This window comes from Equus quagga, chromosome 10, assembly GCF_021613505.1.
Source record: "Equus quagga isolate Etosha38 chromosome 10, UCLA_HA_Equagga_1.0, whole genome shotgun sequence".
In the NCBI taxonomy this organism is placed as follows: Eukaryota; Metazoa; Chordata; class Mammalia; order Perissodactyla; family Equidae; genus Equus; species Equus quagga.
This window is the reverse complement of record NC_060276.1, coordinates 69,418,826-69,487,132: the sequence shown is the minus strand read 5'-3', so window position 1 is coordinate 69,487,132 and position 68,307 is coordinate 69,418,826. Positions and strand designations below refer to the sequence as shown.

At 47.2% G+C, this 68,307-nt stretch overlaps 1 protein-coding gene and 1 long non-coding RNA gene across 2 annotated transcripts in view; one reads left to right on the top strand and one right to left on the bottom strand.

Moving 5' to 3' along the window:
* LOC124245979 (uncharacterized) overlaps positions 1-1,034 on the bottom strand; it is a 7,080-nt gene extending 6,046 nt beyond the window's left edge. The window contains exon 1 of the long non-coding RNA XR_006890367.1: positions 416-1,034. This is a non-coding gene — a long non-coding RNA (uncharacterized LOC124245979). The remainder of the gene's footprint in view (positions 1-415) is intronic.
* An 8,358-nt stretch (positions 1,035-9,392) lies between these two features.
* On the top strand, positions 9,393-61,922 carry DLG3 (discs large MAGUK scaffold protein 3). The gene is made up of 21 exons (XM_046673846.1): positions 9,393-9,749; positions 12,676-12,729; positions 12,994-13,044; positions 13,470-13,594; positions 13,725-13,894; positions 14,173-14,309; positions 14,650-14,794; positions 15,370-15,529; positions 17,181-17,337; positions 17,757-17,859; positions 37,114-37,228; positions 49,726-49,902; positions 50,147-50,222; positions 53,019-53,064; positions 54,795-54,836; positions 56,167-56,217; positions 56,741-56,842; positions 57,442-57,614; positions 58,010-58,119; positions 58,462-58,553; positions 59,658-61,922. Exons 1-21 carry the CDS (start codon positions 9,393-9,395, stop codon positions 59,762-59,764), a joined length of 2,550 nt encoding a protein of 849 aa, XP_046529802.1. The 3' UTR covers positions 59,765-61,922.
* Positions 61,923-68,307: the final 6,385 nt, after the last annotated feature.

Below are 68,307 nucleotides of genomic sequence, written 5' to 3'. Positions count from 1 at the left end.
GGGGAAGGTGGCTAAGGCCAAAACGGGGATTGGAGGGGGCTCTGTGGCTGACTCTTCAGTTCCCCACCACACCCATATTCGCCCCAGTTCGTGTCTCTACACGAAGGGAAATCGAATTAAGGCGCTGGCGAGCACAGGAGGTTCGGTTCGCAATTCCTCCTCTCTCGCCAGACTGGGACCTGGAGCACACTAGCACCTCGGGACAAGACCCTACTCGGTTGCAGGGCAGCTCCTGGAACTACAATTCCCAGGATGCTCCCGGCCACTTCCGGCCTCGGGATCGACGGAGGCGGTTTGAATTTGTGTTCCCGCCCCCTCCTTCTCCGGGACCCCGCCCCTTCCTTTCTCTCGCCGCCCCGCCCCCGCCATGCGCACACATGAGGAGACACACAGGCAGGCGTCCACGCCAACATACCTGGCCTGCAGCTGGCGCGGTGGGCGGGGGCGCTGGTGTGCAACTGGCCGGGAGGCAGGAGCGAACGCCGCGGCCGCTGCCTGGTCCCGGTCCTCACCGGGGTCCACGCAGCCTTGTACCGGGCAGCTCTCCTTCACTACACAGCCTTTTCAAGCTGCGTTTCCTTAGTTTTCGCCGTTCCCGATCCCGCCCCTCAGTCAGACCGACTGCCGGCCTCAGCTCCGAAGCGCCCAGCCTGTCAGGTACTGCCGGGTTCTCACCTCTCGGCATGTACCTCCTCCCCCCATCCCTCCTCTTCTGTCCCCTCCCAGTCGCCCAGCCTCGCAGGCCTGCAGCCTCTTCCTCCCCTCCCCTTCTGATTTAACCCTGACAACCTCCTGGGTCTCCAACCCCCGCAGCCTCAACCTCGCAGCTCCCAGGCTCTCAGCAGCAGTCCTCTAAGCTCAGCGTCCAGACTCCCGGCCAGAATGCCAGGACTCAGCCCTATCCCTAGCCTTGGCTACTCAACCCTGAGCCTGCCACCGCAAATCCTTACTCTTTCCCAAGAGGACTGGACAGCTATGGCGCCCTTAACCTCTATGAGGCCCTGGACTGGAGACTGAGACTGACAAAAACTTGAGCGCGGAGGGCCAGGGGGAGCTGTTCGTTGGAGTTCGGGTGCAGTTGCTCCGTTATTTTTAGCTGCTGACTCACAGCTCCTGGCATCCGGGTTTGGGGCTAGCAGGCTGGGCTAGGGGGCTATTAATAGAGTCAAAGCACAGCCCCGACCCAGTTCAGTATGGAAGTACAGGGAGCAAGGAACCTCCCCCTGCCATCAGGCCTTGTGGAGATGTTGTGGACGGGGGCAGTGGCTGGACCAGTATCTCTCTGGCTGCCATTACCTCAGCCTGGTATCTCTACCTTGGAACTCTTGAGGGAAAGCCCACCACGAGACTCCTGGGCACAACTCTCCCCTGAGCTTGCCATGCCTTGGGGCTCTGCCACAATGCAGCTCCTGTTGTACTAGCTGAGAGTAAAGAAACGAGTCCCAAGTGGAGGGGTTGTTGTAGCCACGGCCTCGGCCTGCCTGGCCCTACTCCTGGGCCAGAATGCTAGGTTACTAGCAGGAAAAACTGTGGATTTATGGTCCCCAAAGACCCTCATAAGGATGGGGTGCTTCAGCATGGTCCTAACAGAAGGAGCACGGAGCTGGCAATATGCTAGCCCCAAACCAGACACAGCACTAGGAAGCTGCCAAATTCTGTGTTTACCACCCTCCCATTCTTCTTTTTCTTTCTTGCCCTCTTCTTGGGCTCTGTCTGTCCCTACTCACAGGGGTCAACAGACCTCAGGATGTCTCCCTACTCCATAGAGAAACCTAATTCAGGAGAGCCACTGAGAAACTTGTCTCCACCAAAGTATGAATGATCCTTTATATATTGTCATTCTTATGGGGCTTTTTTATTTTAATGGACTAAAGTCGGCGTTTCCATACTTTGGGAATGGTAGGGAAATCTTGATACTTTACTGGACTAATCACCAAAATTATTCCCACCCATGTGCAATTTGCTAGAATTCCCATCGACTAAGGATGCGCACCCACAACAATAACCCCTACTTGCAAACCAGAAACTTCTGCCTTCAGCAGCCCCGATCTCAGGCTCCCGGTCCCAGGTGAAACCAGACGGCTTTGGGGCAAGGGTGATTGTTTCTCTACACACAGAGGCTAGGGTCACCCAATAAAGCTCTACTTTCAAGAATGAGCCCAGATTATTAGACAGCAGCAGGCCACACTGCCCCAACCCCGTCAATTTGCTGAGGGCACCAGAGAGACGGTGGATGGGATGAGAAATTGTCTCCTCCTCCTAAATCTCTTGGCATACTCCTCAGTCGCTTCAGTGTCTGTTCTGGCCGCCCCGTTGCCTAGCAACCACCTCCGCCTGCAGGGGCGTGGGGCTGCTTTTGACCTGTAGGGGGCGCCTGTCTCCCTGGGGCCTCGGAGGAGCTCTAGAATTTGGGGGTGGGGGTGGGGGGCGGGGAGTTCCAAGTGTCAAAGCATCTCAGGGTTGCAGACCTCCTCCAGCTGTCCTCATCTCAGTCGATGGCAATTGCACCTTTCCAGATGCTCTGGCCAAAAACCCTTGGAACCACATCTCATATCCAACCCAGTCTAGTCTGAGTCTGTGGAGTGGGGAGAAGCTCACTATGAATTTAAAGAGATTTTACTCATATTCATTAAAAATGGACAGACAAGGGGCTGGCCCCGTGGCCGAGTGGTTAAGTTCGCGTGCTCCGCTGCAGGCAGCCCAGTGTTTCGTCGGTTCGAATCCTGGGCGCGGACATGGCACTGCTCGTCAGACCACGCTGAGGCAGCGTCCCACATGCCACAACTAGAGGAACCCACAACGAAGAATGCACAACTATGTACCGGGGGGCTTTGGGGAGAAAAAGGAAAAAATAAAAAATCTTTAAAAATGACAATTGACAGAGAAACTTATTATAACAACAACAACAAAAAAATGGACAGACAAGAGAGAGAAAAGAAAGAGCAGCCAATGGAGATGGGGCATGGGGAGGGCAGTTCGACCATTTGAGGCTTAGCAATGCTTGTTCTTCAATCAGAGCGGTTCAGAGGGCCAGGCTATACGGGGCTTTTTTCCTGAGCCACTTTTAGGATGTAGGAAAAGAGTCTAGCACTCTATATTGACAAACTGCTGAGCATATAATAGACTTTAAACTCTCAAGTTACCAGCCTAGCCTAGACTTGGTCATGAAGGAAGATATTCATTCATTCGTTCATTCAACAGTAATAGTTAACCCCAACCCGCTGTATACCAGCTAATGTGCTAAGTGTTTTACATTTAATCCTCACAAAAACCTTGTGATTATTTCCTTTTCACAGATAAAGAAACTGAAGCTCAGAGAAGTAAAGTAACATCCAAGGTCACACAACTAGTGACTGGGTTGGGTCTGACTGAGCAACCACTGTGTGCCAGAGACTAAGAATATGGGAAACAAGACACTTCTCTCTTTTCTCTACCTCACGTAGAGTACCTTTTCTCTACTGAGTCACCCTTCAGGACCAAACTAAAAATGTCATCTTTGTGAAACTTTTCTTAAGTCCTCCCCACCATAAGTAGATATTAATTAATTAATTAATTAAGTAGATAATAATTGCTTTTCTGTACACCCGTCTGAAATAGCGCTTTTCATGGGTATTGTAATGATCTATTTCCATATTTCGATTTCTCTAACTCTGAGCACCTCAGTGACAGGGCCTGTTTACCATTCATCTCCACTTGGATGTCTGATAGACATCTCAAACTCAGCATGTCCAGATCTGGACACCTGATCTTTTCCCCCAAAATGACCCCTCCTAAAGTTGTCCTCATCTCAGTTGAAGGTAATTCCACCTTTCCAGTTGCTCTGGGACCACACCTCATATCCAATCTGTCAGCAAATCCTGTTGACTCTCCCTTCAAAATACATCCAGAATCCAACCACATCTCATCACCTCCAGTGCTACCGCCCTGGTCCAAACTACCATCACCTGTCACCTGGACCACCGCAGTAGCCTCCTGACTGGTCTCACTGCTTCCACCCTTGTCCCCTGTGGCCTGTTCTCCACACAGAAGCGAGAGTGATCCTGCTAAACCCAAGTCAGATCATGTCAGTTCTCTGCACAAAACCCTCCAATGGCTCCCCATCTCTCTCAGAGTAAAGCCAAAATCCTTATAATGGCCTGCAGGCCCTACACAATCTGGTCCCCTGCTAAATCTCTGAGCTCATCTCCTAGTACTCTCCCCCTGCCTCACTTTGCTCCGGTCACTTGGTCCTTCTTGCTGTTCCATGGACGAGCCAGGTGTACTCCTGACCCACGACCTTTGCACTGGCTCTTCCCTTGCTATGTACATTCTTCTGCTTGGCTCACTTCCTCACCTCCCTCAAGTCTTTGCTCAAATGTCACCTTCTCAGTGAGACCTACCCTGACCAACCTATTTAAGGTTGCCTCTATTCTAATTTCCAGTTTATAGTAAATACAGGGTATAGAGGAATGAGACAAATGACACCATGAGGAAAAAAAACCCAGACAAATCCAGAATATAGGAGATTCTACAAAACAACTGACTTGTACTCTTCAAAAAGTCAATGTCATTAATCAAAAAAAAAAAGGTGGGAGACTTCTAGTTCTGGACCCAGTAGTAATAGGCACACTTCTCCTTATTCCTCCCACTAAGTACAGCTAAAACCCTGGACATTGTATATAAAACAAACATAAGAAGACTCTGAAAGAAAGAGAAAAGGGCAGACTGACTAGGAATCCCGGTGACCTGAACTCATGGTGGTGAGTTCCCTGGGTTTTCTTGTTGACTCTCATATTCCAGACTGGCACTGGAGAAACCAGCAGCCTGGAAATGCCAATGGGTACAGACAGAAAAAGCCTCAATAAAAGCCTGCTCTCTCTAGTCAGAAGACCAGGAAATGGGCAGCTTAGCCAGACAGAAAACTCTTAGACAATAACCATGCTACTACAACCGAACAGCACAGAAAAGAACTGCAGCCCCACCCACGCCAGCAAAGGCCAAGTAGAAATCCAGACTTTTACTCTTTCCAGGCTCCCCCAAGCTCTCTGGCATGGTGTCAAAGAAGGCCAAGTAGGGAGCCTGGACTTCCATCCATGCAGGGTAACAAGGCCTCTCCTCTCCGCTGGGTGGTGTCAGAGTGCCAGAGGAGGCCAAAAAGAGGGTCAGGACTTTTACCACTGCCCCCCCTCCTTCCCTCCCTACTCCACTCCTCTACCACCCTCACTGCCCCCCTCCCATGGTCAGTAGAAGCCACCTGGGGAGCAGGAAGGAGGCACTTCAACCCCTCCCAGCCTGAGAAGTATCAGTGGAGGCCTAGTGGGGAGCTAGAACTCCCACCCCTGCCCAGCAGTAAGGAGAAGCCCTGACCTTGGGTATCAACCAACACTGAGGGAGGAAGTTGAACTTATACACCTACCTGGCAGTAACCAAGCAGTGGCCCCTTCCACTGATTGAAAAGTGTCAGAGGAAGCCTACTCAAAACGAAAGATTTATAAATAAGATCCAGAGTCTCATAATATCCAAAACTGTCTAGGATGCTATAAAAAATTACTCATCATACCAGGAACTAGGAGACCCTCAATTTGAATGGGAAATAATTAACAGGTGCCAACACCAAGATGACAGAGCTTTTGATGATCTGACAAGGATTCTAAAGTGGCCAACATTTTTTTAAAAAAATGCTTCAATGAGCAATTACAAACAAAGTTGAAACAAATGAAAAAAATAGAAAGTCTTAGCACAGAAGTAGGAGACATAATAAAGAATCAAATGGAAATTTTAGAACAGAAGAATATAATAACCAAACTAAAAAACTCAGTGGATGGGCTCATCAGGAGGATGGAGAGGATAGAGGAAGGAATCAGTGAACTTGGAAATAGAATATTAGAAATTACCCAATCTGAACAACAGTGGGAAAATAGATTTTAAAAAAGGATGAACAGAGCCTCAGAGACGTGGGATTATAACAAAAGACCTAACATCCATGTCATTGGAGTCCTGGAAGGAAAAGAGAAAGAGGGTGGGGCTGAAATAGTCCTCAAGAAATAATGGCTGAAAATTTCCCAAATTTAGCAAAAGACATAAACCTACAGATTCAAGAAGGTGAACAAACCCCAAAAAGGATAAACTCAAAGAAACCCATGCCAAGACACATCATAACCAAACTTTTGAAAACAAGACAAAGAGAAAATCTTGAAAGCAGCAAGAGAGAAACAACACCTTACCTATAGGGGAGAAACAGTTCAAATGTCAGTGGATTTCTCATCAGAAACCATGGAGGCCAGAAGGAAGTGGCAAAATAAATTTCAAGTGTTGAAAGAACTGCCAACCCTGAGTGCTATGTCTAGTAAAAATGTCCTTCAGAAATAAGGGGGAAATCAAGATATCCTCAAACGAAAAGCTAAGAGAGTATGTCGCCAGCAGACCCACGCTAAAAGAATAGTTAAAGGCAGTTCTGAAAACAGAAAGAAAATGATAAAAGAAGAAATCTTGGAAGATGAGGAAAGAAGAAAGATTAAGATGAGTAAAAATGTAAGTACATATAATAGACTTTCCTTCTCTTGAGTTGTCTAAATTATGTTTGATGGTTGAAGCAATAAGTGTAGTATTGTCTAATGTGGAGCTCAATCTAAGTAGAGGAAATATTTAAGACAACCATATTATACATGGGACAGAGTAAAGGGACTTAAAAGGAGGTAAGGTTTCTACACTTCCCTCAACCTGATAAAATGATGACAGCAGATCTTCGTGGTGATGAAATAATTCTGTATCTTGATTGCAGTGGTTGTTATAGGAATCTCCACATGTGGTAAAATGGCATAGATCTATACACACATTGTACCAATGTCAATTTCCTGGTTTTGATATGTATTCTAATGACGTAAGATGTAATCATTGAGGGAAACTGCGTGAAGCGTACACGGGCCCTCTCTGTACTATGTATGCAACTTCCTTGTAAATCTACAATTATTTCAAAATAAAGTTTTTTCAAAGATTAGGACTGTTTCTAGATTGAAAGTGGCTAAAGACACAAATACAATGTGAGAGCACTGATTAGATTCTGATGTTAAAAATATAAAAGGCAAGCGTGGGGGAAATTTGAATATAGACTGGACATTAGATGATATTAAGTGATATAAAATTATTGTTAATTTTATTAGATGTCATAGTAATATTGTGGTTATGTGGGAGAATGTGTTTATTCCTACAAGATGCATATTAAATTATTTATGGGAGAAGTGTAATGAAATCTGTAACTTAAATTTGAATGGTTCAGAAAAAAAGTGTAAATAGATCGATAGACCAAATATAGCAAGATGTTACCAGTTGTTGACTCTATGAGGAAGATATATAGATGCTCATTGTACTATTATTTCGACATTTCTGTATGCTTGCAAATTTTCATTTTTAAAAAAGTTGGAGAGGATATGTGGAGGATAGATATGTGATAAAGCAAGTATAGGTATAGTAAAATGTTAATGAGACTCTAGATGACAATTGGGTGTTTGTTCCCTGTAAAATTCCCTCAATTCTTCTGTGTGTTTGAAATTTTTCATATTAAAATGTGGGGGTAAAAAACATGAAGAAAAATTATCACAACCGGTGTCCCCCACAGCACTCCCAATCCCTCTTTCTCTGCTCTACTTTTTCTTTTTATCCACAGCACTTATCACCATATATACTATATAATTCACTTATGTATTGTGCTGATTTTTGTCAGTGTCCTCTCACTAGAATGGAAGCTCCCCAGTGGCAGGGGTTTGTTGAGTTTTGTTCTGTTTGCTGCCACATCCCCAAATCCTAGAACAGTGTCTGGCACATAGGAGGTGCTCAATGAATACTTGTTGAATTAAGAATGAATTTCTGTATCCCTAGGACCTGGTCAAGGTCTTGCACAGGGTAGGTGTGCAATGAATGTTTGTTGAATTGAACTGAGATCTAAGTTCTGCAGGAGAACTTAGAATAGATCTGTTGTACTAGAGTCGTTCAGAGCATGGATTCTGGAGTCAAATGGCCAGGATTTGCATCCTGATTCTGTCACTTCCAGCTGTGTTACCTAGCTGTATTACCATCTCTGAGCCTCAATTTCTCATTGGCAAAATTAAGGTAATAATAGTAGCACCTTGGTAGGGTTTTTGTTTGCATGTAAAGCATTTAGGACTTTGTGAAGACCCAATAACTGGTAGCTAACGACGAAACAAGAACAGCAAAAATATAAAGTCTTCCTGGCATGTCATCTTTCCTCCATCCCCCAACAGGCTGAGCCAGGAGAGGCCAAGGAGATGTCCTTGGAGAAGTATTCCCAAGTTCTTCTCCAGACCCCTAGAATATTTTCTCTCACTTCAGATCTCTTCTTACCTTTCCTCTTGACCTGGACTCTCTTTCCTCTTGGTATCCTGAAGCTCTTTCCCCCATCATGACCACAAGGGAGTGGAGTGGAGGAGAAAGGAGTCTGTGGACCAAGGACAAGAGCTTAGAGCCTTCTTTTCCTCCTGTTCTAGGCTTGAGTCCCTCGCTGGCGATAGAAGCAGGTCAAGTGTGAGGTTTGGTCATTTCGGGGCCTGGAGGTTGAGAGAACAATAGTCCTGAGAAGGAGGTGCTGACAGGAGAGTGGTCTCATAAGCTACCCTCTTCCTTGGTCCCCTGTTAGGAGAGAGCACCTCCCTTGCCCTGCTCCAACGTCCCTTCTGTCCGTTCTGCTGCCTAAAATCTTTACTTCTGGTGGCCCCAGATCAGAGCAAGCCCGGGGACCCATTGAACATCTCCCTGCAACTCCCTCTTGCAAGTGGGATGGGGTGGAGTGGGTGGAGGATGGACGGAAATTGGGGATATGGGGGCATGAGATTGGAGGCTGAGCTCACCCTTGGCCCAAGTCCCCTGCCCCTGCTCTAGGGTTGGCGGTACCCCAGATATATGGGGATCTGGGGCTGAGCCTGGGGGCGCCACTGCTTCTGTTCCTTTAAGGAGCCGCTGTTTAGCATTCCAGCCGCTGCCGCTGCCGCTGCCTGACTCTGCACGCTGATTGGCTGGAATCAACTGAGAAGGGAGCCAGGGAGAGATGCTCTTGACTCCACTCAGATCCATCCTGGGGACCAGTGCAGGAGCGGTCCTCGCGGCACCCAGCCTTTGCCCAGGCTCCCACTTCTTCTTTGCCACTGGGCCTCGGCCCAGGAGCCACAACGGGCGACACGGAGCCGCCAGTGCTGGAGGGGGAGCCGTGGGTGCGGGGCAGCGTCGGGGCAGAAGCCCCGGGACGCCCGCCCGGCCCCAGGCCCCGCTCCGCCCGGGCGCCCCCACGGGTGCCCCCCCCTTCCTGGTCCGAGCAGTGTGAGTGTGCCCGGGAGCCCGGCGGCGGCGGCGGCGGCGTGGAAACCGGCGTGGGCTGGGGGGTCCGGGCCGCAGGGGGCAGTGCCATGCACAAGCATCAGCACTGCTGTAAGTGCCCCGAGTGCTACGAGGTGACCCGCCTGGCCGCCCTGCGGCGCCTCGAGCCTCCCGGCTACGGGGACTGGCAGGTGCCCGACCCCTATGGGCCAGGTGGGGGTAATGGAGCCAGCGCGGGTTATGGGGGCTACAGCTCGCAGACCCTGCCCTCACAGGCGGGGGCCACCCCCACCCCCCGCACCAAGGCCAAGCTCATCCCCACTGGCCGGGATGTGGGGCCAGTGCCCCCTAAGCCAGTCCCAGGCAAGAGCACCCCCAAACTCAACGGCAGCGGCCCCAGCTGGTGGCCCGAGTGCACCTGTACCAACCGGGACTGGTATGAGCAGGTATGGACCAATGGAGGGGGGGCGGTGGGGCAACCCAGGGGGACTGGAGAGAGGGGGCCTAGAGGCCTGGAGTGCAGCAGGGTTTCCTAGGGCTCCAAGACAGTGGAACCTGAGCCCTAGCATTGCAGCTGAGCCAACAGAGGCGGTTGGAAATGTGGGCTTCCCTGTGTGTATGCTTGGGGGTCTCCATTTGGAGGGGATTAGGAGGAGCTGTGTGTGTCAGGAGGTGAAGGTATGGCGGAGGGGCACATTTTCCTGTGTGGGGGAATTGGGTTTGTCTCAGTGTGGGGGTTTAGCAGTGTCTGTGTGTCTGGCAGGGGGCGGGAGGTTCTGCGGGGGCTGTGTGTGGTGTGTGTCTCCACAGGAGGGGAGGAGGGGGCATGATGCTCTGCGTAGGGGGGACATGTGTGTGTGTGTGTGTGTGTGTATGTTGAGGTGTGTGGAGGGAGGCAATGGAGCTCCTGTGAATCTATGTAGAGGAGTCCATGTGCCCAGCTGCTGAGCTTCAGCCCTCAATGCCATGAGTCCCTCTCCGTCCCAGTCCCTTTGTGTGTGAATGTGCACATGGACATGTGGGGCTGTCTCTCTGAATGTGGAGGTGTCTCTGTAGATGAAGCTGCAGAGATAGCTGTGTTTGCCTGTGTGTGTGGCTACATGTATGTGTGTGAGCATGTGGCTGCAAGTATGTGCACATATGTGCCTCTGTGTGTGTGTGTGTGTGTGTGGTGTCCCTGTTGAGAGACGCTTGACAGGCAAGGGAGGGGAGGGGGAGGAAGCGAGAGACATGTCCCAAGCAAGGCTGATAGGCTGCTGAGAAGGACGGACTCTTTTGTCCAAGCAGTCCGAAGTGTGTGTGTGCTGGGTGGAGGGGGGGGGGGAAGGGGGGTCTGTAGCAGGCTTCCTAGCTCCTGGAGCCAGGAAAGGGGCAGCTGCCCCGGTGCAGGGACTGGCCCCAGTGGAGCATGTCCCCCTTGGATACCCCCAGATGTGGGAGAACTTGGCCCCCCAGCTCTGACTTGGCACAGCTTGGGAACCCCTGGGTGCTGGGCACAACTCCGGCTTCCACTCCCAGCCTAAACTGCCAGCTTAGAAAATGGAAGGAGCATCTGTGGGAGAAGCAGCAAAATGGAGGCTGGGCCGGCAGAGCCAGGTCCCTGGCATGCATGGCGGAGGACCTCTCTGGTTATTCGGCTCTGCAGCCCCCAGGGTAGGGAGAGAGAAGGAGGAGGCTTTGCTGTCGAGGGCAGGTGCTGACTGCCCCAAGCTGGTGACCGTTCTGGCTGCCTCTGTCCTCCTCTGGGGATAGGATGGGTTCTCACTCCGAAGCAAAGATGGGGACTTCCTGGGGAGAGGAGTCCTCAGTTCTGGCCTTCTGTCTGTCCACAATTACTGCTTCCCATGCGCCTTGCCTTGGCCCCTTGCCCTCTCCAGCAAGTCCCCCTCTCTCCTTTTCCCCTCTATCCTGGGGCCCTACCCTTGCAAACACTCTCTCATGCTTGTCCTGCTCAAATGGGAGATGAGTGCCAGTCCCAAGGCTGAGCAAGTTGGTCATGGTTTCTTTGCCAGGGTTGATCCCTGGATGGCTCCTGGCCCTGGGAGCAGGGTCCCTGAGGGGGGCAGTGGGAGGCTGGAGGGTGGACCAGCAAGAGCCGGGAGCTTCTGGGTCTCACTGGAGCTGGGCTTTAAGCATGGCTTATCACATGTGGGCACACATGGTACACCAGATGCATACAAGAGCTGCATGAGTGTCCTTTTGCCTGTGTTTCTGTTGCATGGTACTTCAGGCAGCTGCGTTGGTCTCAGGGCTCTGAAGAGCCATTGGTTCTTCCTCCTGGGATCAGGGACCAGAGGGGGCCTGCGCTGGAGTCCTCCCACCAACTCCTAGGGCTGAAAGGCATAAAGTCCTGGGCCAGGCCCAGAAAAAGTGTAGGCAGGACTAGCCAGCCCTCTCCCCGTCTCCTCTCTGCTTCTTGAAGCCAAAGCTGCGTGGGGTGGAGGTTGGAGGGAGGAAGCAGAGCTGGGCATGTGGAGGAGCCCTCACCCTGGGTTTCCAGTTCCTCTCTTCAGAGGAGGAGACCAGGGGTCAAGAAAGGGGCAAGGCAGCCAGAGAAAGATTGGGGAGGGGTGCCAGGATACCTGGGGAGAGAGGCAAGAGGGCTCCTCCGTTCTTGGGGATGAGTGTGGCAGCCAGGGAGCAGGTTCTACTTGTCTGTCCAAAATCACATTTTCACTTGGTGATGGCCAAAAGTATGTCCTGTCTGGGGGCCACCTCTGTGGATTGGTCAGACCAACCCTGTGTTTCCATCCCCTTCCCTTCCTCTCCTCCCATGGCTACTGCTTGTTGAAGGTCATGGACTCTGCTGTCCATGCCTTGTTCTACCCTGGTTCTTTCTGCTGGGAAATACAAAGGGTTCAGGATCAAAAACCCCTTGGTAGAAATGGATTAGGACTTTGACTCCTTCTGCCCAGTTGAGGATTTGGGTTCCTGGGGACACAGAAGGAGATGTAGAATGAGGGTTTATGAGGTACTCTGAAGAGGGCAACTTTCCTTTTTCCCATGGGCTTTACTGGGGAAGGGGACGAGTGGCCAAAACATCAGTGGCCTTGGCAGCTTGCTTTAATCAAAAGAGCACCTGGAGATCAGGTTCTAGCCCCTGCTCTGCCACTAACTCCCAGTGTGCCCTTAGGCACAACCCATGTCCTCTCTGGGCCTTAGTGTCACCATCTGTCACATGAAGGAGGTTGGACAAGATGGTGTCCGCTGTCCTTCCAGCCATGACATGGTGGGAGTCTGTGATCCCCAGGTCAGGGAGGGCTGTGGTTCAGAAGGGGAACAGGTCCCTGTCCAGACCACTGGGTGCCCCCATGGATGCTGGGTGTGGCATGGTTTGCCTGCCACATGTTCCATTTCTGCCATCCCCCTCAGGCCAGCCCTGCACCCCTCCTAGTGAACCCCGAGGCCCTGGAGCCCAGCCTCTCGGTGAGTGCACCACTGGCTGGCTCAGTCCCAGACAATTGATCTGGGCTAAATGAGCAGCTGGGTTTGGCCTGATATGGCTGGAAGCAAGGGGAGGGGGGTGGCCTCCTCAGGGTCAGCCTGTCCCCATCTGTGGCCAAGAGGTGTCCTGGGGTCGATTTGGGCTCTTCTACTCTGTGGGGAGTGGGGGAGGAGCAGGTTGACCAGGGGGGTAAGATGGCTGGGAGGGCAGGAGGCACTTAGGGAACTGCCTGTGTCTTCCCCTAGGTGAATGGCAGCGATGGCATGTTCAAGTATGAGGAAATAGTACTTGAGCGGGTGAGTCTGCCAGTGGGGTGGGATGAAAGGGGAGGGGAGGGTTTGAGCCAGGAAAGAGGAGGGCCCTGAACTTCAGTCTCAAGACTCATGGGGGCACCTGCATTGAGAGGACGGGGAAACAGCAGCCCTCAGAGGCTGCATCACTGCATCAATCAATCAACCAACTAACAAATATTAATTAATTGACCTTGCTTGCTGAGGCCTGGGGAATTGGGGAGGGGATGGCTTTGCTGAGGCCTCTATGCCAGAATGGTCAGCACAGGCTGGGAAGCTGCAAGGTTTCTGATGAATGTGCCTTGGCCTGCCATGTCCCCTTCTGAGGCCTGAAGACCCTTCTCTGGGGGGCTGGGGGAGGTAGGGTTGCCAGGAACCCTCCCTCGTGCCCTCTGAGTGAACAGACTGTGCCCTTCCACCCCCTTCTGCAGGGCAATTCTGGCCTGGGCTTCAGCATTGCAGGTGGCATCGACAATCCCCATGTCCCTGATGACCCTGGCATCTTTATTACCAAGATCATCCCTGGTGGAGCAGCTGCCATGGATGGGAGGCTGGGGTGAGGTGGCCTGGGAGCAGGGCTGGAGGTGGCAAGGGCAGGATGGAGATGAGGGAAGGAGGGCGGGGTAGGAGAAGGGGTTGAGGGGTTGTGGCAGCGCAGTGTCATGCCTCTTGGGCTTCCCCCACAGGGTGAATGACTGTGTGCTGCGGGTGAATGAGGTGGACGTGTCGGAGGTGGTGCACAGCCGGGCTGTGGAGGCACTGAAGGAGGCAGGCCCTGTGGTGCGGTTGGTGGTACGGAGGCGACAGCCCCCACCAGAGACCATCATGGAGGTCAACCTGCTCAAAGGTCCCAAAGGTGTGGCCCTCTGGGTTTCTGTGTTCTGGCCAGAGGTCTCTGGTTGGCCCTGTAGGAAAGGGAAGGGAATAGCCTTACTCCTTGCCTGACTCCCTGTTCCAGCTCACAGCCTTCTTTCTTGACCTCACGTCTCACCCTAACTGACCTTGGGATGGCAGCTTAGTGTTTGGGATCCCTGGGGGGAGCTCCTGTGGGGCCAGTGGGTTGGGTTTGGGATTGACTGAGCACTCTATCTTCTCCTTGTGGCCCTCTCCCACTCCCTGCTGGCTCCTGCCCAGGTCTGGGTTTCAGCATTGCTGGGGGGATTGGCAACCAGCACATCCCAGGAGACAACAGCATCTACATCACCAAGATCATCGAGGGGGGTGCTGCTCAGAAGGATGGACGCCTACAGATCGGGGACCGGCTGCTGGCGGTGAGACAGCCTTCCCAGGGTGCCCAAATGATAGAGTGGAGAGGAGGAGCTTGAGCAACCTCTCACTCCACCTGAACCTCACTCAGGGACTAGGCATCATAGGGAATTTCAAGAGCATCATCTGAGCTGTGTGTACGCAGATACTGAGGTCCTAGTTCTTCTCATGGCTGAGACTCCCTCACCTGCCCTACCCCTATCTCTTGCTTCTCTGCTCCTCACAGCACTATCCTGGGGCCTCTGTTAGAGCACTGTTGAATTTCAGTGAAAAGGCACCCCTTAGGGTTCCCTGAAGAGGCCCTCCCTTCTCCCAGTGCTAGCCCTAAGGCCCCTCTTCTTGTAGGTGAACAACACCAATCTGCAGGATGTGAGGCATGAGGAAGCTGTGGCCTCACTGAAGAACACATCTGACATGGTCTATCTGAAGGTGGCCAAGCCAGGCAGCCTTCATCTCAACGACATGTACGCACCCCCTGACTACGCCAGCAGTACGTACCCATCTGCCTTGTTCCTGGCCTGAAGCCCCTGCCCCCTGGTTTCCGAAGGGGAAGAAGTTCATACCCCTTGTTGAGAGAGAGAGAGAGAGAGCAAGCAGAGAACTAGTGCTCAGAAGAGCTGAGTCCAAACCCCAGCTCTGTCCCTTATAGCTGGGTGCCCTTGGGCAAGTCCCTTTCACCTGTCTTTAGTTTCCTCTTTGGCAAAAAGGAGCTAATGCTATATGTGCTGCCTCCTCATAGGACTGCTGCAAGGATCAAATGAGATCATGGACGAGAAAGCCCTTGGAAACCTGTATTAGGCTATAGAGATGCGAGGGATTATTATTAGTCACATCTCTAGTCATGCCTTTCTTTGTAGACTGCCTTGACTTCAGCTCTTTCTAAGACTCACAGGAGTGAGCCTAGGATTCAGAAAGGGACTGTGGAGGAGGAACCCTGAGGGGTGGAGTAGGGGACAGAAGCCTGAGGAATCAGCATCCCTTGGTCTCTTTTGCATCTGGAGGGGGGTGGGTAGGGTACCCAGGTGGAGCGGTCTCTGAACTTTTCTCTCGCTTTCTTGATTCCAGCTTTTACTGCCTTGGCTGACAACCACATAAGCCATAATTCCAGCCTGGGTTATCTCGGGGCTGTGGAGAGCAAGGTCAGCTACCCTGCTCCTCCTCAGGTTCCCCCAGCCGGCTACTCTCCCATCCCCAGGCACATGCTGGCTGAGGAGGACTTCACCAGGTAAGAGCCCAACCCCCCCCCCCCCCCCCACACACACACCTTCTTCCTATCGAGGGTTGAGGAGGAGAGGAATCCATTTCTGGCGGACCACAGGCCTCCTTATAGTATGGCACAGAAGAGGACAAGGCCCTCAGTGCTCCTGTCTTTGAGGTCTGAGGACCTCTTTCAGCCCTTGGGACCCTAGGGAGGGACAGAGGTGGTTGCAGGGACGAGTTCTACCATCAGGGGGAGTTCCAAGTGTGTGGCCCTGATCTGAAAGTGCAGAGAAAGGGTGGGGTGGAGAGTTTAGGGGGCTGAGGAGGTGGAGGTTGCGGGGTTTCCTGCCCTAAGACAGTTGCAGCCCACTCTGCTGCAATCATTCTAAACTGGAGAAGAAAGAAATTCAGCCAGTGAGGTTGGCGGGACGCTGAGAGGCTGGCAGGGCCGGTGGCCTCACAGGGAACAGCCCCGCCCCACTCTGGCGGCGGCGGCGGCGGCACCGGCAGCGGCGGCAGCAGTGGCCTTGGAACTGGTCTGGCCGGCCAGGGTTCCGGGGGACAGGTTTGCTGCAGGGTGGGGCCTGGTAGGCTGCTGGGCTGGCTGCAGTGGAGCCGGAAGGGTAGGCGGACGGGGGAGAACTGGAGGAGCCATGGAGAGGGCACGCAAGTTCTCAGGCTCTGGCTTGGCCCTGGGCTTGGGCTCAGCCTCGGCCTCGGCCTGGAGGAGAGCTTCGCAGAGGTGGGCCTGGCCGCTCCGCTCCCTGCGGCCTGGAGGGGATGTCAGGTAGGAGGAGAGGAGGGCTTGGAGCAAGAGCATCCGGGACTCAGGGAGGGAGACTCTCACCGGAGACTGGGAGCAAGAAAGGAGGAGTCTTGGACTTGGGGCTCCCCTGATGAAAGATGCTTAAAGTGAAGGCAGTGGGCTGAGAAGGTGTGCTGGGAGTTGGGTTGTATGGATATACATGAGTGGCTCCCCTGATGACACTTTTACAGACGGATTCCTTAGACATGGTTAGTTAGAGTTGCAGTTTTTATGTGCTTTTCTCCTCTCTTCAATTAGGCTCCTAAGCTCCTTTTGGGGACCTGGGATTTCTTTATCTCTGTCTCCTACATCACCTAGCAAGGGTACATAGTGGTAGCTGGTGACTAAATCTGTCGTTGGGGAAGGTAGGAGGGGTCATAGTCAGTGGGTGGAATCTGAGGCTGCAGAGGAGCTTGTGTAAAGTAAGTATGCACGTTTTGCTGATGGTGACTGCAATCAACCCCAGGGTGATTGCACTGCCCCTAACTGATTCCCCTTGTTGGGGCCCAGGGTGCATCACACTGATTGGTAGGATAGGAGAATCTGGGGAGGAAGAGGACCAGTGAGTGGGCTCTGATATGTGGTCTCTAGAGCCCAGGACAGGGCTTTGTTGATCTGAGAGAGTAGGGGATTGTCTGCTGAGAAGCTGACTCCAAGCCCTCAGGAAGAAGGGAGGGAAGAGGAACTGAAACTTGGCAGCTGACAGAAAACAGCAGCCAAGCAGGTTTGAGGAGAGAAAGGGAGGAACAAGGTATCATACATAGGGACCCAAGTCCTTCTATAGTGATATAGGCCTCGTTCCAGGCTGGCCCTCACAGAGACAACAGTTGATATCTACCTTGTCCTGACCCTTCCATTCCTTTCCCACCAGAGAGCCCCGCAAGATCATCCTGCACAAGGGCTCCACAGGCCTGGGTTTCAACATCGTAGGAGGAGAGGATGGAGAAGGCATTTTTGTCTCCTTCATCCTGGCAGGAGGCCCTGCTGACCTGAGTGGGGAGCTGCGCAGGGGAGACCGGATCTTATCGGTGAGGAGACAAAGGCAAGGTGGGAGGATGGGAGCTGTGTCAGTCTAAAAGGGAGGAGGGGGGACCTCGCTTTCTCCAAGGAATGCTTGAGATGGGAGAGGCTGAGAGCTGGAGAAAACTTATATTCTCTTTATAGATATCCTTAGTGAGGGACAGGGACCAAGACCAGACTTATCCTTGAGGAGGAAATGAATATCTTTTGGGTCTTAACCCTGGTTGGCATTTGACTACCACAAAGATAATTATTACACTAGAGATGTCGTATACTTTAGGTCTCAACATAGGGACAAGGATGGGATATTGAGAAAGGCATCTGAGTAGGCTTAGGGATGGGCTACCCATCTGCCTCTCCTAATTAGTATGACAGAGGACTCCCTTTCTTGCTTTTGGGGTGGCTCATAGCTCCTCTCTTTGGACAGGTGAATGGCGTGAACCTGAGGAATGCAACTCATGAGCAGGCTGCAGCTGCTCTGAAACGGGCCGGCCAGTCAGTCACCATCGTGGCCCAGTACAGACCTGAAGGTAAGAGAAGAAAGGTGGGACAAGATGATTTGGGAAGTTTAGACTTACGCTAAGTGGTGGCTTTTTGCCATCATGGGTAGCAAAACCACTTGATCAAGTCCCTTCTATCCTAGTGCAGTAACCTCTTCCTCTCCCATTTTCCTTCTGGACAGGGGTAGGGGTGGGCAGTTTGGGAGCATCTATCAAAGCTGTGCTCAGAGCCTGCTGATCAAGGCTGCAGTGCAGCAGAAGACCAGTAGTGGGCAGCAGCCTACGGGAGGAAGCACACAGACTGGGGGCGACTGGAAAAAGGGGGGAAGGGAGGCGGAGGCGAAGGCCTCAGAGGCAAAAACAAGAAACTGTTTCTCCTGGAATAGGAGGCGGATAGTTCTCGGTTAGAAAAATCTCACGAAGAGATGTGAACTCTTAAAGGATCTTGGGCCAAACCTCCGTGACCCCCACTCCCCTTCCCTCATCAGGGTGACGGTGAAAGACCTAGAAAGGCGCTGAAAAGGTGATGCTATGCCCTCGGGGTAGGAAATGGGGAGTGGAACCCCTCCCCCTACGGGGGCCCTTCTTTGTGTTCTCAGGGAGCAGTCCCCGGGCTGGGGCGAATGGGCGGGGCAGGTTATGCAAATGACGATGTTTGATTGGCTGGGGTCAGCCAAGGCCCAGGTGCCGAGGTGAGCTGCGGGATGGCGCGCCCGAGCCAGCCGGCCGGCCGGGTGGCCATTGGCGGGCCGAGCGCGGCCTCCAGCCGCACGCCCCGCCCCCTGACCCAGGCGGAGGGCGGCAGGCGCCCCTCCTTCCCCCCTCGCGCGCCTCAGGCGTCTCCTCCTCCCCCTCCTCCCCCTCCTCCTCCCTCCTCCCCTCCTCCCCTCCTCCCGCGCGCCCCGCTTTGTGTCCGTGGTCTCCCGCGCGGGACGGAGGGCTGGCCGGAGCTGGCGCTTTCTCAGCACTAGACCTGGACTCCGACCCGGCGCCAGGTGAGGTGGGGCGGACAGGGGTCAGGCCCCCTCACAGTCCCCCCTAGCCTCTCCACGGTTCTGTTCTCAGACTCTCTCTTTCCAACACTGCGCCCCCAGCTCTGCGCTCTCCCGCGAAGCCCTCGCCGCGTGTCTGCGGCCCCGCGCGGTGCGCAGCTTTGGAGCCCCTTCTGAGGACCCCTCCTGGGCCCCGGGGAGCGCCGCGCCCGCTCTCCCGCGACTGGGCCCTGTCAGGCCGTCACCTCTTTGCCATCAGCTCTCCCCGCCCACGAACTGTGCCCCCTTCTCGCCCCAGGGCCTCGGTCCTACCCTCAGCCTCCTTCCTGCGGCTGCCGCGCCCCCAGCAGCTCCCTAATCCCTATCCTCAGAGGAATTTTCTAAATCTTCCCCTCCCCCACACGCAGTAATCCACCAAACCTGGCTACCTCTGGGAACCCCCGAGATTGGCTTGGCATTCTCAGCCCCCCTCCCCCCCGCTTTTGTTTGCAAGGATTTTCATACTGTTCCCGACGACTTTCGCCTCCCCCTCCTCTTTGTAAGCCGGCCTTTGTCCCTTAGGTCTGTAGCGCCTGGGCTCCTTGGACACCTAGGCCCGTGGGCCGGTTACTAAGGTGGAGGAAGGGATCTCTACGGGGCAGGTGCTCTGGTGCAGTGATGAGAAGGGGAGAGGCTGGGAGCCCTGTCGCAAAGCTGTAAGGGATCGAAAGTGCCTACCTTTGTCCTTTCCACCCTCTCCCCGACTCTTGTTCAGTGCCTCAAGCGAAGAGCCTGAAGGGAAAGAAGAGAGGGGCCGGCCACCTTCTGCACTAGGCTTTATCGATGGGGACCTAAGTATAGGGAGGTAACTAACAGGAGAGCTTGTTGGTCTGAGGTAATGGGAAAGAGAGATGCAAATAGACCCTTTGAGTCATTTCTCTTCACGTTTGGTGTTCAGCTTAATGACAGGAAACATACCTTAGGGATATTGCTTTTATGATTCCTGCCTGCGCTCTTTGCTTCTCAGTGTAGAGCTAACCATCTGATTTTCATTAGTAACCAATATTTATCCGTTTCATGCCCACACTTAGACAACATAGGTTCTGCAAAGAAAATGGTTTCTCTTGCATATTTGTGTGTGTGTGTGTAGGAGAAATTGATGTGTTTCTTTCGGTTTTGCTCTCTGATGTTGGGCACATGGAAACAACACTGAATTTGTCTGGTGGTAGTATCTTGGAAACTGATGACTGCATATTTCTATGAGTTTTGTTGGGAGAATGTAACTGACTGGTTTGCGTTAAAAGCTGCAAGTTGTCCCGGGTAAAGGGATTCCTGTGGTGTTCATTGCTCTCTGAGCGTATTTCTGAGTTTATAATATATGTTGAGGTGCTATCTCATGTTAGGTCTCTCTACCATTTGCTAAACAGAGCCTTTCTTCTCTTAGGATTTGGTTGAACCACTGTTGTTAAGGCTCTGGCACCCCAATCTTCTTTCTTTCTTTGGTTTGGTAAATCCTTCAGGGCCCCGACATGCAAAAGGTTTTTTTTTTTCTGTTCGTAAATGGACCCTTGGAGACAGGTCCAGAGGGACTATCAAGCATTCTGTGTTGGGCTCTGAATTTTCTTTGAAAAAGTGATAGTTTTTAAAAATAGGGACTCCATGTTGATTATTTTATAAATATGTTAAATACTGTTCTTTGGAAGATTGCATCATATGGGCATTTACAAAATGAATAATCCAAAAAATGTCTGTTGGCTAAAATGGCAGAGACGTTGCATGTAATTGGTCAAGTAGGTGTTCATTCTTTGTCTTTTTTTTCACATAGAATATGGGAGCTGGAAAGGATCACGTAGGCCAAGCCCTCATTGTGCAAACTGGAATAGCGACAGGAGAGCAAGGACATGACTTGCTTAAGGTCATGAAGGGAAAGTTGCCGAGGGTCAGCAATTCAGCAATCGGTTTAATCTTGAGGGACAAACCCTGAGGGACAAACCGTGCTTGCAAATACCTGAGAGACCTAAGACCTAGTTAGAGCAGAGGAACAACAGGAAAGGACCTGGGGAAATAACAGAAGAGAGACCAGGGAAAGAGATGTATGTGCCCTGGAAGATTAGACTGATCTCCATGGTGGCCATGAGGCGCCATTGCCAATCCACCACAGCCTATACCTGGATATCCTTTAGCATGATAGCTTACAAAAATAGCTTTGACTAATTAGAACAATCAGAGTAAGAAGAGTTTTTCTGCTTTTTTAAAGGCTTAATTGAGATAGAAATCATATACCGTACAGTGTACCCATTTAGGTGTACAATTTAATGGCTTTTAGTATATTCACAGAGTTGTGCATCCATCGTCACAGTCAATTTTAGAGTATTTTCATTACCCTTCTCCTTCTAATACACAGAGAGGGTGCAAGCTTGGAAGGGTGATAGGTAGAGGACAGTTGCTTCCTAATGTGTCTCCCCTGGGCACGTAGAAGCTGGATGGCAGCTTGGTGGGAATGCTCTAACCTTGAGATTCTTTCATATATCTGGTTCGCTTAGTATGGGTTAAACTCATGAAGATAGGAACTGTGTCTATCTGTTTGAACTTTGTATTGTGCCTAGCATGGGTACTTTACAAGTATTTTTATGGTGAAGCTTTGGAAAATATTAAAACAGGAATAGAAGTACTAAATGATAAGCACCACAGTGAGAGACGGTGTTTAATTGTTTCGCTCCTGATTGCTCCAAACTGTTGTGGACACAGCAATCCTACCTGTTAGCTAAAAATAGCATTATGTTCTTGGGCATGTATAATCCTGCTTAAAATTCAGATTGAAAATTTAAACAACTGGCTCTTGGCAAAGGCTCTCTTCTACTCTATTCTGAAATAAAAAGTATTTTTCTGTGACTTATGGAATTGCTCCACCAAGGGAAGGAGGGACTTCATGTTATACCATTTTGATTTAGAAACTGTCTCCTACATTTTTTTGCCTAGTTACTTTGAGTCAGCCTCTATTTGTAAACCTGAACCCCAAATCAGGAGGTGAGCCAAAAATTGGTCACCAAGGTAGCTAAACTGGGAACTGATCCTTTGTGACCAGTCTTTTCCACTAGAGTCCAAATCCAGACAGGCTGGGGGTACAGGGAGTGAGAGGGAACGAGAGTTTTCCCTGCTTATCTTAAAGTGCTGAATAAGCACACTTTCGCCATGGAGACACCTCCAGGTAAGACCTGGAAGAGTTAAGGATCAGTGTTGATAATAACTTGAAAGCATAAAAGGGATATTGTTTCCATAACATTTGAATAACCATCCCATCTCCCTCTGTTTGAGAGTGAAGGATGTAAACATAGCTGCTACCCTATCAGCATAATCTGTCTTGAGAGCACAGAGGTGAAAGTTTATCGCGGCAAAGAATCAAAGTCCTGAAACTCTTATTGCCATCCTAAAAGCAGGCTAACGTCCTAAAAGAAGGCTAACGTGGGGAAGGAAGAAAATTAATTCCTGTTAACAGCATTTCTACGCTAAACAATTTGAAGGCAGCTAGTATTGTATTCATCTTTGTGTTCCCGGGATCTAGTCCAGAGCCTGGTACGTGGTTTGTCGAAGTGAATTATTTGAGTATGTTCCAGATGGTTTTGTAAGCATTCGTCTACAGGATATCCCTGTCAGGTAGGTGGTATTATCCCCATTTTACAGATAAGGAGAGTGAGGGTCAGAGAGGTTGAGTGACTTGCTCAAGGTCACACAGCCAGGAAGGGACAGAATCAAAGTTTGAAGTCAGATTTCTTGAGAACTTTGGGACTAGGGCATTTGCCACTAGGCCACGAGTACCTCCCACCACAGCAGAGAAGCTGTGAGCCCCTCCCCCTACCTAGATACCTCTGGACACAGCAAAAGATATGTTCTGAGACTCTTCAGATGCCAGAAGTTGTTAAATGAAGTAAAACCAACTCCCAGATGTCAGCTTTTTAGTCTTGATTGTCACAAACTCCTGCACCAAAGGAGGAAGTAACCTGGGGGTAGAGGGGCTGCTGGAAGCCTGAGGGAGACCCCCCTCCAAAGGGAAAGTGGACTTAGGAAGACTACCATGGGATAATAGTGCAGCCGTAAGAATATTAATGCAGTAAGTAGGCATTTCTCATTTCTTCAGGTGAAATGGAGTTGCATTTGTCATTCAGTTTTTTATGACCTACCGTTCACTTATTCAAGGGTGCAAATCAGTGTGATTTCGAATGTTCACAGAGTTGTGCAACCATCACCACAATCAATTAGAACATTTTCACCAACCCAAAAAGAAAACTCTGTACCTTTTAGCTGTCACCGCCCCCCTGCCCCAACCTCATCCCCCTCAGTGCTAGACAACCACTAATCTACTTCCTATCTCTATGGATTTGCCTATTCTGGATATTTCATGTAAGTGGATTCATATAATATATGGTCTTTTGTAACTGTTTTCAAGGTCCATCCATGTTATAGCAAGTATCAGTACTTCACTTCTTTTTATGGCTGAATAATATTCTATTATGCATATAATACGACACGTTTTGTTTATCCATTCATCATTTGATAGACATTTGGGTTGTCTCCATTTTTTGACTATTATGAATAATAGTCTGTGAACATCTGTATGCAAGTTTTTGCATGGACATGTGTTTTCATTTCTTTTAGGTATATATACCTACTGGATCATATGACAAGTCTATGTTTAACCTTTTAGGGATGGCCAGGCTGTTTTCCATAGCAGCTACACCCTTTCATGTTCCCACCATCAGTGTGAGAGTTCCACTTTCTCCATATCCTCACCAACCTTGTTAATGTCAGTCTTTTTGATCCTAGCCATCCTGGTGGGTGTGAAGTGACACCTGGTGGTTTTCATTTGCCTTTCTCCTGTGGCTAATGATGTTGAGCATCTTTTCATATGCTTGCTCTTTGCCATTTAGTTTTACTTTGCTTGGTCCCCTGATTTGATTCTCACTCTCTTTCCAAATTGCTTTGAGACCAGAGCAAACCAACTATGTTATTACTCAGGTGATTAGAGGGAACCAGGAGGATAAGGGACTACCTTTCATTCTTATCGCTGTGTGCTGGAGGGGCTTAAGGCTTGGGTGTAGATCATTTTAGCTAGGAATGCTGACCTGATAAAAATGATAGGGCCCACCTTTTTTTTTTTTTTTTAAAAGAAAAAACAGCTTTTTCACATACTGTACAATTCACCCATTTAAAGTGTACCACTCAAGTGTTAGAATGTTCAGTGTGGTGCAACTGTCACCACAATCAATTTTAGACCATTTTCCTCACCCCAAAAGAAGCCCTGCCCCATCAGCAGTCACTCCTCATTTTCCCCAAACTCCTCCCCTCCCCCAGCCCTAGGCAATCACTCCTCTTCTTTGTGTGAAGTTACCTTTTCTGACCAGTTCGTATAAATGGAATCATACCATGTGTAGTCTTTTGTGTCTGGCTTCTTTCTTTTAGTATGTTTTCAAGGTTCATCCATGTTGCAGCAGGTAGTGCTTCGCCTTTTTTTTGGCTGAATAATATTCCATCCTATGGTTATACTATGTTTTGTTTATCCATTCATCAGTTGATGGACATTTGGGTTGTTTCCACCTTTTAACTGTTGTGAATACCACTGCTATGAACACTCGTGGACCAGTTTTTTGTATGGTCATATGTTTCAATTCTCTTGAGTACGTATACCTAGGAGTGGAATTGCTGGGTCCTAAGGTAACTTGACGGTTAACATTTTTGAGTAACTGCTAGACTTTTTCCCCAAAGTGTCTAGAACCTTTCAGGCCCACCTTGTTTTGTAAACTTAGAAGAGAAAAAAATGTTAGCTTTCTTTTCAGTTTTGCTTCCTGGGTGGAACTTCATATACAGATGTGTGTGTTTATGCTGGTCACTTCTGTCTTCACATAGCCTGAGGACACGGCAGCTAGCGTTGGCAAAGCATTTGGAACCTAGCCGGACAGGTGCTTTCTTGTACTTGTTAGATGATGTGAGGCAAGAGCCTAGAAGCTTTGGTGTCTGTAAAACATCAGTTCTCCTGATGGGGTAGAATGATTAGAATACTATGGAGCAGCGAGAATGAATTATTTCTTATATAGTTATAGCTTTTTAGGATTTCTTTCTTTTTCTTTTATTTTTTTGAGGAAGATTAGCCCTGAGCTAACTCCTGCCAATCCTCCTCTTTTTTTTGCTGAGGAAGCCTGGCCCTGAGCTAACATCTGTGCCCATCTTCCTCTACTTTATATATGGGACGCCTGCCACAGCATGGCTTGCCAAGCTGTGCCATGTCCGCACCCGGGATCCGAACCGGTGAACCCCGGGCCGCCAAGAAGCAGAACATGCGCACTTAACCGCTGTGCCACCAGGCCAGCCCTAGGATTTCTTTTTAATTTAATACGTTGCTTGTTGAAAACTTGACCCTGGTATTTCCACTGTTGCTTTGTTTAATGCTGTAGATTTATATTCCACAATAGGGGAATTGATTTATCGTTTTAAATAGAGAAATAGGAGTAGAATAATGTGGGCCTATCATTGTACTGAAATTAAAAAACACTGTTTTTGCTCCCTTTATGTTAAGAATGTATGTATACACATGGTGCTAAATCCTATGAGAATCATCTTGGAGGAGGAGTCAGGGGCCTGGGTTCTAGTTCTGACTTTAAGTAGCTGAATGATCCTGTACTAGTCAACCACTTTGGGCCTCAATTTTCTGATCTGTAAAATAAGGAGACTGTGCAAAATGATCTCTAATGTTTCCTCTAACTCAAATTCTGTGTGAGATAAGTGGGAGTGAGTTGAGAATTCAATTTACAAGTTTCCATTTGTACCCAGACTGTTATTGAGTCACGTAGTCTTGAGCTAGTAACAGTCGTACTTTAATAAGGGTCTTGCCTTCTCTTCTTCTTTCCCGTGATAAGGCTTCATCCTCTTGAAATGGACTTTTGTTTGCTTTGTATTGAATTTAGATATCTTAAAAAAGTAAAGGCCCTAGAGATTTTGAGATTTTTCCACTTGGTGAAATTGTGATAAAAAATTTGAAATAGACCAAAAGAAGAAAATTAACATATTTTGTATAAATATGTACATTGGGGACCTGGATACATGTTCTTCAGATTTTCAAAAAGGAGAAAGAGAGTTTTGCAGATCTTGGGTTAAATTTCAGACTGGATTATCAAGAGTTGTTTTGTAAACGTTCAGAAAAAGCAGTGGTGAGCACAGGAACCAGTATTGGTTCATCAAGGTCAAACAAGTCATGTCAGACTGGCCAAATTGCCTTGATGGACAGGGTTACTGGACTGGTAGATCAGGGAAATATGCTAGATGTGGTATATCTAGATTTCAGCAAGGCATTGGGAAGGCTTCTTTGGTCCACTCTTGGATAAGATGGTGAGGTGATAATAGTGATAATACATTTAAATAGATTTGCCTGCAACTGGTTGAATGATGAGTCCCAGAGGAAAATGATGCATGAGCCACGAGCAGTGTGGAGGGGAGTTGCTAGTGCACATGTGTCCTGGCTTTGTCCTTGGGCCTGTCCTGTTCAGTCTGCCTCCCCACTCCCCTCAAATTATGTGTAGTTTTCCTGGATATAATAGTATTACATTTAGATTTATAGAGAATTGGAAAATATAAAGTAAAAAATTTCAAATCACCTGTAAAACTGCCTCCAAATATAACCACTGTGTGTGTGTGTGTGTGTGTGTGTATGTATGTATATATATATATATGTATTTCCCTCTAGACTTTTATATATCAAATAATACATATGTATCTCCTTCAAGACTGGGATCATTGTATTTAAAGAGTTTTATATCCTTTCTTTTAACGTACTTCATAAATATTTTATTAACATGGTTTTTAATAGTTAAATAATATTCCATCACGTCCGTGCCATAATTCACATAACCATTCCCTTATTGGTGGCCATTTAGGTTGTTTCCAATTTTTTGATCTTATAAATAACACTTTGATGGAGGCTTTTTGTGAATCTGTGATTATTTCTTCAGAATGAATTCCTTGGAGTGGAATTATTGGGCCAAAGAGTATGAACGTGTTTGAGACTTTTGATATATTTTGCCAAATTGATCTCCACCTCCACCAACAATATAAGAGTATTTTGAGATCCTTGCCAATATAGAGTATGTTTTTTAAAAATCTCTGCAAATTTAATAGGTAAAAACATATTATTTAATTCATATTTTACTTTATGTTTCTTTTGTTAATAATAAAATTGAACAGTTGTGTGTGTATGTGCATTCACTGGTCATGTTTTGTGTGTGGATTGCCTCTTCATACTCTTTCCCCATTTGCCTGGTGAGGTGTGTTCTTCCGTTCTTAATGATGTGTAAAAACTTTAATGTAGTTAGAATATTAGTTCTTTATCATATGTATTGCAATGACTTTTCCCAGTTTGTAGTTTGCGGTTTTATTTTGATGTACAATGTTTTATGTTTTTATGTAGTCAATTCTACCACTGTTTTCTTTTGTGTATTTTGCCTCTCCCCATAGGTTTGGAAGGGCCTTCCTTATCCCGGGAGCAAATAAATATCTACCTTTGTTTTATTCTAATTATTTAATGTTTTGTTTTTGTATTTAAAACCTTAACCTACTTATTTATTTGTGGTTTATTTATGGTGTAAGGTAGAATACTACCTTATTTTTGCTCCAAACACTTAATGAATTACCTCAGTACCATTTATTAAAATAATCCATCATTTTCCTACTGTTTTGAAGTGCCACCTTTATTATACACACGCACACGATTTGGATTTTGTGTTTCTTTTTCTGTTCTGTAATATTTTACTCTGAGATTATCAGTTACTGGAAAATAACCACAGATGTTTTGACAAATAACAAGAGTCTTTCTCTACGTCCCGTTTTCTGGGTTCTTTCCACAGAAACTTGACTCAAAAGAGATTCAGTTGATACTCCAATAAAGATTGTCAGAGATTTGTGATCCTGTTGGAGTGACTACTGTGAAGAACATTTGAATCTAGACTCTCATTTGACTGGGTAAAACATAGAAATCAGATGTATTAACTCAAGTTAGCAAGTTTAGGCATAAGATGATGTGTTTCAGTTACTATGTTGCAGCATCTCTATTAAATGGAAAAGATTGTTATGAACAAAAGTACCCACTCCTTTAAGAGCAGGGAAAGGTATAATTCTGTCTTCATTCTCATGTTTTCTGGATGAGGTGTTTTGTCTGGAGTGGTTCTACTTTGGCTTATGGGTTAAAGGAGCTAAAGGCTTTGTTAATCTTGCAGTTGAATATGCTATATGAAATTCCTTTGAAACGAGAAAAGGCCCTATTTGAGGCTTTTACCTCCATCTGCTGGGTGATCCGGAACAGGTGAGAAGGACCAATGGCAAGGTCCTGTGAATAACTACTTCTTAGCTTGATGTGAGATCAAAGCATTTTTCATTCTACTGATTTCAGACCACGTGGCTGTATGTAATGATACCTTTATATACTGTAGCACTTTCTCCCGGTAGCTCATCCTGCATCCTCACTAAGCTCTTTGGGGGACAGAAACATCCAGTCAATAGGGATAAACTGGAATCTTTTATGGTGTGCTGATCTGGCATGTCATGTTTTCTGTTTCATTCGCAATATCAGGATCCTGTCCAGAACCCTGGCTATGTTGTGTGTATGGCTGAGGAAGCACATTGTGACAGTGCAGGGACCAGAACAATGACACTGAGGTTTCTCTTTGGGTTAGTCATAGTTCTGAGCCCATTGTTCTAAAAGTAGAGCTGAAATTATTTTTCTTCAAGCAATATTTGCCCATATTGAGGCCTGTTTGCCACTTTTCTGCCTTCTCACATAGCCTTGAGAAGTTTTTTTTTTTCACACAATTTATACTCATTGATTTGGTATCTTTTTGACCCAAAGAGCTTAGGATTATTTGCAGATGTGAAGATTTTCCTCTTTGAGATCATATTAAAAAATTAAATTAGACTAGTTCTAGGTTTGATTCCTTATGGTCCTCATTGATTTGGTCGTAAAATCATAATTATTTCAGAATTAGAAGGGACATGAGAAATTGTCTAGTTTTAGAGGTGTCAGATTCTTTAAATAGTAGGCTCCGTAATTAGAAACTAACCCAAGTAATAGGCTTCATATTGTTTGTATAGTGACAAGTTTGTGATTCCTAGAAATGTGCTATTTGGCTGTCATATACTTCTCTCGACACTGACAGGTATCTTCTTGATGGACTTATTTTACTTTCAGCTTTGTCCATTTCTTTTGAAAATGTGAGCTATATTGTTGGGACAGATGCTTGTAATTCAGATGGATCCTGAGAGTTTGCACTCCAAACGCATCTATAGAAACCTAAAACACAATTCGTACTCATCAAAATCTGTGTCTCTCTCCTGAGGCTGTCACTTCATTCTCACCGGAGTTCTGTACATTTTCACAATGGGTGATTCCTCTGAGCTCTGGGCAGCTCAGCAGTGGCAGATGAGGGCTGTGTGAGTTTGAGATTTGAAGACTGGCACTTCCGTAAGAACAAGTGAGCCTTTGGGCAGCTGCTGACTTATTTTGAGTTCATAGCCAATCAAGACACATGCTCTTATTCAGCCCTGTCTTCCTTACTCAGTATTTGTGTGGGGACTCAAGGTCAGGAAGTTACATTTCTCTTTTTTACTTTATTTTCATTTGTGTCTTCCCATTGTTCCTACCTGTCACAATCTCTGTGTCTGAAATCTGTCATCCACTTGTCTCCACAGCTTCGTTGTCATTTCCAAATTTGATAGGCATGGCTTTTATTTTATTTTGTAGCATTTCCCTTTTATATCTTCATTCAAATCATTGATAGTCTATACTGCATACACAGTAAGTATCCTTTGTTGCTACCATTTGTTTCCTGTCTCTACAACATTTTTTACCCAACATCAAATAGGACCAAATAAACTTTCTATGGGTTGAGAAACTGAGCCCCTTTCAGCTTTTCCAAATTAATGACAAATGTAATTTTTTATCCCGAGAAGACAATTTTTCTGTCATTAGGAAGGTAGATGGATTTGAGAGCAAAGTCTTAGAGGTGACATGGATTTGGAGGCTGGGGTGTGTGTGCAGTTTGTATTAGTGAACATTGTAGTTTCAGTCCCCTTTGATGCTATTGAGTAGATCTTGAAACTTCTGACATGTCAGTGTTTTGCAGAAGTGGCTTGTGGTTTTGTTGGTCAGTTTTTAGCATTTTTGGGTGGGTGGAAGGAGAAAATTTTGTGTTCTTTTTTTCTTACATTAGTTCCTGAGGAGCCCGAACTTGAGACTTACAGTGTCCAAGTTTGTCCTGTCATATGTTTATAGCAAGTTAACACACTCAATGAAAGTTTGTTGGCTCAACATGGGTGTAGATTGCTATGCTAAACTTTGAGAAGGAAACAAAAACCACATCAAGGAGCTTATAGTTTGTAAAGGAAATGACATCACCACAAATTCTGGGCACTAGATTTTACAAGGGAGAGGTAGTGGAGGGTCTGGAAACCATGTTAGATGAAGAATGGTTAAGGAAGTAACAATGTTTAGCCTGGAGAAGAGAGAACTTACTTACTTTGAGGACATGATAGCCATTCTCTATTATGGCTGATGTTATCCCACTTTTTCCTAGTCTTTCAGGAAAAAACTGAGAAATTGCCCTTGATCCTTTCTCACCCTACATCCAATCAGATGTCAAAATGTCTCTCTTCGAGCTCCAACAGATTTCTTGATTCTTGTCCCTTCCTTCTATCCTCAATCACCCCCATACCATGCCAGGCCTTTCAAGTCATTGTCTATACTAGTAGAATAGGTTCCTGGTCTCTGTTATTTTTCTCTCTGTCCTCCATTCTATATTACATTGTCAGAATACCCTTTCCCCAAACCCAGCTCTGATTGTATCACTTTCCTATGGAAACACTTAACGGTCGTTCCCATAGCCTAGTAAGAAAAGTCTTATCTCAAACTCTTATAATCAGGCCCCCAACCTTCCATCACTTCTCCTTCCCCTGTTCACACTCTAACTTCTATTCAGTCTTATTAAGTAGTCTTAAAACCTGCTCCAGGCTTTCCCAGCTCTCTGACCTTCTTTAAACTGTTCCTTCATACTATTATGAAGAAGAGAACCCATCATGTTTTATGCTGTTTTAGACACCAAAATTAGGACCAGCTGGCAAAAGAGTTGGCCCTCAACCCAAGAATTTTCTCTTGAAAAGTGTTGTCTAAGAATTAAGGAATAGAGAGCTTCTCAACATTGGACATAATTGAGCAGAGGCTGCCGGCTAGCTGGTTTGAATGCTGGTTTGGGCTACTTATACTAGGGACTGGAGGGGCTAAACAAAAAGAGAAAGCTTGATCCTCTGCTGTCAAGAAACTTAAATCTACTTGGGAGACACCACACTTATTCTCCCCACAATAGCCAAAATAATACACACACACACACACACACACACACAGCCACTCCTGATCGTGTCATTCTTTTACTTAAAATCTTTCAGTGACTTCTTTCCATTACTCTTAGGATGAAAGCAAAAATCCTTGCCATAGTCCATAAGGCCTTGTATGATTTGATTCCTGCCTACCTCCCTAGTCTGATCTCCTGCCAGTATCCCCTTGTTTCCCTGTGATCTAGACATTTTGTACCTTCACGTGTGCTGTTCCTTTTGTCTGGAACGCTTTTTTTGTCCACTCGTTTTCCCCTAGCTAACTTCATCCTTAAAGGCTCAGCTTAAATGTCACTTCCTCAGGGAAACCTTTGTGACCTCCCCCCACCCTCCCACCCCACAGTAGCTTAGGTCACTCTGTTAGTCTCTTAGCATTTTCTTTTTTTTTTTTTAAAGATTTTATTTTTTCCTTTTTCTCCCCAAAGCCCCCCGGTACATAGTTGTGTATTCTTCGTTGTGGGTTCTTCTAGTTGTGGCATGTGGGACGCTGCCTCAGCGTGGTCTGATGAGCAGTGCCATGTCCGCGCCCAGGACTCGAACCAACGAAACTCTGGGCCGCCTGCAGCGGAGCGCGCGAACTCAACCACTCGGCCACGGGGCCAGCCCCTTTTAGCATTTTCTTCATGGCAGTTGTTACAATTGTAATTAAGTAGTTGTTTGCTTCATCATTGTAATGTCTAAGAACTGTTTTGATTACCATTATTTCCCCAGCAGCTCTCACAGTGCCTGGCACAGAATAGTAGACATTCAGTAAATGTTTGAATAGATAAATGAATGAATAAAACTTCTGGGATGAGGAAAGAAAGGTGGTGAAGACATAAAGAATGTTCAGTGTCAGGCAGGGGAGAAACTTCCAGGAGAAGGGAATAACAGGTAGGAATGAACAAGTTTTATTCAAAGGTTGCAGGCAGGCTAGCTCAAAAGAGGATTTGTGTAATGAGAGGTGGCATAGATAGGCCGAGAGTGACAAGAGGATGGTTGTAGCAGTCCTTGGAAGTTTAGTTGAGATATTAAGGTAAAATTATTTAGTTGCTGTTGAGTTATTATAGATACTTGGACAGAGAGGCTGCAAGTTGAAGTTTTAGGAAGGTTTCTCAAATAATTATCTAAGCTGGACTGGAGTTTGGAAAGCCTGGGAGCAGACGACTTGTTAGGACAGTACCTCAGTGGTCCAGAGAAGAGACGATCCAAGTGACCTAAGTCAAGGCAAGAGGTAAAATATTCAAGAGAAAATGAAGAGGCAAAATCAACAGTAAGCAATGACAATGAAAGTTAGTAGGAAAGAGGTGGCCTGAGGAAGCAATTAGGAAGAAACATCAGCAAAACTTGAGGAAATGTTGGTTGTGCACAAGGGAAAGGGGGATGTCGTGAACAGTGCCAGGCAGGTTTGGCACTAGGTTATCAAGTAGGGGAGGCAGAGTGGTCAAGTCTAGAGGTAGATATTCCTAGAGGTAGTTAGAGTGCATATAGGTGGTAGGACAAGCTGTTTGAACCAGCAGCTCCACCTGCAGGATGATGACCTTTCTGTGAATATGCACAGAGGACTTTTGAGGCTCCTCTTTGTCTTTGTCCATTCCAGAACACAATCTTGGCTTTACTTTTGCATAACCTGAAGTCTCATTAAAGTGTTTTTCCCCAAACAAAAGATCAATCTGTCCTCAAAGATAAATTCTGCCTCTACTTCTGCAGAAACAGAAAAGCTGCTGGAAGCTTTAGAATGGCAGTTTATCCTCACTTCCAGTCATAAAGGTTTCAGAATGTTGGGGTTCAATTTGGTAGCACTGATCAAATTTTTTCACGTGCATATAATTTGACCCTGCAGCTTCACTTCTAGGAATCTGTGCTATAGGAATGCTCGTACAAATATACAGTGCAGCATTGATTGTAATGTTAAAAATGTAAGCAATCTAAACGTACATCAGTTGGAATATGACTGAATAAATTATAGTCTATCCATAATATGGAATACTATGCAACTAGTAAAAAGCAGAATGAGGTAGCTCTCTATGTACTGACATGGATGGGTTTCTGGGACATATCAGAGAATGCAAAAAGTAAATGCATGTAAATCTATGAGTTGTGAGTGTACGTAGATAAACAATGTACACGTGGAATCTGGAAGGATACAGACTAAAAATACTAACTGGTTACTTCTGGGTAGTGGGATGGGGAAATGATAGAGGAATGTCTAAAGAAAAAAGTTAAGGGTTTTTAAAAATCATGTGCTACTTTTATAATTAAAAAAAAGTGTAAACTCATCAGCTTTCTTTGCAGGCACACTGGACAGAGGCCTCTTTAGTGCTTTCCTTCCCTTGGGATTTTCGATTGTATTGCCAATTTTTTTTTTGAGAGCTTCCCAGCCCTCTTGCTCTACCTTCCTTTTGAGACATTCTGTAGGATACTTACCTTATCTTTTCCTGAACTAATAAAACAAAACAAATCTCAATTTTGTAAGTCAAGACCAGCAGTTTCAAACTTTATTGGGCATCAGAATCACCTTGATGCATGTTAAAAATGCAGATTCCTCCCCCCCTTAGTAGGTTCTGGGGTGGGATCCAAAATCTTGATCTTTCAGAGGCACCCCAGGTGGTCCGTGAGAAACCCTGTTTCGGGAATGACGGCTGATTGTGCCCTCTCCCCCTCGGTTCTCTCTGTGATTAGCAGAGGGAAGGAGGGAGTGGGTGGGGAGTGATGACTCACTGCCGATATCTTTGTGGGTCACAAATGGTTGGGTTCATCTCAATGGGGAAAAAATGAATAAAACACAGTTTAGTAGACTTGAGATTTTAGTAATAGGTGTTGTTTCTTTAAAGTAGGCTATTTGGGACTGGCCTGGTGGCATAGTGGTTAAGTTTGCACGCCCCACACCGACGGCCTAGGGTTCACAGATTCGGATCCCAGGCATGGACCCATGCACCACTTATCAAGCCATGCTGTGGTAGGCGTCCCCCATATAAAGTAGAGGAGGATGGGCACGGATGTTAGCTCAGGGCCAGTCTTCCTCAACAAAAAGAGGAGGATTGGCAGTGGATGTTAGCTCAGGGATAATCTTACTAAAAAAAAAACCCAAACAAACAAAAAATAAAGTAACCTATTTAAAGTGGGCCCTTTGTGTTAGAGGCAGTGACTTTGGCCTAGAAGATGCCTTCCAGTGATGGCTTTGTTAGTTATGTGTGGAAGGGGAGTGGGGACCTTGGCAAATTGTGAGTTTTAGAATTCAGATGCTTTTTAAGTGAAGCTTTTATGCTTGGAAAATGATGCCTCTAATATTAAGGTGAGGTACTATCTATCTTAAGATTATTCTAAACAGTTTTCTCTTAGAATTATTTTTTCTTTGTTATAAACAAATTCTGTTAATCAGATGCCCACTGTGGATTATTAAAATTTCAAAAAGGTGTTTAAAAAACATATACTCCAATTGCTCTGAACAATTAACCTTAGGGAACAAAAGTAAATGGGAATATGTCTTAACTACGTTTCCACACCCTCAGTGAAGCTGGCAGCCATCACTTACATCAACCATTAGGTTCATTGGTTTGAGAACAGAAGTGTCGACTTGGGCACAGTTTTCTAATTTGCTCCTCATTTACCCAACACATTTATTCAGAGGCTACTCTGTGCATAGTGGACATTAGATAACTCTACAAATAAAAGCCAAAGACCGATGAGCAGCTGGAACTCTAAGGGGATCATCCAAATGGGAAAAAATGAATAAAACACAATTTAATAGACTTTAAAGCTTAGTAGCACATAGAAAACAGAAAGTGGATTCTTTAAAGCAATAGCCTTGTTCTCTCTCTGTAGTCTATTTTAAGTGGGCCCTCTGGCCCAGCATTATCAACCTTGGATTAGGAGCTTTGAGGAAATGGTGGTTTGGTGCTTGTTTTTTAAAGGACTTTTTAAGAACCGTAGTTACTAAGCAACTGCCATGACCTGCTGCTAAGTTGGAGTTCAGCGGGCAAGTCAATTCCAAAGAAGGGAATATATAAACAAGTTGCGAGAGGGGGAAAGCGGCTTAAGGATAGATTGAGTGTATTTTTTTTTCTGGGTTCAATGCATATTTCTGCCTTTTACTTATCTTCCCCAAGAAAGGGCTGCCTGGTCAGAAATCTCTTTGTCGTTCCGGTTCTCCTAGCCGCTGAGTGTGGAGGAGGGCCAGAAAGGAGCCGACTAGAGAGGGCCAGGATGGAGGGCCGGCTCTTGAGGTAGACAGCTCTGCTGCTGCGCTCTTGGGCGGTCCAGGGCTTCTGTGACAGATCGGTCACCACCCTCTACCTTTAGATTGGGACTCCTTGTTGATAGTGATGTGTTGCCTTGTAACCCTCAGAACAGGGACATTGTCCAGCTGCTGTTTCTTTTTTCCCCCCCCAGCATTGAATGGGTGAGTCAGTGACTTAACTGCTTCCTGCAGGATTTCAGGGACGGGAGTAGGTAATGAGGACAAATCACCCTAACCTCAGAGCCTGATGAATGGAAGAGTATGTGAATTTAACCAGTTGGTTTCTCTGGTACCAGAGTGAACACAAAGAAACTTTGTTGCGAAGAGGGTATTTGCATGAGTTAGAACTCCATCCCCTCCCTTTTAGGCTTTTGAGCATATCCCTTTATACCCAGCTGAAGGTCAGGTTGCTTTGCTGATGGAAGGGGAGTGTCAGGTGTTGGAACAGGTGTTTTGTTTTCTGCCTGTAGAGTCACACAGACTAGATGGGGATGCTTCTTGCCAGCCCTCTATGGTGCGTGAAAATGCTTTTGTGGAATTCTTTTTCCCTGGAAAAATAATGTTTTTGTGTTTGTTTTTTAAAGCAGCTTCTCAACCTTCAACCCCTGGTATAAATTTTGACTTCCTTTAATATCAGCTTGTCATAATGAAGTATGCCCGTTTTCTACCGTTTCCACAGTCCATGCCTTAGATATGTCCCATTTTATGTGGCAATTACAGACCTGAAAAATGTTGTGTAATTGTGTGTGTGTGGTAAATGTGCATATCATATTTAAATTTAGCAGAAGAATGTCACAGCAACGCAGCCCTATCAAAATCCTTTTATAATAATTGTATGGCTAGAGTCAATTTTCCTGTGTCAGATTTTCTTAAATTGCCCATAAACCTGTAGTCGCCTTTCCAGAGTGATAAGGCTGATTCGGGCTGTTGTGGTGCTATCGGTGGGCCACAAAGCTGGGCGTGGACTTATGACCCCACTGACTAGATTTTGGAGGAGAGAGGTGTCAGCAGACTTCTAGGTTTGGGAGAATGTATGTTTTAATGTTTGTTACTCAAGCCAAACACCATTTGTTAAAAGGGAGCTAACTCAGGAGAGCTTTGTGATCTCATCTGATTGTGAGGTTGATTTGTTTTTACCTTTGTACTGGGTTCCAATCTCCCCCCTCAAAAAGAAAAGTCATTTAGAAATGTCTTCCTTGCCTAACAATGATATAATGGCCTCAGGTCCTTTCCAGCCGCTCCACCCTGCGTCTCAGGGCCATCTGTTCTCTGCAATCCACTTTTGGGGAAAGTCTCCTTTCCCATCTGCTCTCCTTGGGCCTTAGTGCCTGCTCTAAAGATTTATGAAGGCTGCCCTGGAACCTCTTTCCAGTTGTTATTTTTTTTAAGGATCAGTGCGATTTCAAGGCAGATGAAAGCTTTTTCTGTTTGATATGTTCAAATGTTGCTCCTTTTCCAGGTGTGTTCTTTCCTTCTCTTAGTCTGGAGGTGGAGAGAAGTCTGTCTTTCTGTGCTTGGAGGAGGGACTCTGCTTATCAAAGCAAAGATTGACTGGGCTGGGTCTGGCTGTTTTGAAGCCAAGTCTCTTCCTGGCTCTTTGGCCACTGGCATGCAGGCTCGGTGCAGCCTCTTGGGTTCATTTTTTTCCTGTCCTCTCCTTTGTCTCCCTGACAGAGTACAGTCGCTTTGAATCGAAGATACATGACTTGCGAGAGCAAATGATGAACAGCAGCATGAGCTCTGGATCTGGGTCCCTCCGAACAAGCGAGAAGAGGTCCCTGTATGTCAGGTAAGTCACACTTCTGAGCACCAGGCCTTTTGCTGCGTGAGGGGAGCTCTGTGCCAACCCAGCCCTTTTTGTTTAACTAGTAGGGTAGGGAGGGAGTGTGTACTCCCAGTACTAAAGCAACACTTGGCACTGTATGCTCAGGTTGTGTACTTTATGGTCAGTATCTCCTCCCTTTTGTGAGCTGACTTCTATATTTTTGCTCATGAATGACTCAGTGCAGGAAAATTTCAGTTTGCTCTAATTGTAAAAGACTGTTGGGTGATTGTTGCTAGTCAGCATTCAAATAGCACTCGAATGTTCAAAGTACTTTACTTGCAATCTGTGATTTGAGGGGAAAACTTGGCATCCCCCTTTCTACATATGCATACTAGACGTCAGGATTTGTATCAGAGCATTTCAACTATCACTGTGTTCTGGTACAGGGTCTCTCAAGAGACCAAAGAACTGACAGGTCGCTGCTGCATTCTGTTTGTTTGTTTTTTTAAGTTGTGTTTCCTTGCCCCTTGCTGCACTGGTTTGCTGTTTCTGAATCATGGGACATGGGATGGAATGGTGTACATTCCCCAGGAAGGGTGGGTGGAGGGAACAGATATATAGCATTGGGTGTATTGCTGCTGAAAGCTATTCTGAGATACTGTCCAAGGTTGAGGTTCTGACCCTTGAGGCACATTATAATACTTTGTCAGGTCAAAGTACAAACCTCTTGGGGAGTTGGACTGCTAAATGAACACTGACTCCTTGTAGAATTAGGGATAGTTTCCTTCTTCCTGCCTGGGCTTCTTGGCAAAACTCCAGCAGTTTGGTGTAAGTATTGTATCTCTTCAAGGTTAAAATCCTTAGAGAAAGAGGCGGTGGGGATTATACCCCGCTAAGCCAGAGGTAGCTCCCTGTGTGTTTAGTGTTTAGGTGTGGGGTTGTATCAAACTCTTGGGTTGAACTTTTTCTAGTGGCCTCTGATACCTGCTAGGGGCTCAGGATGGGAGGCTACATTTGCTAGTTGCCTGGCTACACAACTGCTCTGTCCTTGGGGTTTGAGATGACATAGCCAACGGATGTAAATGCTAATTGCACTTCTCCTCATTGGTGCTTGATTTTCTTTTCCTCAGTTGGTAGCCCCTGATGCAGGGAGTGGAGCCCTGGGAACCCAGCTTTGAGCCTGAAGCCCACTAGAACCCTTCATGATTGTTTTGTAAAGTGAACCCTCAGCTCGACACCTTGTGTGTTGAGAGCAGTTTTTCTTCGCATTTCCTGTGCTCACCTCCTGCTGTGAAGGGAGGAGAGCGGGAGGAAGGCTGGACTAGTCACTGGTGATCTTTTCAGTCTTCTGTTTTCTTTCAGGAGGCCCTCGCTCTGGGTCTGCAGCCTAGACACTGGGGCACTGACGGGGGGAATCCGAAATGTGCTGTCGCCACCCGCATAAGGGTAATACTTATGTGACTTGGTCAGGATTGTTCCGTTCCCGTGCTTCTAGCCCCCGCAGATGTGGCACTCCAGTGTGCGTGGGAAGCTGCTCTTTAGGCAAGACAGCTTCTTCGGAGAGCTTTATTTTTAGATTTCCCCTCTCTGCCTATCCTCTGCTTGAGCTCTCCCTGCCTGGGCAAGGGGAGTGGGGCATTAGCTCCCGACTTGGAGGACCTGGAGCACTCTTCTCTGGCTGGGGCAAAGGGTACATTCTGCCTAACTCTGGGGAGGAGGTTGGGCCCACACTCTGTTTCTAGTGAATCAGTTTATATAATCTGCCCTTAACCTTATCTAGATCACGTCTGTATCTTCTGAGGAAAGTAAATATGGGTTAGAATAGTGAATGTTTGTGCTCACTAGACTTAATCAAGGGAAATAATGTTTTATGGCTAAAGCAGCGAGCTGAGGTCCATTGCTAAGCTAACTGCTCTACTGGAGCCTGGAGCCGCTCCATTCCCTTTGGTGCTTGTTTTTGGCCTTTCACTCTACACTTGGTTCCTTTTCTTCAGCATGTAAACATATTCAAGTTTCTTCCATTTATTAAAAAGAAGAGAAAAAAAATTCCCTTGATACCAATAGTCCCTTATTGTTTTGTCTCTCTTCTTCAGCTCACCACATTTGCCAAATTATATGCCAGGAAACACAAGTTCCTCAAGATGTTAACAAGTATTGTGTGAAAAATCATTGGTTCAGTAAGTTGGGCAAATGCAGGATTAAACACAAGAAAATAGGGTTCTTCACCGTGATTAGTTCCCAGGGGGTACTCTACTAGGCAGTGGTTCCCCAAAAGGTAGAAGCATGGGAGCCTTATTTGGAGAACCCATCCTAACATCCAGGTTGGGAAATGTTAGAGTCGTCTGTACTTGCTGCTGCTGTTTCTTCAAATCGCCTCTCTCTCAGTAGGGAAGGAAGTGTGCACCTGCCTGTCAGCACAGGGCTGGGGTTCCAGGCACCTCCGCAGGGCTCCAAGGAGCAGAAGCCCAAGGCTCTGGCAGGGATCAGCGGTGACCTCTTAGTCCTCAAATTCAGTGACTGGTTCACTGATTCTCTGCCATTGGTCTGACCTCTTCACCGCCTTTCTTTCCACGAATTACTTGCTTTCTTCTTTAAAGGCTCTCTTCCTACCTTGCTGACCATTCCTCAATATCTTTCGTTAACTCTGTTCCCTAAATGTCAATGTCATTTATTTTCACAGCTTCACATCCTGTCGTGTAAATGACATCTCTGATCTCTTTACTGAACTCCAGACCTGCACATCAACTACTTGCTGGACATGTGCATGAAGCTGCCCTCCCAGTGCCTCAGACAAGCAGTGTGTTCAAAATGGACCTCCCCACACCTACTCCTCCTCACTTTCCTTATCTAAGTTAATTGCATCACCCTATCATGTGGAAAAGGGATTAGATTTGTTCTGTCACCCAAGGCAGATGTCAACTCAACGTAAGGAAGGAAGAGCTAATGATTAAAAATGTCTGAAAATGGAATGGACTGCTTCCGGAGATAGTCAGTTTGATCTTTTGTCACCGGAGGTGTTAGAGAAGAGGCAAGGCAGCCGTTTGCTCAGGTGTTGCAGAGGGGCTTGAAGCTAAAGCAGCGGTCTGGACGCGATCTGCTCAGAAGTTCCCACTAGTTCCCCCGTGTCTTCAGGATAAAGGGGAACAAACACTTAGGGAATACCTGTTATGCGTTAGGACCTTGTTATCCTCTTTGCCTTGCTTTTAAAATCCTTTTAATAATGCTACGAAGTGGACATTATTATTCTCACTTTGTAGGTGAAAAAACTGAGACTCCAGTTAGACAGCTAAGTAGTTCCAAAACTGGAATCTGAACCCGGTTGTCTGACTATAGAGCATGGTTCTTTCAGCATCTCCCACACTTGCTGATAGGAATCAGTTGGTGTGCTGGCAAAAATACAGCTTCCCAGGCTCCTCTTCTATCAATTTGGATTCACTAGGTTTGGGGAAATGTATGTTTTTAACAAGCCATCAGTTAGAATGCTCAGGAGTGACCACCTGAACATTACACTTACTTGAGCTCCTACTGTGTGGAAAGCAGGAAAGCACAGGGCTAAGAATTTGGGTATGGTTCCACAGGGGCAGATTCAAGGAAGCAGCAGATGTGTTTCCTGCCCTTCGGCAGCTTGCCATCTATGCAGAAGATACTGAGCAGCAGGTGGTTAAAGTGAAGAAACCCTTTTCAGTGAGGGTTTCCCTTCAAATTCTTTTCACTGTTGTTTCCCCTTCTGACATGTTCCTCCTCCCTTCCCTTCCCCTGGGTCTCTATCCTCTGGTCTGCATGGGGTTGCAAAGCTCTTTTGAAGCAAACAGTACCTCTTACAGCTGCACTAAGGCTCTAGCAGGTGAAGCCCTAGGGTACTGCAGCTGTACTAACCACAGGGGAGACGGGATTTGTGGAGCAGGGAGCAGGAGGAAGAAGGAAAGGTAGCAGTGTTTGGAAAATGAAACTTGGTTTTAAAGTCACTAGTGACTTAATGGAAAGGCCTTCCCCATCCTTCACTGTACTAGAATCATCTCTTAAGTAGTATAGGCAGGATGAGCAGCGCCCCTCTCTCTGCCCAGTGTAGGGCCTTTGCTCTGCCTTCCACTCTGGAAATGTCCACAGAAATCTGCCTCTCTTGAGCTTCTTGCTTGGGGTCGGGGTGGCTATGTGTTTAACTCAGACCATTCTGATGTGAAGGTCGTACAAAGACACAGGGTAGGTTAGAGTTCTAGGGACCTCTGAGTTTATACTCATATTTTATTTTATCTATTTATTGAATGAATGAACGAAAGAGCTTGTCCTCCAAAGGTTGCCAAGAGGCTCGAGAGTATATTTGTAGAAAAAGCTTTTAAAAGCCTCTTCCAGCTAGCCTGGCTGCGTCCTTTGCAGCCACAGGACAACATCAGGCATTTGGGGAGTCCTGGCCTCCCAGCTGGCCATCTGCCATCCCACTCTAGTAAGGAGATCATATTGGGGCATCTGTAGTCTTGATTCAAGAAACAAGGTCAGAAATATGGTCTTGGTCATCAAAGAAGACTGGAGAATCCTCCTTCTTGTCAACAAGCAGACATTAATTGTGCGGCTACCCTGTGCTCGGCCCAGGGTGGTGCTTGGGGGAGCCCGGCTTTGTCTGCTTATTAATGAGTTTCAATAGTAGATTAAGATGCCAATGAGGAAATATTGGAAGGCTTTACTATCTGAAAGAATTTGGAGGTGACGATAATGTGCATCTTCAAAAGCAACAATTTATGTAGTGTTCCGCACTACCAGAGGGTAGGGCAGAGTTTGCTGTATCAGCGATTCTGGAACTGCCTGTTGCTAGATCATATACCCCAAACACCAGTCCTGGGCCTGTGCTCATAATCCCCTCAGCCAATCCAACAGGTGCTGTGAACCCTGAACATTCACACATTGGGGGGCGATTGGTCCTCGAATGCCCCTTTAACTTCGTAATTGCCCTCTACGGCTCAAGACTTTCAGATAGACTGACGAGGATGGTGCCCTTCCCTGCTCTCCCTGTTCCCTTCTTCAGGGAGGCCAGGGAGGCCAGCTGCACTCGCTTCTCTTGTGATGCCCCGTCTTGTGTCTACCTGAGTACTGAAGTTGGGCTTTTAGGTTGCTCTTCAGAAGCTACCGGAAATCGTAACTCTCACACTAAGGTCAAGGGCAAATGAGCAACTGCTGCTTTATAGCTCTCTGTGCATGCTTTATAGGGACTAGGCAAGGGAGGGGCTACTTAATTTTCAAATAATACAAGCCCTTTCTCTGGTACTTTCTGTCTTAGGCACCTGGGGCTGTTATAACAACATACCACAGACTGGGGGGCTTAAACAACAGACATTTATTTCTCACAGTTCTGGAGGCTGGGAAGTCCAAGATCTAGGTGCTGGCAGATTCAAGTTCTGCTGAGGGCTCCCTTCCTGGCTTGTAGATGGCCACCTTCTAGCTGTGTCCTCACGTGGCCTTTCCTGAGTACGTTCGAGGAGGGAGAGAGAGCTCTCCTGTCTCTTCCTCTTCTCACAAGGGCACCAATCTCATGAGGAGGGCCCCTCCCTCATGACCTCATCTGAACCTAATTACCTCACAAAAGCCCCACCTTCAAATGCCATCACACTGGATTAGGGCTTCAACATAAGAATTTTGGGCAACCACAAACATTCAGTCAAAACACTGACCAAAGGAAGAAAGTGATGTCTTAGACCCCAACTGGTGTGGGAGGGAAATACAGTGGCAGAATGCTCTGAGGAATAGTAACTGGGAGGCTGTTTTGTGTCCCCGCCCCAGCCTGGTCTCATCCGCCATTCACAAGCAGCAGACATGGCCTCCGTCCTCAAAGGGCTTCCCCTTTGGTGATATAATAGGAAAGATTAAAAACCTACAAGAGTTAAATAGCAATAAATAGAATATATAAAGAAAGGTCACTGCTAAATACATAGTGTGAATTTGGAAGAAGGAAATTTGGAGTGGGCAGAATCACAGAGGAGGGGTGGGACTCGGCTTAGTCCTCAGAGGAGCCGCTGAGGGTGCAAGGGGCCAGGCAGAGCCTCCCCAGCCAGACAGATGGCTGGAGCCACAGGCAGAGAGGTGGACACCGTTGAGTGAGTGCAGTGGACACAGCCACTTGCCTTTGAGGCTGTAGTGCTCATGTTTACTTTGCTTTGAGAAACCTGCCTGACCAGTTTCCTTGGTAGTTGCCATTTTCTTTGCATTCCTGTTCATTAAGACACTGGGTGGCTGTGCCAGATACTTATGATTTCTCTGGATCTTTCAGAACCAAACCTCACAATTTAGGATCTGAACCGCAGAGACTTTGGCCTGGTAATCTGTTTACTTTGAGCTGATTATCTTACTGCTGATTATATATCCCATCCAGCAGTGAGGTCCCAACTGAAAGGAAGATTAGACAAAGTCCCCCAGAGCGTGTGTATCCTCCCTGTGGACAGGCGCATGCAGCTCTTCCGGGATACTATTGGCAAGGTCACCACTTAAACAACATATCTGTCAAGACCTTTGGCAGCGCTGTCTCGTTATGCTGAAGCTTAGCTTGGGAACTCTAACCTGCAGGCCCTTGGAACTGAGCATCTGCTTTTTGTGCTGGTGTGTCACCTCTTTCCCTTTGTTTTTACATGCCACATTTTCCCTGGGCCACACTCTTTACCCTGCTCTTGAGATGAGTCAGTGTTTTTCTGGCCTGGCCACAATGTTTGAGAAGTTGCAGGAAGACCCAGGATCTGGCTCTCCCTTGCCTCACAGAGGTGTGTGGCTGTAACCAAGGAGGAACGTATTTGGGGTTGGAGAATAATCTTTTATGTGGACCACTCACTGTGATCTTAGGCTGCGGATGGTAATATTTCCATAAGCTTTGTTCTCTCCTGACACAGTGTTTCCCTCTGACCTGACCAGTCCTTAACTTGGAGGCCTCCATGAAATTTTTATCTAGACCCAGAAAGAATAAGGGATTTCTGTGGCTTCTAGTCTCCCAACACACTGTCTTGTCAATAAGCTCGAACACATGGGGTGGGACTGAGGGACAGAGTGGTTAATTATGGTCTTTCTTCAGGTGTCTGGAGACAAATAGGCGTTGCTTTCTTTTTTCCTGCTCATTCATTTCTTGAGTAAGAGGTAGAAGAGGTTGGTTTTTGTGTCATCTGGTCCGTGCCCAGGTAGGATTTCAGTTCTAGGACAGTAGTTGGGTCTGATTTTAAAAGGGCGGTGTGTTATCTGCCTTGCCTTGCTCTAATGCTCACCCTAAGGATGAAAAGGGGCGGGCAGCAGGCTATATCCGTATTGTGGAGAAAGGCGCTCTCTCACCCTCTTGCCAGGTCTACCTGAGACATTTGTAACAAGGTGCCAATCCCTGTTACTGCCTTAGGTTTCCAGACTGTTCCTAAGAGACTGTCACTGCTAGATGGGCATAGTTTAGCATGCTTCTTAAAGATCTGAGGTAGATAGATGATATTTTTTCAGAATTTAAGCTCTAATTTACGTATTTTTTTTTATTGCATGAAATATATGTTATTTGAGAGGTGGTTTGACTTTACTGCTCAGGCCTGTTCTCTTTTACTGGGTTACTTTCCATGTGAAAGTTTAGCCTGGTAATTAATGATAAAAAAGCCGAGGCAATGAAGTTGATCACACAAGGCCTACTGAATGAAGGCCAGACTCCTTAGCTGGACTGCAGGCTGTCCCCAGGCAGGCCCTGGCCTGCGCTCTCCTGAGCACCCTGCGGTGCGGGCAAATGCGGGTGCTGCTGACCTCAGCACACACCCTGCACTCCTTGCCTCCAAGAATTTGCTCACACTGTTCCCTCTAGCCAGAAGGGCCTCTCCATATCCCGGTCTTTTGAAATCCTGAACCTCCATTGAGGCCCAGTTCAAAAGTCAACACCTCCTCCCAGCTTCCCCAAGCTACATGCGATCTATGCTCCCTCTGCTTTTAGCCTTGGTTTGTCCTGCCTTTGTGCCTCTCACTACAACACACTCTGTCAGATGGCACGCTCCACAAGGCCAGGACTTATTTTGCTTCTGTGTCTCCTGTCTATTGAACACACTGTCCCACATAGAGTAGACTCAGTAAGTGTTCACATAATGGAAGAAAGGTATTTTCTAGACATAGCCAAGTGGAGAGTTAGCTTTTTTTTTTTTTAATGTGACTGTGACTTAGACCTCATGAAATTTTTCTGAGATGTAATAGCCCTGGTCTGAGAGTCGCTCACAGTGCAACTCTAGACAAGGCCTTGTGTGTCTCTGGGCCTGGTTTTCATCATCTATGAGGAAGTTTTCTAGCTCTTAGTCAACCAAAATTTCAGCAGGAGAAGAGACAGTGGATTTAGAGAAAATCCATATCATGGATTTGGAAAACAAATCAAAACCATGATAATAGAAGGAGTGTTGAAGGAATTGGGAATGTTCGGCCTGGTAGAGAAGACCTAGGAAAGACTCAGACTCATTAAATGCTAGAGCTGGAAAGAAACTTGGAGAATATCGAAGGAATTTTCTTTAATAGGAAGTGGGATGAAATGACCTCTGAGACTCCAATGTTCTGCAAAGCTGTTCTCCTATTTGCACTTCTGATTGATAGAAAAGGAAATTTTTGTTAATCATCTTTAACATTCTCAATTGAGAATGACATAGTTCAGAATTTCATATCCAGATATTATGCTGCTATGTCTTTAACAGAATCATAGTTTAAAAAAAGCATTGTCTGTTCTGTTGTTCAGTATTCCTCATTCACAAATTCATCAAAATCCAGATAGACTTCGGTGCCCCTTTTTATTGGGAAATTGCCTTTTTTGCCTTGTTTGCCAGGGGACGTAGAGCCAAACATGTTCCTCATCAGAAGTAAATGATGCAAGCCAGGTGCTTGATACATCGATTCCCCACTTTCTTTTTTTTTTAAGTGCTTAGAAGAGTCCCTAGTCATATTAAATGCTCATAAATATTTGCTTAATTAATGAATATCCTTAGGAAAAGAATATTGTATCATCACTAAAAATACTAGTTTTGAAGAATAGTCAATGATATGGGAAATAGTAATGGTATAATTTCAAGTGACAACTAAGGTTGCAAAATTGTACATACACACCATGTTTCCAACTTAGTGAAATTTGGGAAAAAACTTCCCAAACTTGACCTTCGACAAGCGCAGTAAGAAGCTGGACTACATATGGTAAAGTTGATGTAAACATGTCTTCTGGGTGTCAGAAATCTAATTATTGGTCATTTTCTAAACATCTGAGGTTTAAATAAAACTGATATGCTAGTTTATTTCCAAGGTGAATTTCAGATACCTTACAATGTTAAAACATATATAACACGAGCTAAGTAAAAGGTCGAATTGAAAAAACTCGTATTTTTGGGTCTGTGTGTTTATTACACAATATTATACAATACCACAGCAATATGAAAATGGTTTTTCCTAAGTTATATTAAATGTGAGTTTTCTTTTTTTAGACTTATATTTTTCAAATATTCTATAGAGCATAATTTAATTTTTAATGAAATCTGCATATGAATAGTTTAAAATCTCAAATATTACAATGGCATATGCAAAAAATATTAATCCCTTGCCTATTCTCCCCTTTTCTTGCTCCACAAAAGCACCTGCTTTCAAATATTTTAGCTGTAGCAAAAAGAAATAGTTAATCTAAATAGCCCTCTATGTGTTAAATAATGGAGTGACAAAATAATAAGGACATAGAAACACAGTCAAATAAAAAATTAGGCATGCATTTCCACCAGGAAAGAAACAAAATAAAAAGTTTATAGAAAAGGAAGGGTAGGGGCCGGCCCTGAGGCCGAGTGGTTGAGTTCGTGCGCTTTGCTGCGGCGGCCCTGGATGTTGCTGGTTTGGATCCTAGGCACGGACATGGCACCGCTCGTCAGGCCACACTGAGGTGGCATCCCACATGGCACAACTAGAAGGACCCACAACTAAAAATACACAACTATGTACCTGGGGGCTTTGGGAGAAAAAAGGAAAAATAAAATCTTAAAAAAAAAAAAAGAAAAGAAAAGGAAGGGTAGTCATCTATGGACACCGTTTACATAATAGTGTAAAATTAAATTTTGTTTAGCCAAAAAATGTGATATAACTGAAATGGGAGGACAGGGGAGAAAGGATGGTGAGTGCTATAGAAAACCAATATATAATGTCTAAAATGTAAAAGGAAAAAAAAAGGCAATAAATATTAAGAAGCAGCAGTTATTTAGAAATGTGTTAGAAAAGAAAAAGAAACAGATAAAATATTTGAAAGCAGTTTCTTTTTAAGCTGACTTACAGTTTTTGAAAGTTGTAAAAGGAACACACGCCTTTGGTTAAAAAGCAAACCAGACGGCGCCGTGACCACCAGCATTCTTGTTGACACGGATCTGCGCTTGTTTTGTTTTTACTTAGCTCGTGTTCTATGTGTTTTAACATTGTAAGGTATCTGAAATTCATCTTGGAAATAAACTGGCATATCAGTTTTATTTAAATCTCAGATGTTTAAAAAATGACCAATAATTAGATTCCTGACATCCAGAAGACGTGTTTACGTCAACTTTACCATATGTAGTCCAGCTTCTGACTGTGCTTGCCGAAGGCCAAGTGTGGTTCTGGAAGGTGCTAAAATACATATTGGATTGTCCCTGTTGTGTTTCAAGCTTGTAACCAGTAAACTCTCCCTTCTAATCTTCCGCAATCTCATCCTAATCTCTAATTAATTTTAACATCTTCCTTCCTTCCCTCCCCAAACTAATTTGTGCTTAATCCATGTTCTGTTCTTTTCCTTACTACGTTTGTTTTAATCTTTGAAGCCCATAATGACATTTAGTGTTTCTCATTGTCACTTAGAATAAAGTCTTCACCAAGCATGTCTTCGTAGGAACATCTGACAGAATGCCTTCCTTGCTTTAGGAAACTCAGTTTCAAATGCAGTGCAAATGCGTTTAGATCTGATTCTGTCACATAGAGCCTGGAAAGAACCTCTGGAGGGCAGAGCACCTCTTTCATCTGCTGGCCTCAGCCCCTCTCCTTACTGTTTTGAGTATGTAAATTGAGGGAGATAAAGGGCTTTTTGTCAGAGTTTGGATATTTTCATTTTCAAATAATCTGAAACCGATTTCTTAAGGATTCTGTTTCAAGAAATTTAAAAAGTAGATGGGTATTTCACTCTCTGTAGTTTTACCAGGTTCTGAGTTTCATTTGGGCCCGCACATGGGGAAATAGCATTTTACTTTGCAGCTTCCAGCTGAGCCAAAGACCACTGTGTTGCAGACGGAAGTCTAGGTCTTGGAACGAGTTCTGGGAAGTCTGCTGGGCTGTGTGTGCCAAGGGGTTACCAGAGAGTATGGAGAAGGCAAGGCAGAGCCTAGATTGCAAGTAGGAAAATACAAACTTCTCACTGAAATCACCCATTTGTGGTGACTCCATAAGAGGAGAGATCCAGTGGATGAGAAAAGTAGACACTGTGATGCAGGTGAGTTTTTTCCCTGAGCAGGGAACTCTGGTGTGAAGTACCAGCTTCACCAGAGCCGAAGTCAGCACTGGATCCTGAGAGATTGAGCTTGTAGCTTTGGTTTAAATTTGCCTTTGACATGCACTCCCCCGCCATTATCCCGTTACATACATACGAGGTTGGATTAATGTTCCTCAGGCTCTTTTGATGTGTTGCTTCCCTACTCTCAATATTCAGGAGCCACTGGATCAGATCTACTCGAGGCCTTCCAAAATTTGCCCCAGACCTTTATTTCCAACCTCATTTCCTATGACTCCCAGCTGCAACCAAACTGGTGTCCTTCTTTTTCTCAAACCTGGATGGTATAGTTCCCTCCCCACCTTCCCTCACCTTCCCCTTTATGTCTTTACTCTGCAAGTCTTGTCAGAGGACCGGGGTTCTGTCCCAGGTTAGTTAGGTGTGTGACCTAGGTCAAATTATTCTTCTTCCCTGAGCCTTCGTTTCCCCCTATACGAGAGAGAGACTGAACTAGGAAACTTCTTCATAGGTTCCTTTCAGCTTTACCGTTGTGTGGGTCAGCATCAGCCTCAGCTTTTTCCTTGGCTACCCCAGGACACAGGGCCCTTTTCTCTTTTGTGTTTCTGTAGCATTTACCATTCATTGTTTGGGATCATAGTTAACATTTTTATGTCTTGTCTTCAACTAGGTTTTGAAGATATGTTTGTAAACTGAGAAGGCCCATTGGTAGAGCTGACTTGTTTGCCTGCAGTGTTGGGGGAGGGAGAGGACTACTGAGCGTGTTCCACTTTGGACTTCCACCTTGTGTCCAAAAGCTGGGAGGAGATGGCACGTGTGAAAGATTTTCCCTTATGCCCCTTGTTTGGAGAATGGGATGTTTCTTTGAGAGGGGGGCACATATTTACAATGTTGGGGCTGAAAGAACGATGCAGTCTTCCAGAGAATTCCGTCTGGTCTGCTGTGAGGCCTGTGGTTCTGTGCTGACTCTTTGGGTTGACCTTCCTCCACCATCCTTTCAGAGTGCCATTCTCTTGGTGTTTAGGGTTGGGATGGTCACTTCATCTTTCACTGTGCATTTCAGGGCCCTGTTTGATTATGACCGGACTCGGGACAGCTGCTTGCCAAGCCAGGGGCTCAGCTTCTCCTATGGTGACATTCTGCATGTCATTAATGCCTCTGATGATGAATGGTGGCAGGCAAGACTGGTGACCCCACATGGAGAAAGCGAGCAAATTGGTGTGATCCCCAGTAAGAAGAGGTGAGTTGTCATGACCACGAGAGAGGCCTTCCTTGCCCTGTCCTTGGTCCTGGTTTCTTTTTCCCTGTGATACTCTAAGTTGCTGAGAGCAGCAGATGTGCTTTATTACTCCTTTTTGGTAGAGAGCTGGGGCTCAGGACGTGGTTATGACTCAGTGAGCCAAAAAGTGGCTGCTGTGCCTGCTGCAGCCCACTGCTGAGACCACACACAGGCAGTAACAGGACCTCTTTCTGACTCCAAACAGGGTGGAAAAGAAAGAAAGAGCTCGATTGAAAACCGTGAAGTTCCATGCCAGGACAGGGATGATTGAGTCGAACAGGGTAAGTAGGGAAGGAAGTCAGCCAGTATGTGAAGAGGAGTAAGAAGCTTGGAGTCTGTCTGGTGGCTAAGCGAACTGGGAAGCACAAAAGAATATCTCTTTTTCAGGGGGCTGGCTCTGTCCTATCAGAATACTGACTGCTTTTCAGAAAGCAGGGAGAGGGCACTCAGACTCTCTGGCCAGTCTGTACTCTTCCCCGCTGGGTAACTGGCTCTTGAGATGTGTTGGAGTTGGACTGTCTGGAAGGCTGACTTGCTTGGAGCACGTGAAACCACTTGTGGGTGTCTCCCTGGCTGCAGACTCTGTCGGAGCTGAGGGACCCTGAACAGAACCTGGCCTCATCGTCCAGCGAGGAAGGCCAGCCCCAGAGCTCCGACCGCCCTTTAGACCGAATGAGGCATGAGGGCTCTCTCCCTTCACCTCTCTTCTTCTGTGAGCTTCGCAGGCCAAAGAACTTCCTAGTGGTAGAGGAAAGAGAGACATAGAGTGGATGACTCTGTGTGTATCAGTGGCACCTTAGGGCATGTGTCCGGGAGGCTACAGTGACCTTTGTCCTTTAGGAAGTACCAGTGAGTGCTGTGAGTCTGGATTAGGTAGAAACCTCTACCATCCCTACAACATTTTCCTGTAAACATAATTTTCCTCTTACATCAACTTTCATTTAATCTCATAGACTCCATTTGTGAGAGATGGTCTTTTATTTAGCTCACCATTGTCTCCATTTTAGTTTTTCTTGCATGCTTTAAAACCCATTGTTCTGTTTTTTTTTTTCTTCTGTCCTTCCCCTCCATCTTCATGTTCTTCCACAGTCGATCAAAACGAAACGTAAAAAGAGTTTCCGCCTCTCTCGAAAGTTTCCATTTTACAAGAGCAAAGAAAACATGGCCCAGGAGAGCAGCATACAGGAACGTAAGTAGCAGCAGGGTACAGAGAGCAGACCGCCCACAGTCCCGCCCTCTCGTCCTCATTTGCACCTCCCCTTATGAGAAGACTGGGAAATGGGAAAGTGTGTGTGTGCACGTGCGCACATGCGCGTGTGCACGTGTGTGTGTGTGAGTGTGAGTGCATACCTACCTGCTTATTTGCAGAGTCAGGGTAGAAACTGGTCTGCACAGGGAGACACTGGGTCTTTTTTGGTCCAGCTCCTCGCTCTGAAAGAATGTTGGAGGCTCTGAAGTGGAACTGGTTCCAGGGCTGGCCTACCAGGAAATCCCTGGCACTGGCAGTGAGAGTGCCAGGCTGAGCTCTGCTGTGGCGGTGATGAGTTCTCAGCCATAGTGTCAGGTTAAGAAAAATGGTTTTCAAGAGACCCAGGTCTAGGGACTCAGCGTTGCTCTCCTGGCTTCTTCCTCTTGTGTTTTCTTTCCCTTAACTTCACTCATCTGTGTCAAGAGAAGAGCCTTTTTTCCCTGGGCACCTGGAGTCGGGCCTGCTTCTTGAATTACACGCATATGCATATGCACCCAAGATGTCTACACAGCTTTAGCAGACTCGCTGTCATCCCAGAGTGATTACAGAGCTAGCTTTCAAAATGAAATCCTTACTGCTTAAAGGAATTGACACAGAAGGGACATTATTCAACTCTGTCCAAATAAAGATTTGTTGAGAAACACAAAGCTGGTTTGGTAGAAAAGGCCATAAAGCTGAGCTAAGTGAACTTTTAAGAACCAGTTTAATCCTAAGAAATATTCTCATTCTACCATATGCCTTAGAACTTAACTGTTCTGACCCTAACCTTAAATACCAGGTCAGGCTGGTGAACTATATGTCATGTGGCTCATGGTGAATTGAAACCTCTCCTCTTCTGCCTCACAAGGAGGACTCTTGGGGTCTTGAGCTGTTGGGGCTGGCAGGAGACTGACTAGTTCTGATAAGAAATGTCCTTTTTCTAGGCCAGCCTGATTCATGGTCATGGTATGCGTAGGTCATTGATGTCTGGGGTGGTAGCTAATACGTCCCAGAGTGCCCTCATCCAGATGGAGGTTATGACTCACAGTCCTGGGTAGCTCAGTAAGAAGCACTAGGTGTAGTTGGTTCTGCTGATGAGCAGTAGGAGATGGTCTGAGACAGAGGCCTGGGTGAGGTCATCACAGTTTACCAGATGAGTCCCAGGACCTCTGCGCCGAGCCCAGCCTGGGGAGGGTTCGCTGGTGGGTGGCCCAGCTGAGGCGGGGGGTTGTCCATTAGATAAGAGTTGAAACTGCCTACTGCTTATTCTCCAGAAGCTGAGCTTATCCCCTGTGGTCTACATAATTCAGGTCAGCTTTGAAGGCCATACCTCAGACTGCATGAAGCCTTCCCTGAAGGATTTGGATAGTGTGAGTCAGTACAGGGTGACAGCTCCGTGGGATGGTAATTCTGCCTGCCTGCCACACGTAGATGTTTGCTCTTTCATGCAGCCTCAGATAGAAATGGTGATTTCAGGGCAAAGCAGAGACCTGGGCTATACAACTACATACTTAGTCAAAGCAGGTGCTCCAAGCCTTGGAAAGTTACCTGTCCTGTCCTGTCAGCCTGTAGGCTGTAGGCCACCTCAGAAAGGTAGTCCACTCCGAGGCCCTCTGGCACCAAATTGGGCAGCATGATGTCCAGGTGTCTTATTTGACCTGAGACGTTTTTTCTGTAGCACAGTTCTTAACCTCACTGTAGTCAGATGTCTTCGTAGTATTTCATACTTCTGTCACTAATGCTCACCTGGCTCTGTATTCTTCCTTCCCCTGTCTTTTTTCTCTACTTTCTCTCTTATCCCCAATTCTTTCCCTCCCTCCCTCTTTGTCCTTGCTGTCTGTGAAATCAGGACTTCCCTGGGTTAAGTGACGATTATTATGGAGCAAAGAACCTGAGTAAGTCAAACTTACACACCATTAACTGTATTTATGGCATGAGTGGAGATGCTTGGGTTGGGGGTGTAGGGGATGTGGGTGAGGACAAAGGGTGAGGGGAGGGCAGTGTTTGTGATGATACTACAGCAGGAGGAAGTACAAGTGTCTCTGAGGGTCACACTTTTGCTCTGGATCCCTGGTACCCTAATAAAAGCCTATCATTCATGTCTGTGTTTTCCTTTTGTACCTTGAAGTGGTGGGGAGCCATGTTGGCATCCCACCTTAGAAGGGAGGTGGGCAAGGGATACTTCTCCAGGAATGACCACTCACCTCATCTCTAGCCTGTTGTTGAGGTGAGGGGTGCCTGCTGGTTGGATTCCTCTCCCAGTGACACAGTACTAAAGAACTGGGCTTAAGAATGAACTGTTTCAGTCTCTCTAACTAGGGGCAAGAGTCCTGTGAAGTCCTTTACCAAACATGCATCTGGGATGTGCCAGCAGGTCTGGGGCCTCAGCAAACAGCCGAGGGCCAGCTTTCCATACAGCATCTCCAAGGGGCTGAGCTGGTGGGGGCCTCAGCAGCATTTATGGACCATATATATCTAGTACTTTAGCTCAGGAAAACTCTGACTGACCTCTCCTCTCGGGAAAATAATCCTAGAGTGGAAAACGAAGGGACCTAGATGACAGGGCCTTAGCGTCCCTGCTGTGCGCAGAGGTGCACACACAGGCAGCTGGCTGTGCTGGGTGAGGTCTGTCAGCATACACTCTCCTTCAATAAGTAATAAAGGCGTGAAGGTAAAGGATCTTCCTCAGGGGATTGCTTAGGACCTAGCCACGGGTGGCGACTCAGCCAGTCCTTCCAGGGGGCCACAGCATATCATGGTCTGGAACAGTGTCATCTTGGCTGAAATGAGCAGTGTCTCTTTCCATAATTTGTTGTGTCCATGTTTCATCTTCATTTGGCTGTCGTCTTGGGAGTGGTGGGCTTTGTTTGGGCCAAACTGTGCCTTGTGCCTCCTGTGAGTGTGGCTGCTCTGCCCACACTTAGATGGGGGCAGGTCCCAATGGTCTGAGACAGGAGGGCTGTCTTGTCCTCCAAGTGTTCTTTGTTTGTTGTCTCTGTGTTTTGACATGTCTGTCTTCTGGTGGATGGAAGAGCACCCCCCCGCCCCCAACTACCACCACTGAGGCCAGGCCCTCCTTCTAGATAGTGGTGGCAGGAGGGCTGTTGGTCCCACCGAATGGTCAAAACATCGTTCCTTGGTGACTGCTCAACCTGCCCAGTGCTTAGCCTCTTGGTTCTGGAGCACCACACAAGTCTGTACTCTGGAGACTCTATCTGGGGAGGAAATTCAAGAGCAGCCTGGTCCCTGGCCTTCTCTTTGCTACTGTCACTGCCTTTCCTTTCCTATTGTGAGCCTTGGAGATGCATTTTGAGATAGGATTTGGAAACCACCCAAGTCAGTTCTTTTGGTTCAGATGAAGAGGATGCTGCCAAAGAATGGAAGGCTTGTAGTGTATAGGGAGGGACTTGGCAGACCAACAGGGCTCTGGGAACAAGTACGAGGTGGCCAGGGGCTCAGGATTGGAGCTGTGCCTCCCAGTTAGTGGCCTGGATGTGGCAGACCTCCTGTGGCCTGACTTGGTTGGCAGCTCAGTGTCTCGCTCCTGGAGCATTTGAGTTTTGTGCTGCGTGTGACCTCTCAGTGGTGTGTTCTGAATCAGAGTCTCTTTCTTGTTGGCTTGCAGAGGGAGTGACATCCAACACCAGTGACAGCGAAAGCAGTTCCAGTAAGTGTATGTCATTCTCCCCCATGTCATGTAGCTTCACTGTGTGTCCCAGCCATCCTCATTCCAGCATTACACAGCTGCCATTTCTGTTCAGAGGCTAGTGCTTCTTTTAGCCATGTACACTTTGAGATCCTGGAAATGCTGTGGCCATTTTTTGCTTATGGGATGGGGTTTAGGCCATGGATTACAGGAGAGTATAAGTCCTGCAGTTCTGGCCAGGCCCTGACTTAAAAGCATCCCTGGGGCCCTGGGAAGGGTGAGCTGCCAATGAGTACATTTCTGCCATGGGCATTATGTGCCATAGGTGCTTCCAGTTTGACAGATTTGCTCAGAGATCAAAAGAAAGATGGCTCCTGTGGATATTGTCCTGAATTGCCCTTCCAGGTCACTAGGACCTCCTGGTTTAAGGCTTGGTGTCCTTGCCTTTTAGCTGGATTAAATGATCAGGTAACTGCTGTGTTTTCCTTCAGAGATCCTATCGCTGGCTCAGAGAAGCCACACTTCAAACCCCCTGAGCTTTGGGAGCACTGGCCTCTCAGGAGTTGTGGCTGGAGGCCTTGTAAAACCTGCCCAGGAGTCTTAGGCTCAGAGGAGGTCTGCGAGCAGGCATCCTGGGGCTTGATGCAAATATTGCTGCCTTCCCTGGCACTTCTGCCAGCCACTCTGGGACCTCCAGGCACCAAGCACCAAGTGGCTTGGCAACTGTTTTAGGAAAAGCTCATCATTGCCAGGATATATGGAACTCTACCCTGAGGAGAAAGCAGGGCTCAGCATTGCTCTTAAAGGGCACTAGGGATCTTAGCCCAGCCTTGTGCCACTTTTCTAGGTGCTTCTTCCAGTGAAGGGGGAATAGGTAGACCCTTAAAAGGGCGAAGTTGGGCTGCAGCTTTGGGGACCTGCATGAGTGCCCTGACTCCCCTGCCTGCAGACGAGGGGCCATGGCAGTGTGTCTCGACCAGTTAAAGCTTCCCTGTGATTCTTAAACAGAGCAAGAGGGCAACTAAGCACAGTTGACCGTTACCTACAAGAGCAAGTCCTGAGAAATTGAGATGGTTTTTGGTGGAGGCTTCACAGCTTCTGGGTCATGTCTCTTTGCTCGGCTATATTTTGCTGAACGAGAGGACTCCTGACTCCTGTCTCAGGGACGGCAAAGGACTTCCTGTGCTTTCTTGTCAGTGGGAAGCAGACGGGCCCACGGGGCAAGTGTTAGGAAGCACCACTGACAAGGCTGTTTTCTGGCAGAGGTGGGGGTGAGGTGAATGTTCTAGGGAGATGAGGACATAGGCAGGCAGATTATAAACTGCTAACATGTCTTCCTTTTTTGTTGCAGAAGGACAAGAGGATGCTATTTTGTCATATGAGCCAGTGACACGGCAAGAAAGTAAGCCCCTTTCTGAGTCTTGCCTTCAGGCTAGCCTCGTGGTCATGGGGCCTCCTTCTCTTCTGCTGCTTCCTAGTGTTTTAGAGAAGGGGAGGCCACCCAGTGTGCACGCCTCACTACACCTTTACTTGCTTCTGGGATGCCTTCCAAAGGATAGGACAGATTTACAAGGATGGCAAAGGTCGATTTCAGTGGGTGTGGCCGCTACTAAAAGAGAGGTCCTGGTCCCTCCCTTCGGTGGCTGCTCTGAAAAAACCTTGCTCAGCTGTTGGTGCCCTTGCAGAGATGTCTCCTGAATCTGTTGGAAGGAGAGACGCTTCTGACTTCAGTCTTGCCTTGGACTTAGATGTTCTCAAATTAAAGGCTCTTTGATGTCTTTGTAGTTAGGAGCCCGAGAATGGCCGCAGACGCTCTGCCTTGTCTGAGTGGCAGCTCCAGAGCCTTGGTGTTCTAGGCAGACTTGGAGGTAGAACAGGCTGTTCAGTGGGGGGCCTCACTCACTATCTCTCTGCTCTCTCTCCAGTTCACTATGCAAGGCCTGTGATCATCCTGGGCCCAATGAAGGACAGAGTCAACGATGACCTGATCTCAGAGTTCCCACATAAGTTTGGATCCTGTGTGCCACGTAAGAGCCCAGGAAAGCTTTGGGAGTGAAGTGTTTCTGCCCTGGGAATTGTTGCTCTGATGTTTTATGGAAAGGATCTGGGGCCAGATTCTAGGATTCTGTGGGAACAGGGTACATCTCACACCCTGGAAGAGATTAGGCAGCAAGAGATTACCCCCAAGCTGATGGGGTTGGGAGGACTAAGACATCAGGCTGGCCTGCTTGCTCCCTTGGAGAGAAGTTTGAGTGGTGATGGTCGGGAATGACTGGATGAATAGCGGGGCCCAGCCCAAGTGGTGTTGGCATGCCCACTGGACGGCATCCTCTGCCAGGTTTGCTGGCTCCTCTGCCACGTTTGGCAGCCTCTGCCAGGCCTTGGCCCAGGAACCTCCACCTTTCTGGTCCAGTTTAAGCTAAAGCAAATAGCCTTCTGTGTGTGAGACCTGGCAGTTAGAAGAGAAGTAGGCAAGACAAACTTCTTCCCAGCTATTTTTTTCCCCACTCATCTGAAAAATATTGGAATGGCCCTGGGACCCAGGTGAGAGAGGAGCAAGTCAGCTCTTTTGGCCTGGGGCAGGTCATTGTCCTGGAGCCACAGAGCATTTCCTTTCTTCTTTCAGATACTACCCGGCCTCGACGTGATAATGAGGTGGATGGACAAGACTACCACTTTGTGGTGTCCCGAGAACAAATGGAGAAGGACATTCAGGACAACAAGTTCATCGAGGCTGGCCAGTTCAACGACAATCTCTATGGGACCAGCATCCAGTCAGTGCGAGCAGTGGCTGAGAGGGTAAGGAGAGAGGAGACGGCCCTGCTAGATGACCCTCACAGGGAACACAGAAATGCTCCTGCCGAAGTTCCGCTTGGATCCTCATCCTTCTAGCATGGGGCCTACAAATGGCACTGCTGACCAAGCTGTGCCCACTCTGCATGTTTCCAGCCCCTGGATGGAGGTGTCTGTCACCCCAGAGCATCACCCACCTGAATAGGGACCCCTCTGGAGACGTGGCTTCTTCTGGGTAGTAGGAGCAAAATGTGGAGCCTGGGTCCCTCAGGGGTAGAATCTTCTAGGCCTCTCGGGGTGGCCCTGGGTCCCCCCTAGGTGGATGTTTGGCTTGCCACTGGGTGTGCTTGGGGCTAGGTAGCAGGGACTGCGTGGGCTGATGCAAGTCTTTGCTTTTTCAGGGCAAGCACTGCATCTTAGATGTTTCTGGCAACGCTATCAAGAGGCTGCAGCAAGCACAACTGTACCCCATTGCCATTTTCATCAAGCCCAAGTCCATTGAAGCACTTATGTAAGTATTTTCTGGGACTCAGACACCCCCAGCTAGGAGATGGCCCTGGAAAAGAAATAAAAAATAAAGTCATTTGTTGGGTAGGGGTGAGACTCAATGGAAGCTCAAAGGAAAGTCTGCAGCCCAGCTCTGGGCACCAAGGGCTCCTCCTGATTTGAGTGCCCATGTGTGTATTCCCAGTTGGGCTTTTACACCTGGAAGGTTTGAGAAAGACGTTGAGCCATGGGCCACTGGTGCTCTCAGAGGGCAGCTGAGAGGATTTTCAGGGAGCCTGGAATAATCCTTTGTTAATCAAAACATAGAAGCTAGCTTGGTACTATTTTTCTTCTGTGTCTTTGGCAGGGAAATGAACCGACGGCAGACATACGAACAAGCAAATAAGATCTATGACAAAGCCATGAAACTGGAGCAGGAGTTTGGAGAGTATTTCACAGGTAAGACTCCCTGCTGCCCAGCCAAGGGTGATGGGGGCCCACCAGACACCTAGTCTGTCAGCGTCTCCGGGAGCCTTAGACACCTTGCACTGAGCTTCTGGATGCTCTTGAGCTCAAGCCTTTCCAAAGTGCTCAAGTTCCCTCCAGCCAGAGCAGTTTAGCCAGTTTATAGTATCAACCACTGTCACCAAACGCTGCCTTAGATCGTTATGTTCGTTTTGTCTTCATGTCCCTATTGGACTGTAGGCTCCCTCGATGACTTTGTTCCCCCCCCCCCAACTCCGCCCGCAGGCCAGTACTTGACCTTGCATGTTTTAGGTGCTGAATAAACGTTTGTTGATGATGATGGTTCCTTAGTGTGGTGTTCAGGTTGTCTGTCAGCATGTGTGCGCGTGTGTGTGCACGTGTGTGTGTGTCGTTTATATGGTCACCTACTTTAGAATGTCAGTTCCTGAAAGGTTGGGACAGTTTCTATGTAATATGTTGCTTACCTTTCAAAGTCCAGTGACATATATGTGTAGATCGATGCTGAGTTAGGTGCTACTAGGTTAACGGGAAAGGATTCATAACTGTACCTCGCACCTTGGGTTTTGGAGCTCCCTTTACGATTAGCATCCCTGTCCTCGTTTGCTGGGCTGACCTCTGACATAGAACACATATGACGGCCCCAGGAGCACTGCCTCTTGCCAGAAATTATGACTTTCAGCTCTTTCTCTGGATAAGCAGGATTTTCCAAATCTTCCAGTAAGGCTGCTTTAGAGTTACCAGCTGCTGGCCTCATGGCGGCCAAGAGCGACATGAGCTGCAAGGTCTGGCATCTCATGGGTGCTTAATAAACATTTTTTGAACAACACATTTTCCTATCCATTGCTGCTTAGTCTCACTATCTCAGCAAATCGACTTCAAGCCCTGGGCTTGAACTGGAGTGCCTGCCAGTTTCCCTTGCTGCCCCAGACTCACAGACAGCCGACTAGGGAAAGCTAACCCTCCCTGCGGGCATCTTGCGCCGGGATGAGCTGTAGGATTGTTGGGACAGGCCGGATTGCCGGGGTGTGGGGGGTGCTGTGGACCACAGTAATAATTCTGTTTTCCTCTTCACTTTAGCCATTGTACAGGGTGACTCACTGGAAGAGATTTATAACAAAATCAAACAAATCATTGAGGACCAGTCTGGGCACTACATTTGGGTCCCATCCCCTGAAAAACTCTGAAGAATCCCCTCCAACCATTCTCTTGTGAACAGAAGAAATCAAGTCCCTCTTCCCTCCTCCCTCTTCATTCCTGTCCCCATGGGGAGAACAAATGACTACTGTTCTTGTCCCCTTTTTTAGCTATGTCAAAAAAAATTGAGTTTTCTAGTCCTGTTCTGTTTTTTTAAATTTTTGTTTCGTTTTAGTTTATTTTTGGGATGATGCCATCTCACTCATCATGTGACTGTGCCCATTCCTGCATGGACCTTTCCCAAGCGCTAGCACAGGTGCAAATCCATCAGAGTCATTGTTTTCATAAAAACCAAGCAGACGCGAAGAGAAGAGAGGAGGACTGATGGAAAGACAGACTCTGGACAGCTGCACGGCTTGTGAAGTGAGCTCAATGCACCACGTGATGAGATGCTCCTGGGCATTTCTACCTATCTGTACTGCAGTCATGCAGCTCTGAACGGTGCAACGTAATGGCAACAGAAAGTATCTTATTTATATATAGATATATATATGTAATTTATATAAAATATATAGAAATTATTATATATATATATTATACACTCTCATATAATATATATATATTCACACACATTTGGACTAGAAAAATCTATGGAGACTTCATCAATGGTACTGTGTTATTAGAGAAATGCTTTAATTTTCATATTCCAATCAGATGGCATCTTCTATCCCAACTGGTTGAGGAGGAATTGGAAATGGTAGTAAGTGCTGTACCACGGGCACTCGCATTTGGTCATTCTCTTGAGAGCTGGGGGATCTCTAGGAGGGGGTCAGCCAGCGGCCTGCGAGAAAGGGCTTTTGCCTGGGGATGAGAAGGTTCGAGACTTGACCCTAAAGCAGCTGCTGCCCTGGAGGTGCAGTCAGTCCTGTGCGGAAAGAGAGAGAATGGCTAATGATGCTCCATATTAAATTGCCTATTGTTTTATGCCACCTGATGTGTCTGCATGAGAGGTTTCCTTTTTGTTCATTTTTAAGCTGCTGTTAAACCAAAACCATGTTGTGCTACTGTGTCAGCCTTTTCATTATTCCAAGTTTTGCTTTTACTATTTAAGTGAATGCGTAGAATCCAATTGGACAGTGTTCTGAAGGCTTGTGACGTTCTGGAGGAGCCGGGCCTGGTGCTAGAGTAGGTGCCCAGGCTCGGCCGTCCAGTCAGCGGAAGGGGCAGTGGGGCTGGTGAGAGCCGTGAGCAGGAGCTGGGGCTCTGCATTGCAGTGTCCCTTTACTCACCTGCCAGGGACATGCTGGGCTGAGCTGAGGCCCTTCGTGGGGCCCACCGACAGGGACAGGGAGTCACTTGCCTTCCAGTTCTGTGCTAGGCGGTGGGACAGCACTGGGCTTGGCCAGCCACGTAATGAGAAGTTTGATTTGGGTTTTTTTTGCTGCCGCTTCATCTGCCCTACCCCAGCCCCTCACCAACAGCTGGGAGCTTACTGTTTCTTCAAGGAAAAAGTAGACTTTAATGCTGTCAATTTGAGCTGTAGAGTGAAGATTCACTTACTGGAGAGATGTGAAACCTTGTTGCTTTTTCCCAGAGTCAGATGGCAGTAATTGTGGTCAAGGGAGTTTTTCTCTGACCACAGATGCAGGCGGCAGGGATGGCTCGGGCCCCACCCCACCTCACCCCACCCCACCGTGCTCCTTTGAAGCCACTCTGCCTCCCTCGCCTCCATGCTGGAGCCATGACCCAGGGGAGGAGAGCAGGCATGTGCTTGGCCCTAAGGTTGAGTCAGTAGTTTCCTAGCCCCCGCGTTACGACCAGTGCCAACGATGCCACGTTGAAGATGCTTTGAGCCCTACCAGCCAAATTTAGGAACGTGTTACCAGTTCTCCGACCAGTATGAGGCTGACTGTCAAGCGTGGGGCCCAGATGGAGGGTAAAGAAAGGGCAGCAGCTTTCCATGGGCCGCACGCTGGGGGAAGGCGAGGAGGGGCAAAGTGATGGCCGACTGTGACTCTGGCGGGGAGGGGCGAGCAGGGAGTGCTGATTTCTCTGATGTTAGTAAGTGACGTGGTCCGAACGCTGCTCAACCCCCTCCCCCTCCCAGGGAAGAAAAGCAAAGACTCAAAGTAAGCATGACACTAGTTGGTTTACCAGTGTTCCTTCCAAGGAGACATATATTTTTTAATAAATGATAGTTGCAATGAACTGTGGCTCAGAGACCTTCTTGAAGTAGTTGAGAAGGGAGGGTGGGGGCACAGCACTGGGAAAAATGTTGCAAACCTTTGTTTGGCGGCCAAAAGGCTCTTTACTGAGTGACCGTCAGCTGACCGAGTCAGGCATTCCTCTGGATGGTTCTAGACCCCTGTGGTCCTAACAGGTCCTTTGTGAAAGTTAGATGCTCAGTCTTCCAGCCCAGCCGCCAAACACTTCCTCAGATAGCACCGACCAGGTCGGGGCGGTAGGGGATGGCCACATCCTTGGTGGCGAAATGCTGGCATTCTTCCAGAAGGGAGCTGCCTGCTGCAGCAAAGACGTTTGTTAGAGAAAGCAGGGGCCAGTTTAGCAGCAGAGACAGTAATAAATGTGGTGAGAGAAAGCTGGCTACCGGTGGTTCCAGAAAGCATTGAGAGCTCAGGGGAAAATGAGGATGAGATGGGCCCAGAGCAGGCCCCAGTTTGCAGAGCAGGGTGGCGGTCATCCCTGCCGCCCTCTGGAGAGGAGGATTGCGTAGAGCAGGTACTTAGAGGACATGGCTGATGCCACTGCAACTTGTGTGGAGAAGCGTGGGGAAGAACTGCTGGAATTAAGGTCAAGAGCGATGACTGAATGAATGAGCAACCCTGATGTGTGTGCGCTGAACCACAGAAAGGAGGAGAATCCTTGCCTGTGGTGCTTTACAGTTTGCAGGGTGCTTCCTTTCACACGTTCTCTCATTTGCTAGAAGGCACCCCGACGAAAGGGAGTCTACAGAGTGCTCCGGGGTGGGGGACGGTTTAAGGACATCCAGCTCCTAAGTGCAAAGGGAACAGAGAGCTGGCCTGTGACCACACTGTGTTAGACTCTGTCTTCACAGCTGCTGTCCCTTATCGAGGAGGCACAGCTGAAGAAAATTCGGCCCCAGCGGGAAGATACTGAGCAACTTGGAATCAACGAAGGTAGACATCCCCTGACCCTAAGCTCTGCTGTGACCTGCTCGCTAGAGCGCATCTCCTCAAGGAGCCACTGCTGGGGTCTCTCCCTAGTTCTGCTGCTGACAACACAGTTAATCACGCCTTGGTTTCTCCATCTCTAACAGACCTTAAAACATTCGTAGGATGATATTTATGACCACATAAAATATTCGTTCAGATACAAATGACCAACTTTATCATATAGTGAAAGCGCTTCTAGAAATTAATGAAAGCAAAATCTTTGCCCAAAACAAGTGTGGAAGTTGTGCTCAAGCATGAAGCTAATATGGATGCAGAAGAAAGTGGGAGTTGAGCTGCAGGCCTGCGAAGAGACTAGAGGGGAAGTATCCTGAGCGAGTCAAGGTCAAGCAAAAAAGGCTGGGACTGAAAAGGGACCCTGGGGTCGAGCAGAAAGGTCAGTACTAAAGGACAGTGGAGCTCTTTCCACAGAGGCAGTGCTTGCTTGGTGCCAACCACTGGAAGCCCAAGATGTGAGAAAACCTTGTAGAAATGGGATGAGTGGGTGCTCAGAGAGCCAGTAGCTTTCTCCAGGTAAGCCAGCAAGTGAGCGCCCAGGTAGAAGCGCGCCTGGGTGCCTGGCAGTCTCTCCCCGCGCCTTGGCAGGAGTCATTCGGTCTCGGCGTCCCCAGGTTCCTTCCTTCATTGCTCTGCCCACCTGGGATTTCATGGCCTTGATTCTATTAATCCTTTTATCCATTCGGTCCGTTCCTTGGCACCTCTAGGACATTTTATTATCACTGCAAATAACTTCTTGAAGCTCAAATTCCTATTTCCTCAAAAGCCTCTCTCTTCCCCCCTCACTTGCAAGAAATAGCAGAACTGGCTCCTGCACACCTCGTCCCTCCCTCAGCGAACAGGGTCTCGATACCATGTGCTTTGCCAGAGAATAGACGAGCTGCCTCAGCAGTGAAGCCCCAGCTGGATTTTATCTGCAGAGCTGTGCCCGTTGGCGCCATCGGATACCCGCTGGTGGTTTTCACGTTAGACTGAATGAACCACCTGCTTGTCCTGTCCCTCTTCCGCCACCGGCACTCTAGTCAGAAGTATCGGGCACACTTTGAAGGACCAGAAAGCGGGCAGTTTGAGAAGAGGGGTTCAGCCCTGCCTGCTCGCAGTGAAAAGCTCATGCAAAAGGATATTCTCCTGATTGTCCTTGCTGTCCCCACAATCATCCTCCACTTAGCTGAGAGAATTAGCCATGGAAAGTGCTCTCCCGCTTCCATGGGGCCCTGGTACCCACAGGGAAAAGTCTGAGCCCCTTAGCGTGGCCCTTCTGCCGTCAGGCCTTGGCCTTTTTCTCCTGCCTCATCTTTTGCTGTGTCTCCATCTGCTCCAGCCACAAGTTCCCTGAATGCACCACAACCCTGTGCCTTTGCTCCTGCTGCTTTTTCTGCCAGAAGTGCCCTCGTTGCCACCCCATCTTGCTTGCCTGAATGACTCCTCTTAATATTTTAAGACTCAATTCAAGAATTCCTCTCCTATGTTGCCTTTCCTGAAGCAACCTCCCACCCCATAGGAATTTTCTTCCCTCCCACCCCATAGGAATTTTCTTCCCTCCCACCCCATAGGAACTGACCATTCCTTCTTTTGTGTTCCATTAGACCCTATAAAAACTCTTGTCATCATTGTAACAGCTAACATTTATTTCATGCTTACTATGTGACAGGCACTGTACTAAGTGCTTTATGCATTTTAATTCACTTATTGCCAAAAACAACCCCGTGCGATAGATGTTCTTATTGTCTTCATCTTCCAGATTAAGGAAACTGAGGCACAAGGAGGCCACACAGCTAGTAAGCGGCAGAGCTATGAGTCACACCCAGACTGTGGCTGCAGTCGTTGTGCTCTTAAGTGCTGCACTGTGATGCCTCTCACTTTGCTACACTTGGAATATTCTCCTGCCCTTATCTTCTTTTACATCCGTCTTCCTCTCGACTCCTCTTTGAGAGCGGAGACTATCTTGTTCATCTGCATAGCCCAGCATTTAGCACAGGGTCCCACACAGTAGGTGCTCAGTAAAAGAGGAGATGTGCCAGTCTGGCTCAGCGTTGGAGGTAAGAGATTTGACTAGGCCCAGACCTGTGGTGAATATGAGTTTTGTGTTTTGTTTTGTGGAGAGCTTCCATTCTGGAGTCCCTGCATCTTCCCCTGGGATCTTACTCCATCAGTTATGACTCCTTTTCATCTCCAGCCGCTGCTTCTCCTTTAGCTCCTTCCCTTCTTTTCACTTTGCTGTCTTCTCACCAACAACTGAACAGTCTTCCTGCTCTGCTCCCACTTACTCACCATCCATTTGTTCATTCAACACAAGTTTCCCAAGTGCTCTCAAGGTCAGCCCTGGTCTCCAAGCATGACATTCCGAGACCCCCTTCCCAGCCTTAATGTCACAGAAAGACGGAAATGCCGTGTCCCTGTTCTCACCGATTTCATTTCTCTCTGTACCACTTCGGCTTTTCCTTGACTCTTTCACTCACTCTTCTCTCACCTCCTAGTGCCACCATTTTCCTCATCACATAGGTCACAAAGCTGATTTCTCTCCTTTGGTCTTCATATCCAATCTCCTACCAAAACTTGTTGATTCTTTACAATGTCTGTTCAATTTAGTCCTTTGTTTGCGTTATCACTGCCCCTACCCTACTAATAACAAGAGCTGGGCTTGGTGAGCACTTAGTGATAGGCGTGGGGCTTGGTGCTGGAAATAGAGAGGCAAACCAAAGAAGACCGTCTCTGCTCTCAAGAACCTCATAGTCCAGTGGGGGAGGGCAACAAAGAAGTAAATGACGGAGTATATAGTTGCACAGTATGCCAAACACTGTGAAGGAAATAAATAGGATACGGCGATAGATGATAATATAGGGAGGGGACCTGCTGTGAGTAGGTGCCTAAGGAAGGCTTCTCTGAGAAGATGACATTCAGGTTGAGACCTGTAAGATTAGTAGGATCAGCGTGGTGGAGAAGGAGTGGGGGATGTGGGGGAGGGAAGTATTTAACACCTTCCCCTGGCCCCCATCTGCGTTTCCAGCGTTATCTCCTGATGTTTCTCTACAAACCAATCTAGACTACTTGCCTTTTTTACCTGTGGGCAAGGCCTCTGTCTAGAATGTTTCCAGTCCCCATCTCTATGAAACCATTCAAGCTGCAGCTCAAGTGTCATTTTCCATGATGAGGTCACCGGTCACTCCAGAAGAGCTTCCCCATTCCCTTCTTTTGCAGCAGTCTAGCAGTTTATACTGAACTTACTCTGCTCTTCCTTGCATGGTACCTATTTGTCCATAATGTACTTCTCCAACTAGACAAAAAGCTTCTAGAAGGCTGAGACTGCACCCAAGTTATCTTTGTATCCCTCATAGCAGCCAATACATGCCAGACGCTCAATAAATGATTGTTGAATGACCTGTCCCTTTCTGGACCTCACTGTCTTGATCTTAAAACATGAGCAAGTTGCACAGAGGCTCTCTAAGGCCTCTCCTAATGATGATGATAAAATAGAATTCTGAAGGACATGTACTATGCTGAATCCCACTCAAAGAGACAGTTTGTGCCTTTTGCAAATTTTCAGTTCAAGGGAACAAATGAACAGTGATGTAGGTGACATAGAAGGCTTAAATACAGCTGCCAAAGAACATGGCACATGAGTACATTAGGTTTATACACAATTAAACACTACACGCAGTCAGAGGCTAGGAGCCTGCTGTGGGGGAGCAAAGGATCCATAGGAGATGCGTGGACTAGGACGGGGCAAACTTCCTTTTCCCAGTTGGGCAGAGGGGTAGAGTTCCAGGACAGCTTAAAAAAATAGAAAATGTTGTGATAGAAGAGGGTGCCGATTCTGATTTCTTACAGTTGGACAAAGAAATGGTGCTAGGGAAATACGGGCATGAATGTGCCAAACATACCACTAGATGCCCTCAAAGGAGAGTTCAGGTGTCCCCTGGTGGCAAGTAGGGGTTCCTGGTGGTAGTTCCCGAGGAGCGCTATTTGAGACAGTGTGAGGGTGGTGTCGGGGGAGGGCGGCGGAGGGTGGGGGCTCATGGAAGAGCAGTCAAGTGTGAGGGTCACCCGGGAGGTCTGGAGACTGTCCCAGCGCCCAGTGGGGAGTGATGTACCAGGTCTGTCTTTGAGGCTGAGCAATCGATGGCTTTGTTTGTGAAATTAAATGCAAGCTTTTCAGCTTTTAACTTTTCTTGAGGAACTAAAAAGGTTTGTGAACTACCTCTCTATTCTAGCTTATCAGAGAGGTTGAGGTATTCCTAGGCAGAATGAGAGGAAAATGCAAAACACGGAAAAAGAAATCAGAATGTAAAGGTAAAAAGATCCTAAGAAAGTCAAGGGGGAAAACCCCCTGCTGTTAAGTAGAGGAATGGAGACAACACAGGCGCCCTCCAGGGTCTGCTAGAGTTTACCCCGCTGAGGGTGAATTGGGTCATTCTAGAGAAGACACAAAAAGAAACACTAGAGAAGGTAAAGGGGAGTAAAAACCAGAGTCAAGACTATGATGAATAGAGGAATGCAAAACCAACAGCCAGAGAAGGTAAAGAACCCTGAATCACTGGGGCTGCCCCGTACTAGGTGGGCCGTCTTTCCAGGAGGAGTAAGTAGAGATCTGGAGAAGGAGAGAATGACAAGGACGTGTCAAGAGTTAGTGGGTGCAGGGGAACACGAAACCCTGCTGGAAAGCAAGTGCTGGGTAATAATAGCAAACGTTCGACGGTGCTTCCTGTGTGTCAGGTGTCACTCCAAGAGTAGTGTGTGTATTTGCTCATTGACTCTTTACGACAGCTCTGTGACTGTTGTTCCAGACATTTTCTAGATCAAGAAACTGAGGCATGGAGAGGTGAAGTAACTTACCCAAGGTCATACAGCTAGTAAGTGGGAAAGGAAGGATTGAACCAGGGCAGTTTGGGTCCGGGGTGTATGCCACTGGGCTCTGCTGCCTCGTCTAGTTCTTACCACTTCCCATTTCAGCATTTCTTTGCAGCCTGGCTTTTGCCCTCACCACTCCATTGAAACTGTGCTCTCAAAAGTCCGTATGGCTTCCAAGTCACCAAATTTTGTACCTTCACAGACCTCATACTCATCAGCCTCTCTGTCATATTTAACACTGTTATAACATTCTCCCCACCCAGACTTGAAACCTTTGCGTCATCTCTGATTATGTCTCTACAACAGTCCATACATTCACCATCACTGTTTTCACCACTATTATCCCAATTCAATTCTTCATTATTTTCATTCATTCAACAAACGCATAATTCTGTGTCAGGCCCTGGGAGTACAATAGTGAGCAAAAGATAGACATAAACAAATAATCATATAAATAAATATATATTTCCAAACTGATAAGTGCTATTAATGAAACTATGGGGCTTTATAAAAGGGTGAAATTGGAAAATTTTAAT

Excerpts from the sequence above, each read along its gene's own strand:
- DLG3 (XM_046673846.1), top strand. The coding sequence starts at position 9,393 with ATGCACAAGCATCAGCACTGCTGTAAGTGCCCCGAGTGCTACGAGGTG. Across the intron at positions 50,223-53,018 it reads GGATGATTGAGTCGAACAGG|GACTTCCCTGGGTTAAGTGA; the intron begins GTAAGTAGGGAA and ends CTGTGAAATCAG. Across the intron at positions 53,065-54,794 it reads TTATGGAGCAAAGAACCTGA|AGGGAGTGACATCCAACACC; the intron begins GTAAGTCAAACT and ends GTTGGCTTGCAG.